Raw genomic sequence first — 56637 nt, forward strand, 5'->3', positions numbered from 1 at the left:
GCTTGCAGAGACCTTCTGGAAGCTTCTAGGGTGTCTGGGGCAGGAGGTGAGAGGAGCAATCGAAGAAATGAGTGTGGGTGCCCAGACGGGGCTCTAGGGCCAGCCCCACCCCCCACCACTCATGTCGAGGGCCCACGCTGTTACCATAACACAGGCAGCCCTGGCGGGCGTGGCTCAGCTGGTTAGAGCGTCATCCCGAAATGCCCGGTCAGGGCACATGGCTGGGTGGCAGGTTCGGTCCCCGCAAGGGCACGTACTGGAGACAACCAATCGATGTTTCTCTCTCCCATCAGTGGTTCCCTCCCTCTCTCAAATCAGGAAGCAGGTCCTTGAGGGAGGGTTAAAAAAGAAATAAATATTTACAAAATAATGTGAGTGGACTCCACTGACTTTGCAAAACGTCCCCTGCCCAAGTCACTCTCCTCTGGGGCCCATGTATGAAGGGCCCTTTTCCAGATACGCCCGAGGGCTCCGGAGCCTGGACGAAGGAGCCGCGCGATATGACACGGAGCAGCAATGTCCCCGAAGGACAGGTAGGAAAGGCCAGAAGGGGCCGTGTCACCAGGACACTCCTGCCGGCCCCTGCAGGGAGCTGGACCCCTCCTTGAGCAGGTGGAGGACCGAGGACATGTGGCCGTGGGCCCGAGGACCCTGGGGGACTCTGGTTACAAGGATGCGTGTGGGGCGGGGGGTGGGGACTGGGGAGGCTGCCCTCGTGGCTGAGCTCCGCCGGGACTCAGGGGGCCGGCTGAGCAGTGGCTGGGCCGGGTAACCCCCTCCCTCTCTCCGGGGATAATCGTGGGCATTCAGTGAGCTCATGTGCATAACAGCACCTTAAGATTCCAAAGTGCAAAGGAGAATGCGGGCGGTCATTACCAGCACTACCCCCGAGACCATTTTTCTACCGCATAAGTAGTGTGTGTGTGTGTGTGTGTGTGTGTGTGTCCCAGAGAGGATTCAACACACTCGCGGAGTCAGAGGGCGGAAAGGCATCCCGGGGCTCAGAAACGCAAGCCAGCGGCAGCCAGCGGAGCGCAGAGGCCCACGAGGGGGGCGCGGGCGTCCCGCGGGGCCCAGAGCAACGCCTGCCCGGGTCTGGGAGGGGGGAGGATGGCGGGAGGGGCCGCTCTGCGGGGCCGCGGCGGGTGCGGGCACCGTGGGCGCCTGCGTGGACGCCTGGCGTGGAGGGCCCTGTGCGTGGCGGCAGGCAGGGGCAGGGCACGTGCAGCCGGGCTCTATGAAGCAGAGCTTGTGGGCATTTCTCGGGGACGGGCGAGGTCTGGTTTACCAGGATGTGAGCAGCCGGACTTCAGTGACCCCCCACCGTCCCACCCTGCCCTGCTGTCACATGTCACAGCCCACTCAGGGATCCTCGGCCTCCCAGGGTTCTGCAGAAAACCGCCCACGGGGAGCAGCGCGTGTGTTCCAGGAATTCGCTGGGCCTTGGGAAGTGAGGAAGGGGACTCCCGGCCTGGCCGCTCTCCCTCCCTCCCACGCCTTCTCGCACCTCCTCTCCCTGGTTGTCCCCAGGAGCTCCTGACAGCCTGGGGGTGCAGTGTCCCACAGCGCCACCCCAAAGCACCCTCTCGCAGCCCTCCACAGCCCCGCCCATAGCCCCGCCCACAGTCCTACCCACAGCCCCACTCACAGTCCCAACCACAGCCCCACCCATAGTCTCATAGTCCCACCCACAACCTTGCCCATAGCCCCGCCCATAGCCCCCCCACAGCCTCGGCCTCCTATAGCCTCACAGCGCCACCCACAGCCCCACCCACAGCCTCATAGCCCCACCCACAGCCCCACCCATAACCTCATAGCCCCACCCACAACCTTGTCCATAGCCCCGCCCATAGCCCCGCCCACAGCCTCGGCCTCCTATAGCCTTACAGCGCCACCCACAGCCTCACTCATAGCCCCACCCACAACCTTGCCCTTAGCCCCGCCCATAGCCCCGCCCATAGCCCTACCCACAGCCTCGGCGTCCTACAACCCCATCTCACTGTCCCACTCCCCAGTCTGGCAGAGTCGCCCCGCCCATGCATCCTTTCTTGAACACTTACTTGAGGATGTATTCCAGCACAGGGAGAGAGAAAACCAAATAAGAAAGACTCTCCTGGGGACAGTAAAGGGAGCCCCCGGGGTGGCAGCTGTGCGAAGCCCCAGGGAGCAGCAGCTCGGTTGGGTGGGAGTAGGGAGAGGGCTGGGAGCAGGTTTGGGGACAACACGGTGGTAAAACTGAGGATATCAGTTTGTTAACAAGAAGGAACAAAGGCAAAACGACAGGGAAAAACATGTATATAATAAACTTACATTTCAAATATAGAGCAAAGTACAATGAAATATGGTTTTCAGTTACTGATAGGGTGTAAAAGGTGTTCACCCAACTGGAGCTTGATGCGAAGACTTGTCTTCCTGGAGTGGCCCACAGAGGAGATGTCCCCCAGCGCAGGGCCTACGTGACAGGTAACTGGATGCTCAGAGCCCCGCTGCATGGTGGGAACCGGCCTTTACTCAAGACCAAGTCTGTAGGTGCGACCCTTCAGAGGGGACCCACAGGGCAGTTCCCGGACACCCCTTGCCAGGTGAAGGCAGGTTACAGAAAATGGAGTTAATTATTCACCTTCCATATGAGGAAGCCAGTGTATTTTGTCAAACGCTCATAAATCACAAAACAGGAGTATGAACAGGATGCGCGTTAAATTAAGGCGTAAGGGAGTAATCAAGCTATTCAAAAACGGACGTGGTCATAAAGGGTCAGCCCTGGCGTGGTGGGGCTTGGGGGTGGGGCTCAGGGCCGGCAGGGGGAAGAGAGAGACATTGTATTCGATATTTTTTTTTTTAGTATTATTTAACTTTTTCACCTTGTTCCCATGTAGTACTTCGATTTTAAAATTCATATAAAAATGAAACCAAAGATGTAGAATTCGTTCCAAAGTCCTTGAACATCATAACTCTGCATAAAGCAAAGTAAACACATTTGGCCGCTTTACTTTGTAAAGCATTTTCCCTGGGTCTCTCTCACTTGCCTGTACAACCATCACCAAAGGGACACACAATGCCCTCTTCTTACCCTGGGCTAGGTACCGCGCCTGCCCCCAGGAACCAAGGCAGGAGACAGCGACCTCTCCGGAGTCTCTCCTTCAGAGGCTTTGCCTCCATCCCCTTCCCTCGGGCCGGGCCGGTTCTATTTTTAGTTTCTGTCCTTGCATGGGTTACGTCCCAGCCGGTGGTCATGCTCTGGGTGCCAGGCACGCTGGCGACACCCTATTTTGGGAGCAGAGCCCTGAACACGCAGGGACAACTGAGAATCATCCCAGGATGCTTCAGGCTGCCCAGACGGCACACGGAGCCACCTCCGTGGACCCCGTACAAGGCTCTGGCGTTTCCCACGTAGAGCAACTGCACAGAAAGAAAACACCAATGACCTTGGCCGTGGCTGGGAGAGAGCTCCACGTTCCCTGCTGTGGGCATCTGGCGTGGCTCTCACGTAGCCCTCTGGAGGCTGCTTAGGGTTGGAAAGAGAAGCCTGTGGATTATGCGGCCACCAGACAGTCACCCACCGCTCCCAGGGAATTAACGCGTAACTCCTTGCTGTGACATTGGAAATGAGTAACTGTGACCACGGGGACAGGGGTAGAGACGCAGGCCGTGGTCCCCCGCACAGCTTCACCGGGAAGTATTTTCTTCCTCATACGTGACTGGGGGTCTCTCGAGGTGTCAGGAGCCCTCCCACTCCTGAGATGGGGCTCCCTGTGCTCCAGGCCTGCCTGCCCCGGCAGGAGCCCACAACTTCTTTCAAGCCTCAGCGGCGACTTCTGGTTGTGCTATCACAGCCCTGCAGTTTCTTTCTTTCTGTCAGTATTTGAAAGCCTCGGCTCCTCCCAGCACGCAGCCATTTATGGGCAGGGCTCCGGCTCGCCCCGCCGCTGGCCCTGGGGTTCTGAGCAAGGCAGAAGCCACCCCAAGCGGTTGGACAGAGGCCGCCCTGGGGAAACGCTCCATCCAGGCTGGGCTCCGAGTGCCCGGGCACGGAAGGGCTTGGGTCTGACCGTGTGTGCTCTTGGGCAGGACGGTTCGGCAGGGCGCGGGTGCACGCCCTCTCCTCCTAATCTGGGGTACAGAGAACACGCCTTTATCGGCAAGCATCTTGGATCAAGGACAACGCCTTCCATTGTCATGACTAGTTCCCATTTCTGTGTGGCCCACGTATGCCGTCTTAATGATCGTGTGAGCGGCACATCCAGCCCCGGGTGCAGCCCCGGTGGCACCTGGCTGGGGGCCGACACCTGCACCTTCGGTCTGAGCTGGCGGGCGTTGGCCTTGCTCCCTCCGGCAAGCTGCGGGCTTTCCACCGCGCGCGCTGGACAAGCCCCGCTTTGGGGGTGCAGCTGGTGATTGCAGAAGATGTACCTGGGCTCCGGTGTCAACGCAGCCCTCGGGGCTCCCCAGGACCCCCAGACCTGTCCCCCGGGGGCTGGGAGGGCCCTGCTGCAGCGCGCTTTGGGATCTGCTCCCTCCAGGACTTCAGCGGCTACAGCAGGGCATTTTCTGGACTCTGGGCAAAGGGATGGGCTGCTGTCCGGGAGGGGAGAGTTCACGTGTTTACAGGGAGTGTTAGGGACAAGCGCTAGGCCTGCGTGACCTGCCATCGCAGCCTCCCCAAACACCCACATTTTTTCTGAGTGTCCTGGGAAATGGGCTGGGGCGGTTGAGCTTTGTTTGGAGGGGGATGGATGGGTGAGGGTGGGGATACGTTGAACTAGGCCGGGGAGTGGAGAGCCAGCCAGACCTTCACCCCGCAAAGCTTCCCGCGGGCTCTGGCCTCCTGGCCTATCACGCACGACGGCCGGTGAGGGTTTGGTCCCCCTGCCCCCCCCCCCCCCCCGGAGCCTGTGCGAGGCATTCCCTGCAAAGCAATCGGCTCTGGCAAATACAATAATGAATCATAAATTTTATTTCAAAATGTAAACGTCACTAAACATGCATACACGTTAAAACGATCAAATTTACAATTTAGTTAATTTTTTTTTTCCTTTTGCATAGGACATCATTACAATATAGAATCTATGCCATACAAAATACATACAAAGTTTTATCCGAGCAAGCCAAGGCCAGGTTGGGAACTGTACAACTGTAATACTTCACTGTAGTGATCCAGGAAAGATGAAGTGTGGCCTTTGGAAGCATGGGTGGTGCTGGTTAAAAAACAGAAAAGAAGGTTCCTATGGAAAAGGAAACTGTGTGCTCTATGGAAATGGTCTTGGACCCTTGGATTCGGCCTTGGAAGTTTGGCGAACAATTCCACAGACACTCCATCAATGGCTTTGGACGGGGAAGGGGTCATTTGTGCGGCGGGTCTGGGGGCCGCTGAGGCCCCCGCGCATGCACCCAACACACCCACACAAGCAATTCCCGGCCACGCGGGAGCCGCAGCGAGCCCCACGCCCACAATGCATAGCTGCTCAGAAAGGCCAACGCCCACGTGGTTCAGCCCTGGGGCCCGAGCACCCGGCACAGGGAGACTCTCTACCGTGAGGCCAGGGAGCCCAGCCTCCACTCACAGGCCCAGAGGCAGGTACCCCGACCCCAGAACGGACGCTACACCCCAGGTGTCTTAGCCACGCGGGGAGGTGGCCCGCTCCCTCCACGTGGAAGGCAGGCTAGGCGGGATACGGCCACATCCAGCCCAGCCGGCAGGTCGGAGTGGGACAGACACCTGCGGGCAGACCCGTGGGCACCCTGCAGGTGCCCAGCTCACAGACTTGGTTCACAAAGGAGCGTGTGCTGCCGACCATCCCCAGGAGGACGCCCCAAGCCCTGGGCGCAGCCAGCTCCTGCGGCCCTGCCCTGCCCCTGTGCTTCCCGCGGCCTCGCTTCTGTCCATCCTTAAAGACAAGCAGTAAGGTTTTAAAGCTTCACGAGGCAGGGGAAGCTCGGCCGGGCCAGGGGGGCCCTTCGCGAGTCCCATATCACGACAGGGTCAGTAGAAACTGTGTGGCCCCTCTTCCCTCGTGGACCCGGGGCTCCCGCCACATCCAACTCTTCTAACCCGCAGCGGACGGCACAGCGGGGCGGGGCGGGGGCTCTCCCTGCCGAATGTCCGGCGTTTATCAGTAGGAAGCTGGACTGTGCATCTGAATTCTGACACAAAATTGTCTGGAATGTGTCTGGGACAAATCTTGGGCAGCTGGCCTCTACATGGGGACATCGCCAAAGGGCCTGGCTCTCCGCGGGGCCAGGCCGGATTCACCAAGTTGTCAGCCCACATCCTTGACGTTGGCTTTGGAAAACGCACTCCGCGAAATCGCACGCGGAGCCTTCGGGTGGCAGCAGGCGTGGCTGACCCGCAAAGCGCTTCCTACTGGCTGTGACGGGACCCACGCTGCTGGCCCTTTCGATCTTCCAGCACTTGGGTCTTCGGCTGGACGACTTGTAAAAAACGGGTTGAAACAAAATCAGGGCTCCCTGTCCCAAGTCAGGTAGCCTTGTAAACACAGCCAAGACCGGAAGCCGGAGACGAGGGGGCGCTATTGCTTTGGTCGCGTTTCCTGGGAAGCGGCTCCCCTGCCCGCTGACACGGGGCTGAGGCCCCTGCGCGCGCTGGGACCCTGCGCAGGCCGCTCAGCGCCTGCTGCGGGAGAAGGAGGCGGGGCCTCCTGGACACACCCGCGCGGGGATGCTGAAGACTGGTCCGCCCTGCTTCAGGGGGACCACAGACCTTTCTGCGCGTCCTAACGAGCGCTCCGAGGGCGGCCCGGCTGTCCACCACCGCCTGAGTCACCCATCACTGGTTCGCGCTGTGACTGGGGGCGTGGGGAGGTGACGGTTGCACCTGGAGTCTGCACCGTGGTGACGCCGCCCCTGCCCGGGTGTGTGCGGCCTCAGAATAAAGGGTGGGGGGTCCCGCACCTCCAGCGACGCGGGTGGGGGCATGGCAGGACGCAGGTGGGGCCCGTGAAGACAAGGCCACCACTGCCCGCTCCCGTGTAGCACCCGGTGGCAGAGGACCCCGGGGCCCTCGGTGGCAGGGGCTCGGTCTGCTGTCTTTCCGGATGGCTGTAGGGTCCGGTAGGCATGAGGGGACAGATAGCTGTTCCCCTAATATGGCTGAGACAAAAAAAGGGACATTTTCTATGGGACACGTGCCCCCAGTGGCTGGGTTCGGGGTCACTTTGAGGCCCCTTGTGGAAGGGAGCTGCCCTTCCACTCAGACAAGCTTCTTTCTGAGATCTCTGCCCCCGTGACCTGGAGCCAGACACAAAAATAAAGGTTTTCACTGTAATTTCTGGGAGTCCTACGGGTTCCGCGGTCGCATGGGCGCTGGCAAGCACGACCATAAACCCCAGAGAGGAAAAACCCTGAAAGACACCCAGGCGGGGGAAGGCATTCTACATCTTAGACGAAAACGCAGCCTGTTCCCAGGGGCCGAGCCCGCGTGGCGCCCGGCACCCCCCCCCCCGCCTGCACTTAGACTCCCGGTTTCCTGAGGCAGGGGCCCAGAGCACCCTTGAACCGGGCCTGAGATTCATAGCTCCCCCCGCCCCCCGCCCCTGCCCTTAGAGGCTGATGAATGTTCTCCACGCCACGACCGAGTCGGGACAGTGCGCTGGCCGGAGCCCCAGGCCCCAGCGCCTGGCGGGACCCCCTCCCGATGCCCCAGCTCCTGAGCCAAGGCCACACCCGGCCACCAGGCCAGAACCGCTTTGGGAATGAAGACACTCTCATTTGCCAAAAATAGCCAACGCCTGCATATTTCTGTTTTAAGGCAATGTTACCCTTCCATCCATCAGACGGAACAGCCCTGGGTCATTTGGAGGAAAAATTAAATTAAGTGCTCTCTTTGGAAACAGCAAATGCCCGCTCTCCCTCCCCCACCCCCCACCCCGCCTCTAAAACAAACCAGCTCTTCTTTTATTCCAAGGTGACTGGGTTTGGAGTCCTTTCCCCCTTCCTATGTGCAGATGGGCAGGTTGGCAGCCCTGCCTCCCAACGCCCCCTGGGAGCCGCCCCACCTCGCGGAGGGGGCCCGTGGACGGAAAGCGCACCAAAGGACTTTGGAATAAAATTCCTGAACCTGGAATGTGAGTTCCTGAGACATGAAATGTGTTCAGAGTGCGGCTTTCCGGCCTCACACAGAAACAACTTTGGGAGGGACATCCGGGGCCCTGCCGGGCCTCGCTTTGGAACTGGGCACAAAGACCTGGCACCCCGGGCCCCCGCGCGCAGAGTCCGCTCACTCCCCCGGATCCCTGGCCCGCGGGGCTGCCGAGCAGCCCAAACAAAGCCCAGCTCCTTGCCCGGCCTGGGCGGGGCCGCGGGGCGCCGCCCACGCCCGCGGCTCCGCCCACAGCAGGAAAGCTGCAGCCCAACTTGGTGCCAATCACGCGCCTCAGAGGCTACCGCCCAGCCACCGGCCAAGCCCAGCCGACACGCAGCAGCTATACACGGGCACCCAGGCTGCTGCCGACGCAGGCCGCCACGCTCGCCGTCGCGGGAGACAGCGGGCACCGCGCCCTCAGGAGCTGGCCGGGAGCAGCGGCCAAGCGCCGTGAGCACCAGCCAGGCCCGGGGAACGGGGGTGCTCTGCGCTGCACCCCACACTGAGACACAAGTGGTGGGGCAGGGGCTGGGTGGCCAAAACCAAGGCACTCTGGACCCAGGAAGCCTGTCTACAGCCCTCTGGGGTCCCAAGGGTCATCCGTCCTCATTCAAATGGGCAGAGGTCTCTGCAAGCTACCCCAAGTCCACCCCAAACGCACACCCCGGCCAGCACACACGTACGCACACGCACACACACTGCTTTGGGGGCCTGTATTTACACGCCCTGCGTCTGCACAGCGGCGCGGCAGCCGGCTGTCTGCAGGGGAGGCAGGCGCGGAGCCCGGCCTGTCTGACCCACGCGGGCTTGCGCCTCGAGCCAGCCCAGGCCGGGGGTCCCAGAAAAACGGCCCGGCCCTGTGCGGCTCCTCTCCAGCAGGCGCGGGCTGGCAGGGTGCGGGCCGGGCGGGAGAAGCAGGAGGGGACACAAGGAGTCCAGGAGATGCAGAGCTCCAGGACCCGGTGGAGCTTCGCTCATTCGGAGCCAGGGACACGGTGAGAGCGGTCCTGCGCCTTTCTGGCTGCCGTCCCCTGAGGAGGGAGCAATGCACGGTCCCCATCAGCACGTCCCCGGCACCCGCTTCACCACGCTCGGAAAGTCCCGGGTCTGAAAGCTCCGGTGTCCTGCTATAGATGGGCCTTGGGGAGGCACCGAGCGCGGCCACATGCCCGGCCACATGCCCGGCCACCCACGCGGAGCCTGCGGCAAGGCAGCCAGGCAACTTCACCCACTGGTTCAAACAAAGGTGTCCCGATAGCAGGAGGCGGCCCGGTCAGGAGAGCAGGGATCTGGATGCACCAATGACACTTTGGGACGTCTCTGTGGAACATCGGGATTCCCCGGTCTCTGACGTCTTCTGCAGGGGCACCGAGGAGCAGGTACTCCTGTTCGGGGCGCGACCCTGGGCCAGGCTGAGGGCTGCAGTGTGGCCCCCGCAGGTCGCACTGGACGTCGATGGTGCAGTGGTCTCCCAGCCTCTGCTCCCAGGGCCCCAGAGAGAGGCCAGGGACAGGGGGGACTGTGCTCCTTTGCCTGGCGTGGCTTAAGGCACCCCTCTGACCCGTGTATGTCCTGAGCCCGGCCGGCCGCTGGGGCAGGGGCCGGAGGCTGGGCGGTGGCAGCCAGTGGGGCGCTTGGGCCCCCGCTTGGGCGCCTGCCCTGGAAGCACAAGTGTCAACGAGCACATCTGCTCCCAAGGGGCCGACGGACAGACCCGCGGGCTGGACGCTGAGCTCCACGGGCACCGCTTCCCGGGCTGGGTCCCCAGAGTGTGCCCGAGCGAGCCCCAGAAAGCTCCCGAGTGCAAATCTATGTACAGTGTAAGGCGGCAGGAAGGGGCGTCCTCACCGAGCTCCGGACCCGGACCGTGTCCATCCCTGAGAACGGGTTTCACACCGCGGACTCTCGCCTTTGTGGGTACGTCCATTGTGCAACTTGTGGATGGTGTTTTTTAAAAAAAAAAAAAAAATTGGTTGTTTGTTTTTTTTTACAAATTGAGTTTGACACCTGAGGTGAAGAAAATCGGTGGGGGGGGGGGCTGACTTCATCGAATTCTGTCTCTTTTTTCTGATTACAAAAGTACACAACGGGGGTCACAGGGGAAATGAGAGCATCCATCAGTTCGGGGCCGGAGTGGGGGAGGGGCCCGCGGGCGGACAGTGGGGCGCAGGGGCGGGGACTGTGCTGCTGCTACGGGGACGCGCTCCGCCGGCCGGCGCAGCGCTCAGGGCGAGCTGGCCGGACTGATGGTGGGGCTGCTGGCGTCCGAGCGGCTGTAGTCGCTGAGCGAGCCGGTGCGCGAGCCGCCGCCGCGCCGCTGCAGCATCCCCGGGTGGAAGTTGGCGTGGCGGCGCGCGTGCTTGGTCAGGTGGTCGCTGCGCATGAAGCGCTTGTCGCAGATGGGGCAGCTGAACTTCTTCTCGCCCGTGTGCGTGCGGTAGTGCCGCGCCAGCTCGTCCGAGCGCGCGAACTTCTTGCTGCAGTCGGGCCAGCTGCAGGCGAAGGGCCTCTCACCTGCGGGCGACACGGCAGAGCGTCAGGATGGGTGCAGCCCACGCCTCCCGCCGCCCGTGGGTGCCCGCGCGAGCCCAGGGCACGCCCCTCCGCAGCCTGGCCGCCCCCACACCGCGCGCTGCGCCCTTTTCCCGTGGGCCCCTTCGCCCCCCGGGTGTGACGGATCCATCAAGCCAGAGGTGTGTGCGCAGGCGCCCTCCCGCCCGCACCTGGGGAGGGAAGCAGACCTCCCCCAGGATGTAACGACCGCATCGTAGGGGCTGTGGCCGTAAGAGCCAAGGGCCCTGGCAGTGGCCCCCTCTAAGTACACAGCCTCTGCAGAGCCTGCTGGGGCGCGGGCTCGAGGCTGGGAGCCAGGAGCCAGGGGCGGAGGAGAGCCCCAGAGGTGGCCTACCCCTGGGAGAGTCCAGCTGCCTCCCCCAACTGGGCCCACGGAGCCACTCTCTGACCCGGCACCCCTGCGGCCCCTGGCGCCCTCCTCAGCCCCAGCCCAGCCCCTGCGATTTCCAGGCCCTGAGAATTCTGCTCAAGACATCTGGTTCACTCGACAGGCTCCAACTAGAGTCTGCGGCTCCTGTCCACAGAAAAGTCCCAATGCGGAGGCCAAGAGGACAGGAAACTAACAGGCTCCTGCAGGCCCAGGCAGGGCGCTGCCCAGGGCCGCCAGGGAGGGAGAGGTAGCGACGGGCAGCTGCCGCCAACACCCCGGCCCGGCCCGGCCATCCCCGCTCAGCGTTGAGCTGGACCTGCTGTACCCAGGCATGTTCTGAGCCCTGGACAAGACACCAACTGCTCAGGAAGAACCAGCAGGGGGGCTGGCGCCCCAAAATGTAGCCCTGGAGTGACCACGCAGCCACCGGCCTGTGCCCAGCTGTGGAAATCCACACCACCCGCCCCAAAGGAGCCCGCCAAGCTCAGATATAAACAGACACCCACGGCTGGCTCGTCGGCTCAGGACAACCGGCAGCCTTACAAGGGAAAGGCCAAAGGCCACGGAACCACCGCCTTCAGCAGAGGGACAACAAAACCGGCACAGGAAGGGAATGTCCCCCTAAAAATCCCAGCACGCGTTGTTGGGGACATCGCAGACGAAACGTGATTCATAAAGCAAACGGGACCATAGAAAGGAAGCCCAGGGAACAGGGAAATTGGTGTTTAGAAATGGACAGTGGCTTTGCCCAAACAAAAATTCCACGGAAAAGCTGGCAATACACTCAAGAAACTATCCTAGGAAAGAGAAAACAGAAAAGAGCTCCGGAAAATATGTCGATGGCCCTGCCTGTGTGGCCACGCTGAAGTCCAGGGCTGCGCGTGGCTGGGTGTGCTGCTGTCCTTGTTGATTTTCTGTTTTGGGAGGAAGGGTGTGTGGGGGGGAGGGTGGAAGTGAATAGGAGAGCAAGGCATCGTTTCGCAAGCATTTGTGATCATTACCAGCAGGAGAGGCTGGAAGTTCAGAGTCACGGGGAATCGATCCCGGGGAGCCACATCTAACAGAAGGCAGTGAGGAAAGACATAGGGAAAAGCGGGGGAGGGCGGGGAGAGGAGGTTCCTCAAGAGGGGGCAGAGCTGGGACAGACACCAGGCTCTTTCAAAGCCCCTGAAGTCACACTGGATGAAAGAGGAACAGGCCCTTGCAAATTAACTCCTCAGACTCTGGTAAAAACGAGGGAAAAAACCCAAGAAGCCAGGGGAGGGAGGGAGCGGTGGAGGACAGGAGCGTCTCAGGGCAAGAGGCAGGCAGAGATGGCGGGGCGGGGGAGAGTCCCATGCACCCACAGAGTGTGACCCTGAGGCCGAATACACTTCACGTCACAGTGAAGGCACAGACCATCCTCGGGGGGAAAGGCAATTAGAGACTCCAGGAAAAACAAGGAGACAGGCAAGGCAGTTGTGGTCTATGAGGCAAACTCACAGGCCACATGCTCATGAGTTCTGAGCCAAGCTCTGTTCTCGGGGCTTTTTGTATGTTTTTGTTATTCCTCACAACAGCCCCCTGAGGAGGCAGAAGGGACAGGCCCCGGCTTAGGGAAAAGATCTTACTTAACACGGTTGCGGTCACATGAGCGGTAACCTAGTTGCCAGTGTTTGGAATTGCCCTTCGAGACAAAGCCCACGCCGCTGACTCACGGCCCCGGCAGAGAATGTGGATTTAAGGGAAGTGGAGAGGCACACACGTGCGCACTCAAAGGAAATCTCAAAAATGAGGTTAAAGTTACAGGACTCATCAGCCAAAGGACTAACACTTATCCATCAACTCAGGAGGAGTCCAGGGCAGAGGTAGGAACACTTAGCTTATTTACGGAAGTAACGACAATCGAAAGTGGCAACGAAAATCAGGGCAGCATTAATCTCTTGGGAGGAAGGCTGGATTGAGAACAGAATTTGCTGTTGCTGTTGTTGTTGTTATAAGCTCTTCGGTGTTGTGTGTCTTTTTAAAAAAAATCGTATGCGTTTATTGCCTTGATAACAGTAAAAAAAAAAAAAGAAAAGATGTTTAAATAGAATTCTTTAAATATCTAGGCCAGAGTTTCCCAAACCATGTTCAAAGAAACATTAGAATTGAATAAATTGCTAACAGGCCCCAGGGAGGGAAAAAACATCTTGTCAACAAAGATGTCTGAGAAATGCTGGAGGCTGATTCCACTCTAGGAAAATTGCAACACACGTTTGTCAATATGCTTGGAAAGGTCCTGCATTCAAAAAAGAAGTTTCATTTCGTGTGACCGGGTGCTGAGTTGAAGCACTTCGTGCACTGAATGCGACAAATGAGGCTCAGACCCTGCATCTGGGAGTATTGGTAGAAGGGCCTCAGACAAGCACCTCGTTGCCCGAGGTGGTTCAATAGCGCCCCCAAGAGGTGTGTCCAAGTCTCGATGCTTGAAACCTCTGAATGTGTCCTTATGTTGCAAAAGGGTCTTTGCAGCCTTGGCCGCGTGGCTCGGTTGGAGCATTGTCCTGTACACCAAAATGTCCCGGGTTCAATTCCCAGTCAGGGCACGTGCCTAGGTTGTGGGTTCGATCCCCTGGCGGGGCACGTAAAGGAGGCAACTGATTGATGTTTCTTTCTCACATCAAGGTTTCCCTCTCTGTTTTTCTTCCTTCATCTCTCCAATCAATAAACATATCCTTGGGTGAGGATTAGAAACATATATGTAAATAAAGGTCTTTGCAGATAGAATTAAGGTCTTCAGATGGGTCACAAGCGTCCTTAGGCAAGGAGAGAAAGGGAAGGGACACAGAGAAGAGAAAGCCACGTGATGGCAGAGGGAGAGACGGGCGCAGTGTGTCTACAAGTCAAGGGGCGCGAAGGATGATGATGACCGAGGGAAGCTGGGGACAAGCATGAGAGGCACTCTCCCTCGGAGCTTCCAGAAGGACCTAGCGCTGCCGACACCTTGACCGCAGACTTTCGCCCTCCCGAAGCACAAAAGAGCCCACGCCTGTTGCTCCCAGTCCGCGGTCACTCAGGGCAGCCACAGGAAACGCCTGCAGCGCCCGCCCGCCCTTCTCAGACCCACCACCGGCCCCCGGTCCTGCGCCTGGCCAACACCAAACGCCAACTCCTGAAAACGTTGCTTAGTTCCATTGCTCTTGTCCATGATTCCCAGCAACGAGGTCTTCTCAGGTTTGGAGGAAGAACCACCCGCATTCAGATGCACCCTCACTTCCTAATAAGCCCTGGGCCCTCGCTGGGGACGTCTCCTTCTCCTGGGATTCCTTCTGTGTACAAGCCTCTCTGGGAGGCACGTTGCGGGGGAGGGGGGGCGGTGTCCATTACAGATGGGCTCAGCGGTGAGGGCTGGTGCCGGGCGGCCTGGTCTGGCATTGGGGGGAGAGAGGGGGACAGGTCGCGTCACCGCATGGCCGGCACACGGCTCGTGGCCCGTCCGGGCCTCGGCAACTCAACACTCTCATTGAGCACAAACCCAACACGTGGCCCTGGGGCCACGGCTCAGACGCAGGCACACAGGGTCCTCCCGGCTCCATTCGCTGAGCCCTGGCTGCCCGGCCCGGGAGGGGAGGCGGCCCGCGAACTGGCCCGCACAGAGCCGGCTCGTACGCTCAGGAGTTATGATTCACGCTGGCACGCAGCAGCACCGGGGCCTGGCGGGGCCGGCTTCTGGGTGGGGACACGTGAGGGGCACCCAGGAGGCTGAAGAGGTGCAGCCTGGAGAATCGGGACAGCAGTCTGGACAGGGGACAGCGGCCGGGGATGGCGCTGCTCACACCCGCAGCAAGGGCCCCGCGGCGCTTGTTTACGAGGCGTATGCTCCTTGATTAAAACGGAAACAAATTTAAACTCCAGCACACATTCCGGTAGCTGTCCGAGGGGTGACGTCATCATGCACCATGGAGCCTCTGGAATATTCCGTTGTATTGTTTGGAGAGAGAGAAGGATCGATGATGTTATTATGGTGCAAAGAGTTTTCACCTCGCAGCCCCAGGAATGGGCCTCTGTTCCCTACAGGTGACCCTGGGCCTTGCTCGGAACACCCTGCCTCCGGGGACCCACCCAGGGTGCTGGGCAGCTGTGTGCACAGGGCAAGGGGCGCCCCCAGACGGAGTAGGGAGGCCTACAGAAAGTTGGCCCACTGGGCCGAACAGCTTCCTTCTTGCTGAGCTGAGATCCCATGCCTGCCCCCTCCTGGGCATGGGACAGGCACCGGCATCAGCCCCCCAGGAGGGCCGCAGGGCCGGTGCGCGCCCCCAGGAGTGAGCCTGGCCGTCCTGATCATTCCAGGACTCTGAAGGGAGCGCCACCTGCCCTCCACGGCTCCCAGAAGCCTAAGCGTGAGCTGCCCCGCTCCACGTGGCTGGGCCCCCTTCCAGGAGGGCTGTTTGGGGGAGGGGTTGTGGGCAGATGCTGAGAGGGGCTTGTCGGGGTGCAGGGTGAGGGGAAGGGGGCGGGGTTCTTGCCTTGCGGGGTGCTGAGTGCACAGGGAAGGGGTGGCGGAGGCTGGGGGAGGGCTGACTCACTGTGGGGGGGGCCTGGGGACCCAGGGGCTGGGGGTGGGGCCAAGCCATTGGGGGGCGGGGGCACGGAGGAACCAGTGGGTGTCTGGACGCAGGGACGAGGGCTGTGGGGGAGGGGGTGGAGACTGGCCAGCACAGGATGGGGACACTCAGGGCGCTGGGGAGGTGGTGGGGGGGTGGGAGAGGGGAGAGCGGGGGCGGGGCGCACAGCCTCGGGTGGCTGGAGACCTGGTGGCAGAGGGCCCACGGTGTGGGGCGGGGTTACATAAATGTCCCTGGTACCCTGGCCAGGCGGCAGAGAGCGATTGCCTCATCTTATCAGGGAACACGGCGTCCCAGGCCCTCTGTTGCCCAAGCCGCAGGCCGGGCTGAACAGCGTGTTCCCTCCAAGGAGTGGCCCAAGGGCTGGGCCGAGAGCGCTGGGGCTCGCCTCCGCCCTCTGCGAGCCCCTCGGTGCCGCCTGGCCTGGCCCCTGGCCCCAGCCCGCAGCAGGTGCAGCCGGGCTCCGCGGCAGCTTCCAGCTCATCAAACCCGAGCTCAGCCTGGGCCGCGGGGGACCCCTCCGGCTCTGCCCCGCCCCACATCTCCTGGGCGGGCCTGTTCCCGGGTGTCTCAGCTGCTCCATCCCGCCTGCCAGGGCCGGCAGCCCCCGCCAGTGACTGGGTCCCTCCTGGCTCCAGGGGCACCCGCAGAAGCCACGGCTGCAGCTCGCTTCTGTCTGGGAGCCTCTGGTGGGCAGTCTCGGGGCGTCTTCTGCCAGAGCTGCCTGCAGACCTGTGCTGCCTGGGACACCCAGCTGCCTGGCTGGTCCTCAGCCTCCCGCCTCGGTGGAAGTGGACGCATCTCTGCCCATCGCCTTCCCCCTCCCCCAGAGAAGAGCAAAGGGATCCATCACCTTAACAGGGGCGCCTGATCACATGACCAGACCTCAGGGAGCACAGGGGATCTGGGGGCATGTGGGGGCAGGGGGACAGGGAGGGGCAGGGCTGCGCAGCCTCAGAGGGAGGCGCAGGGGGACATCTCCAAAGAGAACGCCTTCCCTGGGCTTCCAGGCCCTGACCGCTCACCGCCAGCAAGCGGGCTGTCATTCAATCGGTGGCTCTGGTCGGTGGCCGGTGGCACGGGGCCACTTCCACCTCCCAACCTCAGGAGAGCCCTGCTCTTCACTCCAGAAACCCACTCACCCTCCCGCTGGGGTGGGGGGCAGGCAGCGCTGATCACCGGGCAGCCGCCAGCCGCCAGGGCACCCCAGGCCCGCAGCAGCTCCGGGGTCAGCGGAAGGCCTGCGCTCTCATGGGGTGGGGACTGGCCTACTTCTCTAGGGGGCCATTCGGCTGCTCTGCCAGTCACTAAAAATACCAGCGGTTCACAGGTGTCCCGGGGCTCGCACGCAGCGGCCCTGTCTCCCACCATCACACGGGTGCACCCAGGGCGAGAGGGGCCCTGCAGCGGGAGAGGGTCTCGGAGCCCATCCCACCCCCACTCATGCTGGTGGCCTCACGGGTTGTCATCTTCCCATGAGAGTTAATGAGAGAACGCGCATGCTCACGTGAGACCCTGCTCTCACCGGCGGGTGCGCTTGATAGAACGCGCATGCTCACATGGGACCCTGTTCTCAATGGCGGGCGCGCTTGATAGAACGCGCATGCTCACATGAGACCCTGTTCTCACCGGTGGGGCTCCCGGGCAGCACGTGCGTGCCCCAGCCGGTGGCCCCGCGACCGCGGTGGGACCCACTGGTGCAGGAGCAAGCCTCACACCAAGCAGCGCTCATCGTGCCCCAACGGCCCGGGCCCTGGGGCCGGCCCCCCATCTGCTGTCGTGGGCGCGGGCGTGTCGCTGATCACACGTTGCTTTATGCTGTTGCACAAGCCAGAGCTGGCAGGACTTGAAGGGCTGCGGCGCCTGGCTGGAGACGGCTCCGCGCAGCCGCGGGGCGCAGATTAAACGGGAAAATCCACCTCCCGCCCACGTGCGTGTCTCCACGGCCCTGCAGGAGGCGCACGGGTAGTTTCAAAGGAGGCACTTCTGTTGTTGCTTTGCTCTGTTTTGGAAGGGGACAACTTGATCCTCAAATTCATACAGAAAAAGAAACAAGTAGAAATTGCCAGAGAAACTCTGAAAAGGAAGAACGATGAGGGCGGGACCAGGCCACCCGAGAGTCAACATAGTGTCACATAATCTGATAACTGGTCCAGGGAGCAGAGCGGTGGGGGAGGTCGTTCGCATAAAGTCACAGCTCATATGGGAGCAGAAGGGGACCCAGAAAATGTGTCAGGGCCCCTAGGTAGCACCTGGGAAGAAAGGAAGGTCTGTGCTTCATGCCTTACACCAGAATAAAGTCTAAACATGTCAAAGATTTAAGTGGGAAAACGAAGCTACCAGTGTCTTAGAAGAAAACACGAGGACATTCATTTATAATACTGAGAGGGTTAAGTCCAGAAGCTGTTAATAAAAAGACTGGTATATTTGGCTACAAAAGTATACAATACTTCTCCAACAGATTGATACATTTGACTACAAAAGTGTAAGATACTTCTCCAACAAACAGATTGATACATTTGACTACAAAAGTGTAAGATACTTCTCCAACAAACAGATTGATACATTTGACTACAAAAGTGTAAGATACTTCTCCAACAAACAGACTGATACATTTGACTACAAAAGTATAAAATACTTCCCTGTGGACAAAGTCACCCTAAGCAAAGGCTTATGACTGGGGAAAGAAAATTTGCAGCTCAAAGGCCAAAGGGCTGATTTCCAACATAGAAAGAGCTCACAGAAGTTAAAAGTAAGAACCAACACCCAACAGAAAAGTGGGCAAAGGCTGAAACTGATCATTCCAAAAAAGAAAATGCAAATTACTGTCAGGCAGCTGAAAAGATTCTCGACCTTGACCATCAGTGAACCAACACAAACTCCACCTCACGGAAACCCCACACGTTGCCTGTCCAGGTGGTGAGGCTGTGGGGACCGGCAGCCTCACACTTTGCTGATGGAAGTACTCGCTGCCATGACCTCTATCAAAATGACCAGGGTGTGCACCCTTCGGCCCCACAACTCAACTTTGGGAAACTATTCAACAAACATACCGGCCCATCTACAAAATGGGGCGGGTGCCTGATGGCTCAACGCAGCCAAAGCTTTGGGAGAACTCACGTCCTCCCGCTGGGTCCCCTCAAATGAGTCGCGAAACAGCCGTGTAATGGGGTAAAAGGTGGAATGGGATCTTTCTGGACTGAAATAGGATAAAGGGCGAGTGCACATGTGTCTACGAAAGACCCTCTGAGAGGGTCCCTGAGAAAGGAGGAACAGAGCCCTGGCTGGGCAGCTCCATCAGATCGGCATCCCGCATGCCAAGGTTGCAGGTTCGATCCCCGGTCAGGGCTCAGGCAAGAATCAACCAATGAACGCATAAAGAAGTGGAACAACAAATCGATGTCTCTCTCTGCCCCCCTTCCTCTCTCTAAAATCAATCAATCAAAAAAATTTTTGAAAAAAGAAAGGAGCTTTATCTGTGGTCAGATGCCTGGGCGGGGGGAGGACAAGGCGCATTGGGAGGACTTTCCTTGGAAAGCCACTTAAACCTCTTGGATTTTGGAACACATGAATGTATTTACACATTTGAAAAAATGAAAAACAAACATCCATGGCAAACCAGGGAATGAGGAAATGCTGGCTACAAAGACTGCCAGCAACCCTGGCTGCTGTGGCTCAGTGGATGGAGCACCAGCCTGCGAACCAGAGGGTTGCCAGTTCGATTCCCAGTCATAGCATGTGCCTGGGTTGCCAGCCAGGTCCCCAGTAGGGGGCGCACAAGAGGCAACCACATGTTGATGTTTCTCTTCCTCTCTTTCTCCCTTCCTTCCCCTCTCTCTGTGAACAAATTAAATCTTTTTTTTTAAAAGCAGGCAGCAAGGCCCACCCAGGCAGCATGCTGCCTGCGGACTCCCACCCACTGGCTCTCCTTAGGTGACGTTCTCCTCAGAAGGGCACCAGGGGGCTCCCTGGGGCAGGAGAAACTCACAAAGGGCAGCAGCGCCCAGCGCACCTTCCCGGTGCCCCAGGGCACATGCCACGGCCCGGCCTGAGAGCCCCCTGCGGATCGTTTTGCTGAAGGGCACTTGTCAACTTAAAAGGCAACAGGGAAGACTCTGAACCGCAGCAGGCCGCAGGGTGCCATTCCGTTGCTCGAGGCTCCTTCAGGCTCCTGGATACCGGGCTCTTGTCACAGAAATGGCTCCGTCCACCCTCACGCTCACGCGACCTTCCTTCGGTCCTGGGGTCCCCAGGGGAGTGGGTCCAGCGGCCGCCGGCGGTGGCCCCCATGTCTGGGACGCACAGAGAAGCGCTCAGCCAACCTGGGGCCACCCATGCCGCCCCCTCCCCAAAGGAACCGAGCCCCTCGAGGCCCCTGGGAGAGGGCGCAGAGCAGGGCGACCGGACCCCGCCTGCCGGCACCTCTCCTGCTCTGCACCCCCGCGCGCGCCGGCCTCTGTGGGCAACCAAGGAAGGGGCACCGGCTGCAGAGCCTTGGGCAACCGTCCGTCCCACTTCCGCTTCCGGTGGCCCCTCCCCCAGCCTTCACTTCCTCCTCCGGTCCCCTCCCCTCTGCTGCCTGGGAGGCTGGGCTCCCGCACGGCCACCCGCAGGCACACGGTGTCCCAGGTGTGCAGCTTTCAGGGGACACGCGCCAGCTCGTGCGTCGCCGGCAGCCGAGAGCCGGCGGGTGAAAACCAGAAACCGTCGCGGAGACAGGGGACCGCGTGGGACAGTCCAAATGACCTGGCCAAGGTCACACGAGGGGCAGGAACTGCTGCAACAAGCCGCCCAGGCTGACCTTAGCCACTAATGTCCCCAAAGACAGGTGCAGGAGCGGAGTCATCCAAATGGAGGACGAGGGCGCTGAGGCCCGGCACAGTCCGGGCTGAGCGGCACGGCCCCCAGCACGCACCGCCAGGTCCCCCCCAGGCGCCCTGGGGCCGCCAGCTCCCCAGGAAGGGCCAGCCGCCCCCATCTTCCTGTGGGGCCCTGGGCAGGCAGCCACCGGTCCCTTGTGGTCACACCTGCCACGAGGAAGGGGCTGGATGGCCGTTTTGCAAGAGGCCCTGCGTGCGAGGAGGACCGAGTGCCCCAAGGCTGCGCACTGAACACCAGGGAGCTAAGAAGTGGTGCCTGGCACGGGGTGGGCAGGGGGTCTCACTTGAGCCCCAGCGCCTACTCGGTGCCTCCAGGTGTGCAAAGCCCGCGTTTCCCTCAGGGAACAACGTCAGGAGCCTTGAAACAGAGCACAGCACAACACCGTCCTGGCCAGAGCGGGCTCACAAAGCAAATAAGTGCCAATCAAAATGAGCAAGTCCTACAGTGGGTTTCATGATAGTCCTGCGATGCCTTCGGTTTTTAAGGAAGCTGATGCCAAAAAAAAAATTAAAAGGTAGCGGCTGACCAAGCTTTCCGGAACAGCGGGAGAGTGAGGGGACATGCTCCCGACAGCCGGGGCGCTCCGGGTCCTCTCCCAGCCGCCATGCGCCAGGCCCGCCCGCCAGGCCCGCCTGGCCCGGCGGGCCCGGCCTTCGCCACGTGGCGCGACTTGCGCCCAGTGTGTTCTGGGAAAGCAACTGCGTTTCTAAAGCCACTCGCAGAGAGCAGGCTGCCCGAGGTGTGAGCTGGAGGCGGGCGGGCCCCTCAGCGAACCTGCCTTACGCTCCGCTGTGTCCGAGCTCCACGCTGCCCTCTGCCCGGCCCCCTCCCGCCTGAGCAGGTCCTCGCTGCCCCATAGAAAGACAGGTGCTCCAGGGGGTCTTTGAGGCTCGGGGGACAAAAGCTGGTCCCTTTCCCATTGCTGGCCTGGCCAGGCCCGCTGCCACGTCTCCTGGCCCATCCCTCCCTCCGCGTGGCCTGTCCCTACGCCCTTCCCTGGCCTCGCCTGGAACAGGCGGCTAAGGGCGCAGCCACCGGGGACGTGAGCCGGCGAGAAACGCAGGTGTCGCTCAGCATCCCCTGTCCTGCCAGGGCCGGGGTATCACCTTCCTTCACAGCTTTGCTGTCCTTCATCGCATCTTGTGCTCTGCGTCCTTCCCCCGGGACCCCGAGGCGGGGTGCGGGGGACTCAGTGCTCCTTGGTGTCACCCCCAACGGCACTGGAAGCCCACTTCAGGGCTGGGGGAGGGGCAGGTGGACAAGGGGGGATGAGCAGGGGAGCTAGTGCCAGTGTCCTCTGAAGCCACAGGCAGGGGCCCACGTCCAAGCCGCCCCATTCACGGGAGCCCAGGAGAAAGCAGACTGCCCAGCCAAGCGGCTGAGCCCCACTGTCCCCAAGCACAAGGGACCTGTGCGAGCTAGGGCTGCAGGGAGCAAACACGGCAGGGACCTTGGGAACACAGGTTCGTACATGAGGGTCTTGCCCGCTGTTCTTTTCAACCAAATGGGCAACACAGCAGCTCACAGAGTTACGTGGGTTCACACCCACGTGTACGCATTGACATTACAAAATTCGGTGACAAAACGGTGACAGCCTCCCCTGGACTCTGGCTCGCGGACCGGGCTGCCTCCCGGGAACCCAGCACCGCTGAGCGCGATGTCGGGCGGCACTACCTTACATGCGTGGGCGCTCGGGCCGGGGAAGGGCCAGCAGACCACGTGCCAGGAATTTCATAAAGGTGTTTCCCAGCCTTTTGCTAAGGGTTACAAAACACACCGGGAAGTTTCCACTCCCAAGGTCCCCTTTAAAATGGCGATAATAAAATACCCACGGTTGCTGCCAGGCAAGGCCCCCCCACACACACACCCCAGAGTCCCCTCAAAGGACAGGCAGGGAGAAGGATACGAGGTCCCACCACCCGAAGCTTCCAGATGCCTACACTGCCCTGTGCCAGGGTCTTTGAAAAGGAAAGAACAGATGTTTCTATTTCTTCCCTCCCTTTTCTGATGGTCACATCATTAATTGCCTCCAAAGGGACTCCACTGCACCTTCCCTGAGCCGAGCGGAGGGGCCACGTCAAGCCGCGACCCCCTTTCCTTTGCAGTCTCGAAGCAGGTGGTGTCCCGCTTCATGAGTCAGCGAACCATCAACAGCCCCGTTCTGGGGATTCGTGAGTCCCAGGCAGCCCTGACAGCTGTTGGCAGCCCAGGAGTGACATTTCAGTCAGCGTTTTCAGAGGTTTCCTCAAGCACCAAGGAGAGGCAAGGACGTGAGTTTGGAATGCACGGTTAAGGATCCAGGTTCATTCACTGGATCACAATGTTCTTCACTTGAGGTTGATCAAAAGCGAAGGCACCACGTAGACAGACTATACAAACAACTCTTAAATCTCAGCAATATGCAAACACCTACTTTTTCACATGAACAAAAGATCTGAAGTCAACCAAACAAGATATACAGATGACAGACAACTCTGTGAAAAAATAGTCAACGTTTGTCATGTAAAGAAATGCAAAATAGAACGAGATGCACTATACACTGATGATGAGAATGGCTAAAATCCAAAAACCGACAGTATTAAGTGTTGATGGAGCAACTGGAACGCTCATTTTATAATGAGAGAATGCAGTGTGGTGCAGTCATTTTATAAGATAGTCTGGCGGTTTCTTATAAAGTCAAACAAGACTCACTGTATGGCCCAGTAGTTCCAGTCCAAGGCCTTTACTGGGTGTGCTGATGGGTGACCCACCAATGTTTGTAGCAGCTCTATTCACAATCAGTGAAAGATGGCAGCAAACACTTTATACAGTTGAATGGGTAAACACATTGTGGTGTGCCCATCCAGTGAAATGCAATTCAGTGACAAAAAAAAAAAAAAAAGGAGCTATTAATTCTTACACACACATAGACCAATGGATCTTAAATGCATTTTGCTAAGTCAAAGAAGCTGTATATTGTATGACTCCATTTGTGTGACATCTTGTCAAAGGCACAATGTAAGGACAGAAAACACATCATGAGTGGTAAGGGCGGGGGAATCAGGGAGTGGCTGAGCACAAAGAGGAATAATCTTAGGATGTTGGGACTATTCTGCCTGGTCCTGGGGTAGTGGAGACAGGACACTGCGCATTTATCAAAACCCATAGACGTGTGTATCGCAAAGAATGCATTTTAATGCAGGCAGATTTTTAAGGTGTAAAGGAGGTTGTGGGGTCCTCGGGTGGAATGCAGACTGGGACAGCCGGCTCTGACCATACCACAAACGTATGACATGGCATCTTGGGAGGGAACCCGGAGGAGGAGCTGACCGAAGTAATCTGGGAAACCTACGTTTTGCCTGGAACCAGTAAGACTGCAGACCAAAGCACCTGTTCTCATTTCTCATGAGAGTGTGGGTAAAAGATTCCAAAACTGCGTCACATGCACACTGGGGCTGAACAAACCAGTGAAGGTGGAGTAGGTGGTAGGAACCACGGCCACTGGTGGAGAAGGAGGTTATAGACCAGCAAGGGGGACTGAGAAGGAGTCCTTTCTGTGGGGCTACCGTCGAGTCGGAGACACCATGCGAACTCATGCTTAGCTCACATGCACGGAGAGGGAAAGGGGTGCGTGTATATGCAGGCTGGGACACAGACAAGGCTCCTGGCTTTGTCCTCTGGGAGGGGCTGGAAGCAGCAACAACCCAGGAGCACACACAGCACCCAGATCTTGGTTTCTAAATACCATTTCCCAATTTTAAAAAACAAACAAACAGGGCTCCTTGGGGAAATGGCTGATTCTTGAATAAAGGAGGACAAATATAAGATGAGCCTGAAGCATCTTGTAATGCCAGCAAGTAAGGAAGACGCACGCACACACACACATGCAGACACACACACACAAAATGATGGCGTGGGGTCACGGGAACACTGGAGCCAACCTGACAGACTTCCTGGCCTCAAAATAAACATCAGTGGTAAGTCATGTGGATGTTCTCCCACTGATATACGATGTGATGAGAAGGAAACTTCACCTCTGTGGTATTTTCCCCCCAAAGCCATAAACCCAGTCCAATCAAGAGAAAAACATCAGACAATTACAAACTGAGGGACTTTCTACAAAATACCCCCCTCAAAAAACAGTTGAGGTCATGGAAAACAAGGGAGGCCTGGGAAACTGTCACAGCCAAGAGGAGCCTAAGGAGACATAACTTTAGTTCAGACAATGAATTACAGAAAACCCATTTCACTCACATTTTGTGGTCACGACAGCCATGACCACATAGCTTATTTCTGAGTCATAAGTCAATATTTCTTAGACAGTGCAAATGGCTAATACAGTCTCCCTTGTTGGGAAAGTAAATGCTGGAGAAAGTCCTCAAATGCTTTGGGAGCCCTGTCTCACACAGTAATCTCCTTTGCCAACTGGACTCTTCCCTGATTGCCCACCAGGAGGACAAACACATGGGAGCCACCTAGAGACGGTGGCAGTGACAGGTAAGTGCCCACTGGCCCAGTACCCATTCTCCACGTCTTCTTTGCCCAGAGAACACGACTTCAGTTTGCAGCAGCAATGTGCCAGGTAAAAGGGCTCTCTGCCTGACTCCCTTGCAGCTAGGATTGGTTTTGTGAATTGATTCCGGCCAGTGAGTTTTGGATCAGCTGCTGGGTGCATTTTCATGATAAAGAGGGCCGTGTCCCCTCTACCCACCTCACAGTCCTTCTCCTGCCTGGAGTATGTTCCAATGTTGTAGGAACAGCAATAGTCACACAATCACAGGGTAGAAAGTGCAGCTGAATCCACATGCCAGCAATAACTGAACAGAAAGAGAAAATATGCCCTGGTCTCTGGTGGGTGTCACACCAGCCCCAGACTCTCCATGTCAAGACCTGTAAATGGAGAAAAAGAACCTATACCTATACATTTAGACCCTCTTCTTTCTCCTTGAGATCTGCCTTCAGTTACTTCAAGAACACAGCTGCAGCCCTGACTGGTGTGGCTCAGTGGATTGGCCATTGTCCCGAGAACTGAAAGGACACCCATTTGACTCCAGGTTGGGGCACACGTCTGGATTGCGGGCCAGGTCCCCACTTAGAGACGTGCAAGGAATAGCCAAGGGATGTTTTTCTCACACATCAATGTTCCTCTCCCTTTCTTTTTCCCTTCCTCTGTCTCTAAAAATAAATGTTAAAAAAAACTTTTTTAAAAATACAGCTCCAAGGAGACCTGACTGTGGGTGGTGAACAATACAATATATAGATGATGTATTATAGAACTGCACATCTGACGCTGACACAATTTTATTACTGGCTGGTGTGGCTCAGTGGACTGAGTGCCGGCTTGCGAACTAAAGGGTCGGGGGTTCAATTCCCAGTCAGGGCACAATTTTATTAACCAATGTCACCCCAATAAATTCAACGACAACAACAATAAAGCAAATGGTATTTCCAACATTGAAAAACTATTTAAAAAAAAAAAAAAAAAGGAAGATGGCTCCATGCAGCCCTGGCTGGAATTCCTGGACAGCATCACTGGACAAGAACTAAAGGGCACTGGCTGATGAGGGGCAGGCCCTGGACAGCGCAGCCCGTGATGGAGGCAGGAGCCTGCCATGGGATGGGACACTCCGATGAGGAAGGGACGTCCTCCCCCTCCTCCCTCCTCTCTCCCCAACCTCCCTGCCCTGGTCCCAAAGCCAGACAGGGACTCAGGGTAGACATGGCGGGTCACCAACTTCCCATCCCCAGTCGCCTCCGAAAGGAAGAAGGGGGATTTGAAAGAACAGAAGGAAAGGGGAAGGAGTTGACAATAATAATTTGGAAGCTGGCACTTAGAAGGACGGCAGAGAAAGTAAAGAAGCAGCACATGTTGCCAGGCACAGCAAGAGCCCCGATGGCTTGGGAGCCCGTGGCAGTGGGGCAGGGGCAGCTGAATGGTAGTTAAAGAAGCAGCGTCTGCACCAGTTGCTCCCTGCCTGCCCGGTACCTGCTGAAAACCCGTTTACTGCCTGAGCAGGTCAGCGAGCTGCAGGGTCTCAACAGGGGACCCCAGATGTGGGCAGAACAGGGGCTCCGGGAGTGGCTCCCACGCTCTGTGCGGCCACAGCCTGTCTCCACCCGGCTCTCCAGGTGCCGCAGCCAGAAGGACACCCCCAGGCCGAGACGGAGGGCCGGAGTCCCCACTGGTGCACCCGGGACCCCAACCAGCTCCAGGCCTCTGGGCAGCATCTCCGAGGCCACCAAGGCCATGTGACACGGGAGAAGCGGTCACCCATCCTCAACATGAAGACACAGCTGTAGCCATGGTGAAGATCAAAACCTCCATTTCTGGGTTGCACAGGGGGCGGGGCGGGGGCGCTTCAGGAAGTCTGATGGAAAACAGCGCGAAAAGATGGATAAACGGATGCTGGGAAGGAAAAGGCACAAAAAGAGAACAACTGGGCCCATACCTCCAACTCCAAATCAAATGGACTCAGGGCGCCCTGAGGACGCCCAAGGTGGGCCGTCCCCTAGAGCATGTGCAAGCACAGGTCGCAGGGGCCCAGGGTGTTCGTGGCCACGCCCAAGAGCGGGCTGTGGGAACCGGGGCTCCGAAGCCTGGGAGAGCCCCCAGCCCCGCAGCTCCAGAGAAAAGAGCGTGTCGGGCAGCCGCGCGGAGGAGTTACAACAGCTTTGCCTTCTGGGCGGCAGCGTCAGACATCCGGGACAGCACGGTGCCACCTTCAAGCCCCAAGACCTGTGACTTGATACCTACCCGGCACAAAGCAAGTGTTGGGCCGCCAGCAAGGCGCTTCCTGACACATAGGTCTTACAGCAACGCCTCCTGCTCTCCCTCCGCCCCCCACTTCTGGGCTCCACCAACAAGCACAGGTGCAGGTTCCAAGAAAGGGGACGCGATCGGCAGGAGGGCGGCAGTGACAACCAGTCTGGGGGAGGGGCCATCAGAGGTAGAGAGGAGTACCCCCTCTTAATGACAACATTGTGCAGGTCACTCCCAACAGAAAGCCACATGGTTGTGGGGCATGGGGACAAGTCAGGGACAACAGCACCAAGAAAGCCAAGCAAAAATGGCATCTAAGGCCCTGGCTGGTGTGGCTGGTGTGGCTCAGTGGACTGAGCACCGGCTTGCAAACCAAAGGGTCGCTGGTTCGATTCCCAGTCCGGGCACATGCCTGGGTTGTGGGCCAGGCCTCCTCCAGTACGGGGTGTGTGAAAGGCAACCACACATTGATGTTTCTCTTCCTCTCTTTCTCCCTCCTTTCCCCTCTCTAAAAATACATAAATAAAACCTTTAAAAAGTTGTTTTAAAAAAAAGGCAACTAAGGCAAAGAACTGTGTACTACCTGGGTCACCCATGACCAGCACTTCCTTAACCCTGCCTCGTGTCTCAAACCCGAAGGCCGATCTAGTCCAAGTCCCGCAGGGGTGCAGGTGACTGGGGCTCACTCCTCACCTGCCACCGTGGGAACCCCTGAAATGGAAACGCAGGCAGTAACCACCAAAAGAGGCCACTGAGACAGGGAAGGGGCCCAGCCAGACACCTGCTCATCTTAATAAAATGTGCAGACGAGTCAGGCCTTAGGCTACACAGGGGACTAATAAAATTTTTAACTACTTCACAGAACGGGGCAGGTGTCACTCTGCCTCTGCCTCTGCTCAGAGTCACTTTGCTCCCGCGTCAACCTGCTCACCAGCAGCAGCGGAGGGCCTACACTCCCGCGTCACCCTCTTGGGCAGCCGGGGCGGTGCGGGCCCTCCGCCGCTGCTGGGGAGCAGGTGTACCAGCTGTTTTCTCCTCTCTGCACCCCCTCACCATCCCCCTCCCCCAGTGCCAAGGGACAGTAGCACTTTCGATTGCTTTTGTTGGCCTGGCTTTTGGTTTCATGAATGTCTGTGTCCAGAACATTCAACACTGACAGACGGTTCTTTCCTGGGTATCTTCCACCTGCAGCGAACTTCCGACCTGAGGTTATGGGACAGGGAGGTGGGACCGCTTCTCAGTTCTAATGTGTCATATGGGGTGATGTCCGGTTTCGGCTTTCTCGAGTCCACGTTTAATTGGTGGTGTTCTAGCAGTAGACACGTTGGGCTTTGGTTTAAAAACGGGGGGCGCTGCCCGGACTGGTGTGGCTCAGTGGGTAGAGCGTCGTCCAGCAGAGCGGAAGGCTGCGGGTTCGATTCCCGGCCGGGGCCCATGCCTGGGTTGCAGGCCCAGTTCCCGGCTAGGGGTGTGCAAGAGGCAGCCAATCAATGTTTCTCTTCTCCTCTCTCAAAAATATAAATAAAATCTTTTTCTAAAAAATGTAAGGAGCTGAAATATTTATGGATAAAATGATATGGTGTCGGGATTTCCTCCCGGTCACCGCCTCCCAGGTTTCGGTTCCGTGGCTGCTCCCCTGCCCGCCGGCCTGGGCCCAGCTCGTCCACACAGGCCCGGCGTCGGCCCCAGGAGAGCAGCCGGCGCTGGGCTGCCGACGGGCCCGGGCCTAGGCCCTCCTGCCTGGCGCTGTCTCCTGGGCCTCCCTGCCGCCGAGCGCCACGTCTGACCCCCCGACTACGCATGCCCACTTGCTCCTGGAGTCTGGGAGCCCTGGGGAGTTCCCATTTCCCAGGGGTGTGTGAGCCAGGCAGGGCTGAGGGGGGTGTTTTTTTTTTTTTTTCCCAGAAGCAGCCTGGTTTCTGTTTAAAAGGAGAAACAGACACCCAAAGAGATGTCCCTCTTTTCACTGCACGTAAGCACCCTCCCGGCACATCGTCCTCACGGAGAGCGCGGCTGGGGGTCCCCGCCTGCCCCCCAGGCCCGGCCGCAGCGAGCTGCCCCCCCGCCCTGCCGGGTCACTGTGGGAACTCTGGCCCCTTCCCGGCAGCTATTCTGGGTCTGTGTCTCCCTTTGGGGGGAGGATAAGGGTGGAAATGATCGGGGCTAAAATTAGCAAAAGGCAAACAATCGAGGCCAGGAATCCGAGGTCAGCCGAGGATAACGGTTTGTTTTCTGCGGCCCTGAGGTGGTTTGAGCAATAAAGGGAATTGAAAATGAAAACAAATCTGGAAGCAGCCCAACCCCTGCCGGGACCAGGCCGGACCCTGGGCCATGGCAGATGGCAGGGGCTTTGCCAGCCCAAGACCCTCCATGGGGACTCCCGGCAGTTTCCCTCCCAAGGCGGGAAGGGCACCTACAGCTTAGGTTACGGAGGCTCCCCAGGCCCTCGCCTGGTACCGACTCCCTTTCCTGGGCGGGGCTGCGTCCCCAGCTGTAAAACCCCCTGTTACCGCACCACGTGACCAGGGCTTCAGGCCCCAGCTCTGGTGCAGGGGCGCTGGCCTTTTAAGAAGACCCAGTAAAACTGTCTTAAGTGACAGATCAGGAAATCGCCCCCATGAGGGTCAGCGACAGGAAGGGTCACACAGCCAGCGAACGTGGAGCCACCCTGGGCCTGCTCCCCGGCACCACCCTCTGCAGCCCCGCCTCCCCCTCAGGAAGCCCACCCACCCACGGCAGGTGGGGCTGGGAGGCCAGGCCAGGGCCCCGGGCCCAGGGAGGCGGGGTGTGGCTTCTGAGAGCCCGCGGCGGGCAGGCCTCGCGCTGGCTGCAGGCAGAGACGGGAAGGTGGCCGGGGGCTGCCCTCCCCAAAGGCCTCCACGTAGCCGCCCAGTGATCTTGGGGTCCTGTCTCGATGCCACAGCCTGGGCCCTGGGCCCTCTGCTCACTCCCAGGGGTGCCCGGCTGGGCTTCGTGATGCACGTGACTGAACGCAGACTTCGACCAAAGCACACGAGAGCCTGCAAGGGCACAGGCCCAGCCCCGAGGGGGGGGTTGCTGTCCCCAGGACAGAGCAGGGGTCCAGAGGCCCGTCCCACTGAGGCCAGGGGACTGGACCCCACCACGCGACACCACGGTCCCTGAGCATTAATCTCACCATCCTGAAGGGCCTCAGGCCCCGCCCCCACCAGGCCGGGCAGGACTGGAACTGCTGGGGCGTGGCCGGCCTCCCGCGGGCAGGCTCAGGACATTGTGTCCAGGGGTGGCCTCGGCTCTAGGGAACATCTCCAGCAAGCTCCGACCTCCGGGGCCCCGTCAACCCCTCGCCCCCAGTTCTGTGCATTCAAACCAGGGGAGCTGGAGGGACGTGGCCCGGAGTCCAGGGCCGCCCTAGTTGTCCTCGTGCCTCAGGGGGTGCCAAAGGTCCCCTGAGGACACCGGAGCTGAGGAGAAGGGTGGGAACCCCGGCGCGGCCCCAGCCCTGAAGATAAGAAAAGCTCCCACGGTTGCCCGCCTTCCCGGGCTGGGTGCTGCTCTGACAAAACCTCACGGCTCCCTGGACTGGGGGACCCCCAGGCGTCCGAGGTTGGCCACGCACCCTCCAGCCCTGAGGGTCCGGACGTGGGGGTACAAGAGGGGAGCCTGAGGGTCCTGAGGTGAGAGCGGGTCTGGGGCCTTTCGTATGTCAACTTCATTCCACCAGCGACCTGGGTTCATTGCAAAACCCTTGGACATCTAATAACACCCACCCACTGCCGCAGGGTGCCGGGCTGGGCGCTCCCCTGCCTGGCTAGTGGGTGCCACGCTCCTTCTCCCTTCCCAGAAGGCGCTGTGCCCCAAAGCGTGCCTTCCCTTGCTAGCTCCCAGGCGCTGGCGCTGAGACCCTAATGCGGACCAGCTCGCTCTGTGACCGTCATGTGCCACACTCCAGAAGAGCAAGTCCCTGCAGGTGCCACGGCCACCTGGCCACAGGGCCTTGTCGCCAGAGACATGACAAGCCAGGTCAGAAAGCCGGTCAGACGCTGCGTTCACACTGGGGTGTTCAAGCGGGAAAACACAGAACACAATCTGACTTGTGTGGGGCGGCCCCACATTTTGCATTAAAATATGCACAGGCAGCCGTTACGTATGTTCTCGTGAATACGGCAGAGATGAAATCGTAAAGGAAAATTACCTGTTAACACCAACATGTTACAAAGAGCATGAGCCCTGATTGCTGTGGCTCAGTGGGTTGGGCATCATCCCGCAAACCGAAAGGTCACGGGTTTGACTCCTGGTCAGGGCACAGGCCTGGGTTGCGCGGTCAGTCCCCAAAGATGGTGCGTGCAAGAGGCAACCAGCTGATATTTCTCTCTCACATCAATGTTTCTCTCCCTCTCTTTCCCCCTCCCTTCCCTCCTCTCTGGAATCAATTTTTTAAAAAAGGGAAAAACTATTTAAAAAAAAAATACATATACATATGTTATCCGTGGTGACTGTTACGTTCTTACAGAACAGTCTCTAAGAGCTAGACCCCTCATCGATCTGAAACGGCTGCCTGGGTTCTGTGCCCTGGCTCTGCACCCGGACCAAAGCCACCTGCCTCCTGAAACCACGTTCTCTAAACACTGCGTCCTCACTACAGGTGCAAGGCACCAAGCCCTGGGTTTTGTTTCTCCCCACCCTCCCCAGCCCCCCACCGACACCCTGGGAGACACAGTTCCGTGAAAACACAAACCAGGGGGTGTGTCCTCGCCTGGAACTTTGCCCACTTCCCCCTGAAGCCTGAGCTGAGAGGCACAGGCACCTGCCTGCCCAGCCCAGGAAAGCAGTTCACGTGAGACATGCGTGCAGGGTCCCACTGTGACCTGGGCAGACCCTTCCCTTCCCAGCCTGTACTTGCCGTGCGGGCTCAAGCCCAGACCACGAGCCGCACCTCACTCCAAGGCCTGGGAGGTTGGGGGATTCTCTGTCGGGCTTCGCCTGGTGGAGAAGAGCCGGCACCCCCAGTCACGTTCGCAAATCCTGCAAGGGCGTCTCCGAGAGCTTCCGCCTCGGCCAAGGGTGCAGGGCCGATCACTTGCTCGGCCGCCTGGCCTTATGGGGCATTTCAGGGACGTCTGAACTCAACCTGCTTTTCGTTAGCACATGCCCGGCTTCACACTGGCAGGGGCGAGGGCGCCGGGAGCCGTGAGCCCCGGAAAGCCCTCCGGGGCCCGGAGGGGCAGTTCCAACCCCCGGGAGGCCCCGCGCAGTCTGCGTAGACGCTGGTCACTCTGGTGGCCCTGGCCTCCCAGGTGGTCCCCAGACTCGGCCACAGAAGCCTTCTCCTCAGAAGCCTGTGGGGTCACCTGCCGGTGCCAGAAGGTGTCCGAGCCTCAGCTCCTTGCCCGGTTACCCTGGCTTGTCCAGCCCTAAAAAGCTGCCACCTACAGGGCTCGGCGCCCCCTGACCCAGATGTGGCCCCACCTCAGCCCGGACTGAAGGCTGGCGGGTAGGGCCAGGTCGCCCTGTCCCCTGCTGTTCTGCCCAAGCCACTGCTCCAGGCGGCGACCTCCGACCTCAGAAGCCTGGCTGGTGACCCCACCCCGGGGCGGTGGGGGTGCGGAGTGGTGGGTGAGGGGCGAGTCCGGGCCCAACGGCTCAGGGTCTAAAACTGAAAGTGTCTGGGGCACAGGTGGCGTTTTCATTTCTTCTTCCAGTTGACGCCGATGCCTTTGAAGGAGGAAAGGCAGCCCGGAAGCGAACCCTGGGGCACCGCGCTGTCGCCTCCTGGGGAGGCTGGGGGTCCCCGGCCTGGCCCCACCCTGGAGGCTCAGAAACACCAGGGGACCAGGTGGGACAGGAGGAGGAAGAGGTGGAGCAGCAGGACCTGCGGGGTGAGAGGCACAGGCCTCCGAGCCCGCGGGTGGCACATGGGGACAGGGCCATACACGCTGTCCTCAGACACCAAGTCCTCTGGAGATAAAAGAACCGGCCAGAGCCAGGACCTCCAAGGTACCCCATATCAGTCCACCCCGGCACTGCCCACTGACCCCCGACAATCGCAGGTCCACACGGTGCCCCTGGCCGGGCCGGCCCCCAAGCCCGCCGTCCCTGTCACCTTGACCCCCAGCCGCCTCTTCCCTCCCCTCGGGAGCCCACAATGCAGACCCCAGACTCCACACTCTTAGTGTGCCCTCCAGGCCCGGCCCTGGGAGGGGCCTTAGCGTCTCATGACAGAGAAGGGGGTGCCCCCCCGCCCCGGCCGTGGACCAGCCTCGGGTCAGTGGGGCAAAAGCAGGCCACCACACAAGGCGAAGGCCATCAGCCAGGGCACTGAGAGGTCACGTCTGGCAAGTGCCTGAGCTGCTGCTGGTTCCAGCCCCTGCCCTGGCCTCCCAGTCCCCCACCCGGAGCGCCTGCCAGCCGGATGCATGCCCAGGTCTGAGCCCCGACCCTGGCCTGAACGTGCCAGCGATGGCAACAAGGAAGACCCTCCGGACTCCCCTCTGCTGACCGCCCCCTGCCCTGCTGTGAGTGAGGGGGCGGGAGCAGGTGCCGGCCACCCTCCACGCACAGGCTGCCGTGGGGCCAGGCCTGGGGTGGCCTCATCTTCCCAGGCAGCAGGGGTGAGGGTGGGGCATGAGTCCCCGCCCCCGCACCCCCTACGTGCGGGGCTGGAGGAAGCTCCAGCTCCAGACACCAACCCCAGGGCATTGGGAAGTCGTGGGGGGTGTTTGCCCCAAGGGCTTGGGGGCTGTCTCAGTCTGCTCAGCCTGTCCCCGAATCCCACCGCCGGCGTATCTAACAAGCAGCAGGCCTTTCGCGCGCCTGGTTCTGGAGGATGGGAAGTCCAAGATTAAGGCGCCAGCCCAGTCAGGCCCTCTTCCTGGCTCACAGCCGGGGCCCTATCTCCGAGTCCTCACTTGGAGGACGGGGGAGGGGACTCTCTGGAACCTGTTATAACCTAGTCACCTCCCAAAGGCCCCGCCTCCTAACACATCACACCGGGCACTAGGGCTGCAGCACATGAATGTGGGGGGGCAGAGACATTCAGACTGGGGCAGGGAGTGCCCCCCAAGGCCAAGGTCGTCCCAGGGAGCCGGTCACTTGTGCAGAAACAAGTATGTACCTAGCAGGTGTGGGCCTCACGCTTGGCTTGGTGGCCCTGTCCCCTGGCAGGGGAGACACCAAACACACCATGACACCTCACTTCACTGCACCCACAGGAAACTGGGGGTGGGGAAGACGGTAGCCGGGTATTTCCCAAGGACGAGCCATGAAAGCCAGCGAACCACGTGCAGGACCCCAGAGCTCGGCGTGGGCCCTGGATGGGGGGACCGGCCCTCAAGGGAAACAGAAGGCAGGTGCCTGGCGCTTCCCATGCCGACCCAAGGGAGCTAATCCTGCACCTAGGAATCCACAGTGTCCCTGGGCCAGCCTGGCCTTTGCCAGGTTCCATCGTCCACAGTGAGAACCTCCCACCCCCAAATGCCAGGGCGCATGCCCGGGGACCTGGGGGGCGGGCAGAGAAGCAGAAAACATTCCCCAGTCATTTCCTGTGGTTGGAAGTGCCCCCTGATTCGTGAAACCCAGCTTGCGTTCCTGTGGCCCCACGGGTGCCAGCACAGGCGGGTGACACACGCCCTGCTGAGGGCCACAGCACCCAGGCTCCTGCTGGCTGAAGCCCCTTCCCGCTCAGGTCCCCACTGAGGTGGACGCCTCTCAGGCCGCCTCGCCTTCTCCACGCCGGTGAGCGCCCTGGAGACAGACAGTCCCCTCGGGGCTTGTGAGTAAGGCGAGGAGGTCCAAAGGACATCGCGTGGGGCCGCCACGGCCTGCCGGGTCCGGGGTCTCTCACGCCCAGGACCCTCGCAGCAGAAAAGAAAGAAAACCTGCCAGGCCACAGGACAGAGTCCACGGCAACGCAGGCCTCGGTGTCCTCCTCGGTCCCCGCAGGCCTGCACATTCAGAAACGTCCTCCAGGGCCATCGACGCCAGGAGAGAGGGGCCGGCCAGCAGGGGCCCGCGGTCAGCTCAGAACAGATGCCGGAGGCCCAAACCTGCGCTCCGACCACACAGGAAGCGTCCTAGTGCTGAGCACATTAAGATGGAGATAGAGAGCAAGCAGAGAGGGGGCACAGAGGGTCCGACAGGTGACAGGCCGGCCTCGAGGTGGGGACGCTGCCCCGCTTCCCTGCTGCAGACAACCCTCAGCAAACAGAACACCCCCCCCCCAAAAAAAAGAAAGAAAAAACGGGGGTGGAGGGAAATCCGCACGTGGCCCGACCTTCAAGAAAGACACGAGTCCTGCGAACTAGAAGCGGAATGTGCGCAGAAGCCGAAGAGGCCCCGGAAAGTTATAAAAATAGCAACTGAAGTCCCGAGCGGGGGTCCCGGGCGCGGACGCTAAGGCACTCCGACAGGGGCGTGAGGGGTCTGCTGGAGCACGTTTCCTGCAATCAGGATCCCCGTGGGCCCCAGCTGGAGAGGATCCTCGTAAGGTAGCCACCATGGCACCTGGGCGTCCCTGCGGGGGCAGGGGCGCCCCCCCCAAGAGCTGCGGGGCACCCCTGGCTGGACCCAGAAAGTCCTTCCATGTCGAGTGGCGGCGCCCCGCAGGACTGGCACAGCCACGGGGAGAGCCAAAGGGAAGGAGGAGGAAGCGCTGCCCCTGCCACCTCAGGAAGGTGGCACTTCCAGGTGGCCAGGACCATCAAGGTTCCAGCCTGGCTGCTTCTGCTCTTTCTGAGTCTGGCCAGGTATAAACGGCTGGTCCCTGGGAGGCCGCGTTACCTGGTGACAAACGAGATTCACCTGAGACAGGCCCACCGCTGCCCGGAGCGCAGCCGCAGGCAGGGGGTCTCCATAGCAACAAGACGCGCACCTCGCGTCTGGTCGGCCCGCTCCACTCTCGCGCCTCCCTAGGCGCCTCTCTGCAGACCTGACTTGAGAAGCAGAGGCGGGGACACAGCTGGGGCTACGCTGTCTGCGACGACGCCACCCCACCCGCGCTGCACAGCCTGGAGGGCCCCCAGCTTGAGCCCGCACCTGCCTCAGAAAAGCAGTTAGTTCCTGGCGCTCTCCACGCCCACGCCTTCCCCCCCAACCCCCCACCCGCAGGCTCGTTACCTGGGCCTGTCCGCTCCCAAGCTGCCGGGGCCCCTCCCTCTTCTGCGCTGTGACTTATTTCCTGGGCCCACGCAGCCCAGCCGCTGGGGTCAACGCCCTCTGTGACTTTCTAAATGAACTTGCTCTTGTAATTGGAAAAACAGTAAGTCACTTCTAGTTGCCTGTTTCTTTTCAAAACAGACGGCAGCCGAAATGTCTGTTCATTTGGGGGATTGTGAGCCATGCTGCCGTGGCAGGTGAGACACGTGGACACACACGCCACGCAATTCCACAGGCACACACGTCACATATACATTACCCATACGCACAACATACATACTCACATCACACATTCACATCAAACCACACATACACCCCTGCCCCTCGCCGCATCGCGCGCCCTGCAGGCCACGCACGCCGGCCTCCCTCACGGGGCGCCTCCCGCTCACTTGTGTCTCTCCGAGGTCAGCGCGCCGACCTGCGTGACAGATGAGAACCGGAAGCCGGGCTCACGGGGTTCTCACTCACAGCCAGGGGTCCTTGTCAACCTCGTCAACATCGTCAACATCACACCAAGTACATTCGTCCACCAAAAAGTCCAAATCTGCACCCGTCCCTGAAAGGGGTCCTGTAGGAAGAGAGGCCGGGTGACAAGGAGGCTGCCCAGTGCTTTCTGGGCAATCCTGGGAAGGCGGGGAGGTCCCGCCCGTGAACAAGCAACACCAAGGACTCGCCCCCAAATAAAGGCAACAGGTGTGGTGGACATTTCCTTCGGTGCTGGGAGGCGGGCCCTGCTGCACGGCAATCATGGCCGCCGCGCAGGGAGATGCTGTCCACGCAGGAGCCCGCGGTGGTGGCAGCGGTGAGGCCGAGGGCCCCGCCCCCCAACAGGAGGGCAGCCCGCCAGTGTCCCACGGGAAGGGACCCACGAGGAAGACAGGACCCCGATACAGGCCTGGCTGTAGCTCTGCAGAGCGGTTTAAAGGACAAGCCACCCGCCAGGGCCACCTGGTCAGCTCTACCGGTGGCAAAAGGAAAGAAGTCAGCTTTCTCGAATACTCGCCTGGTTCCTCCTAGCTGGGGACAGTAGACTGTGCCCTGCCATTTACAGGGGGGTGGACACCCCAGGGGGAGGGCAGGGCCTGAGGCGGAACCTACAGGGTAGACACACACACACACACACACACACACGCGCACGCACGCTCCGCGGGACCCCACCTGGCTGGTCCCCTCTCAAGTCAGGGCCCTCGCACCCAGGTAGCTGCCAGGGTGGGCGGCAGGCCGAGGGCACATCCAGCCCCAGCTGCCCCTAAGCGACCCTTTCCTGTGTACCAGCAAACACCCAAGTGTCACCTTGTACCAAGGTGTAAAAGTGAGTTGGCACGTTGGCCTCCCGGGAGAATCTGGCAACAGGGAGGGAGAGCGCCCTTTGGCCTCAGAAAGGCTCACGGGCCAGACGACTTCTGGAGCGCCAGTCAAGGGGACCGGAGCACCCCCAGATAAGAGAGGCACCTCCCCCAAATTTTCCATGTAACGTAGCCTCAAAAGCCAGGCCGACCCTGGCACGGTGTTGACGGCGCGCTCCGGGCCGGGACCCCGGCCAGCGCTCCTGCCTGGTGCCAGCTGTCAGCCTGGGACCCTCCCTGCGGCCCCCGCCCGGCCACCAGGGCCTCGCCACAGTCGGAGAGAAAAAGTCAATGAACCGTGGGAAGAGAAGACACACTCCTCCTACGGGGACTATAAATGTGTATTAAGAAATTATAGGAACTGGGTCAGGCATTTCGGTCCTGTAGTCACTCCAGCTAATTTTTTAAAAAATGAAAATAGAACCCCATCCCAGAAACGGGAGAGACAATGAGCGCTTCTCTCGCCACCAGCGCTTGGAGCCCCAGTTCCCGTCGGTTGCCAAGGTGACCCAATGTTTACCTCGCGTTCTGCTCTGCGGGAGGAGGATGCTGGCTGACCGGGAACAGCCACCAGGCCGCCTCCGCCATCCAGCACCCCGCGGGAAGCCTGCCAGGGCGTCCCCAGAGGAGGAAGCCGCCCCCGCCCCCGCCGGGTCTCCCGGGCCGGGCCCAGGCTGCCGCACAAAGGAGAGGTGTCGTCACCGCCCGCCTTGCTCCCAGCGGCCCACCCCAGGCTAGTTTTGAGGGCTGAACACCCCTGAAGGCAGGTTGGAAAAAAAAAAAAACGCGCTCAGCTCCTGGAGTGCCAGGAAGGGGAGGAGGAGGAAAGGGCGGGGGAGGGGTAGAAGGGAGGAGGAAGAAGAAGGGGGAAGACAGGCGGAGGGGGAGGAAGGAGGAAGAGGGGGAGGAGGAGGAGGAGAGGGGGAGGAGGGAGGGTGCATCTGGCTGAACCCTCCGCTGGGCAGACAAAAGCTCAACCTGGTGCTCCCTCGCCAAGGCCCTACGCCACGCCAGGCTGCCGGCCGGCCCGGGGCAGGAGGCCGGGCCCCTCTGGGGACCGGGGATGCGCACCTCCAGCTCTGCGCTGGGCCCCGCTGCACCCTGAAGGCCAGCCCGACCCTCGCAGCTGGCCACACCCTGCCCCTTTGTGCTCGGGCAGGTCACAGGCCCCACTGGGGGTCGCCCAGAAACAACAGCCCTGCGCCACCTGGCCAGATGCCTGACGACTGGCTGCTTTCCAAAGGAGCAACCGTCCCGGGCTCTGGCGGGTGGCAGACCACGTGCGCGCGCGCACGCACACGCTCGCGACCACGTTTCACCGCGAGGAAAGCAGGCAGCCAGCAAGGCCCCTCCGTGCTGCCCAGAGAACCCCCTGGTGCCTGAGGCCGAGCGCCGAGGTAATTTTAGAAAACGGCATTTGCTGGGCACACAGACCTCAGCGCGCAGGCCTGCGAGGAGCCAGAGGCCTGCTGGGTCTGAACAGGCGGGGACACGGCCTGAGTCCCCGCCCGCCCGGCCCGGGTTACTCAGCCTGCCCGCGGGAGAGGACCGGGTGGGGAGAGGACGGGGGGCCGTGAGTCAGGGAGGCAGACTCCGGCCGCAGTGCGTGAACTAGGGCCGCAGTGCGCCTGCTAAGCAGCCAGGCTGCCCATCCTTCTCACGCAGCCGCTGAGATCCCTTTGCAGCAGCGGCAACTCGGTAACTAATTCACATTGACCCTCTGTGCCTTGGCCGAAACGTGCCCAAAATGTGCGAGGGCCTGTAACTGCTGAGACGCCTGGGGTGCGCCCACACTGCCAGCTCCCAGACCCTCTCTCCCTGATCCCAGACGTGGTTTGGAGTCACTCGCCCGCCAGCGGCCCAGGCAAAACATCGCTGCATGCCAAGGACACGCCTGGGCCCCTGGGCCTCCTCTCCTCCCCCCTGAAAGGGCCGAGGGATGAGGTTCAAGTGCGCCTCTTCTGTTTCCTCTCTTTCCCAATACCTCCTTGCAAAACCCTCTACACTCGATCAGCCATTAACTTTAGCTTCTACCTCTGGCCCGAAACCCAGTTCTTTATCCTTTTTTTAAAAATGAGCACGGACGCAATGAAAGAAGAGTTGGGGACACGCGAACGGCTCAGCAGAGGAATTTGCAGGGTTAGGTCCTTCAGGTGCAGAGGGGAAGGACGGCAGGTCTGTTGAACGAGGCCTCGCCCTGGGCCCGGGACCACCCACCAGGCTGCCCAGCCATCACCTTGCTGACCCAGCCCCTCCATGTCTGCGTGGTGGCCCATGGTGGGCGGCAGGAAGCCCCCTGGGCTCCTCCGAGCCCCTTCGCCTCCTTCCACGCCCAGCTTCCTTCTGAAACAGGAGACCAGCACAGGCGCTGAGCCCTGCACGCGGGCCAGTGACTGATTTTTAACTTGGGCCCTGTTTCTTGCAAAGCTCTTCCTGACGAGCCCCAGGCTCCAAGGGGACAGGCCTGTGCACTGTGCTGGCAACCACAGGTCACCTGGGCATGCAGCGAGGCCACACCCCGGCGGCGGCACGGGCACATTTAATCTGAGGCGTCAGGCCTCAGTGCTTTTGGCAAACAGGTCACCTTGGGACAGCCTGGCCACCGGCCACGGAGTGTGGCCAAGTTCCTGGTTAGCAAGTGTCTCTGTGGGATGAACTTCAAAAAGGAGAGTGGTAAACAGACCCCCCAACCCAGACGCACCCCCAGGGGAAAAGGAGACGCCGCCGGGCTGGGCACTGGCCGGACAGAGAGGGTGGTGGGCAGGCAACCAGTTTCCATTCTAGCCTAGAGAACTCACTGCCTCCAAGAAACCTGCCTTATGCACAGCAGATCCATGAGGGTGGCGGGGGAGGGGAGGGGGCGGTCGCCGACGGGGGACCCTAAGATCGAGAACTGAACAAATGACCCGGAAGTCACAGAGTCCCCATAAATGTATTCTAGGTGTGGGTGCTCAGTTCAGCCACAACAATGAACAAGAAGATACTGCGTGCGCGCACACGTGAGTGTGTGTGTGAGAGTGTGTGTGTGTGTGTGTGTAGCCAGATGGCAGAGCTTTGGGTTGGGTGAGGATTTCTCTGTCTTACATTAAGTGTCTAGTGTCAAATTACCACCAACAGAGGAAGGAGTTAGCATCCAAGTCTCCAGCACAGTGACCCAGAGCGCGGCTTCCCGCACCCGCCCCAGCCCCAGTGGGCGGCTGCTTCCCAACTGCCGGGCTGGAGAGAACACCCAGAGGCTGATTCCCGTCGAGACAGGAAGTTGAAGTTTCAAGAAAATAATCCCATTTGGGGCTGCAAAGGGGAAGCAAACAGGCTCAGGTGTGTGGGCTCAGATCAATTTTTTTTTTCTGGAAAGCATGAAAAAAAACCCACCAGGACCTTCACGGTGCCACCGGCTGTGGGCCACGCCCAGGCCTGCGAGGCGGCTCACCTGCGGCCACAGAGCCAGAGCCTGGGTGGGCTGACCAAGCACACACCCGTCACCGCCTTCTGCGCTGCCTATAAACGCCACCCGGAAACGTTTCCATTTAAAGCAAAATGAGGGCGTCTTGGGGGGACACCTCAGGCTCGCCTGACTTGTCCTTCGGCTTTACAAAAATTTCCACCAGCAAGACCCAGAAAACCCAGCACTCGTCCAATAAGGGAAGGTGGAAGAAGCAGAAATCTCCCCGGTGGACCGGACGGAAGTTGAGAATCTACAGAACAGACGCCGCACCTGCCCCACATGGCACCTGGCGCGGAAGCACCTGGGCCCTCCAAAAGCCACAGCCTCGGGGTGTCACCCCACAAGTTACTCATTAATTGTCAAGAGGAGAGTGTGACTTTATAGTGGAGAAACCTGGCAGACGCCGCCTTAACCACGTGACCCAGCAACGGGCACCGCGACACCATGTGTCCCCACCACCGCCCCCTGTATTTGTGACCCTAAACTGTTTAAACTGGATCTAGTCATGAAAAAAACAACCAGACCAGTCCAGATGGTGGGGCGTTCTACAAGACAGCCATCCTGGGTCCCTAAAACGGCAATGTAACCAAAGATGAAGATCTGACGAGGCTCGATGAAATGAAATAAAAGCAAGGAAGACCCAATGCGGTGTGTGATTCAGTGGATCCTGGGCCCCATGTGGCTCATTGGGAGTCATTAGGGACACCAGGTATGGACTGTGTATGACACATTTTCTAATATGTAATATTTAAAGAGAGACAAGAGGCAGGGACAGGAGAAAAGACAATACGTAGAGAGAGGGAGAAGGAGGGAGGAAAGGCTAAATAGCTGTGGCCAGATATTCACTGAGAGATCGAGAAAAGTCTATGAGCGTTCACAGTACTAGTATTCACTCCGTTACATTTCAGATGTGACAGAAATCTGTGGGGGAAGCAGTGTGCTGGGGACAGGCAGGCTTCTAATACAGCCTCGCTCACCTGGAACACAGGTCCGAACAGGTGTGGCAGGAGGCACAGCGGGTACACCCAAGCACACAAGTGTGGCCGCCCAGGCACAAATCCCAGCTCCCGCCTCATCTGCTCTGTGACCTTGGGCGTATTTCTTAACGCAGCGGAGCCTCAGCGTCCTTATCCAAAAACCAGGAAAAAGGAATGGTGCCCATTTCACAGCACCCTGGGGAAAATTAAATGGCTTAGTATAACCTATGCCAGGAGAACAATGCCTGGTCCCTTGCAAGCAGCGTGGACGTGTTAGGTACGACTGTGAGAGCTGAGTTTATCGTTCTACCAAGTTTTATTTTAGAAACTAGTTTTCACTGCCTTCTTCGAGCACAAACGGGACACGCCTTAACAGCCCCCTGATACGTAGAGCTCACTCTTAGGAAGTCAACTGCTCGCCTCTACCGTCTGCCCGGGGAGAGGGGGAGGGGCGCAAAGAGCATCTTGGAGCCCCGCCCCGTGCCAGCTGTGCCAGGGTGGGGCGGGAGGCCTCGCCTCACTCCTTCAGAGGCTGAGCGCCCACCCAGGCGGGGCCCAGGGGAGGCCGTGAAAAGCCAGCAGGACAGCAGGTCCCAAGGCCGAGAGAGGAACAGCCAGAAGAGCTCTTTTGTTGGTGGTGGTTGATGGTCTCCCACGTGCAAATGAGAACTGGGAGAAGTTTAAAATGAGGGCGAGGCGGCGACAAGGCAGGAACCTCAGCAGCAGGGAGACAAAGAACATCTATTTCCTTTAAAAAAAAAAAAAAGTCATGTGTCTTTTCTTTTTTAAGATTTTATTTATTTCTTTGAAGGGAAGGGAGGGAGAGAAATGTCGGTGCGAGAGATGTCTATGGGTTGCCTCTCGCAGGCCCCCAGCTGGGGACCTGGCCCACAACCCAGGCATGTGTCCTGACTGGGAATCGAACCAGGGACCGATGTGGTTCGCAGGCTGGCGCTCAATCCACTGAGCCACACCAGCCAGGGCTCATGTGTCTTTCTAAGTGCTGTCGGCACTGTTGTCAGCACCACCAGGTCTCAGTCCTACAGAAATGACAACGGCCCTGCACCGGGACTCACACCAGGGCCCCTGTGCCCCGGCTGATAGGGAAAGGCAACGTGGCTGTACTTTCAACAGCTGAGAGGCTGTGTAGCTATGGTGGAGCCACACCTCGGAGCACTATGCAGCCAGGAAAAAGGCTGACGGTACCTCGTTAGGCAAACACAGAGAACAGAAGGCTGAGATCGAAATGTGTTTGCCAGGATCCTACACGTGTGTTGTTTTTTTTTTTTTTTTCCAATCCTCACCAGAGGACATTTTTTCATTGCTTTTTAGAGAGGGGAAGGGAAAGAGAGGTATCAATCGGTTGCCTCTCGTAGGCACCCGGACTGGGGATCTTACACGCCTGGACCGGGGATCGAACCTGCAACCTTTCAGTGTATGGGACGACGCGCCAGCCAACTGAGCCGTCTCTAAAAGCGTTCTGTGAAGGCCCACATGGAAGCACACCCATGCACGCAAGCCCATTAGAAGGCTGGGAAGAGTCACGCTGGCATAGGGTGACGTGGTTAGCCAGGGGAGGGGAAGGCTTGCACATTCTGTCCACACACTTCTGCATTGTTTGTGGAGTTTCACAACGGGGCCCCCTGGCCGCCTGGGACTGTGTGGGAGAGGGCCGGGAGCCGGCGGCCTGGATGTGCCCCAGACAAAGTGCTGGCCCCTGGCCAGCCCGGCTCTGCCCTGCGGGAGAGAGATCCCAGCCCCTCGCCCTGCACTCTGCCCGGCTGCTTTTCCCAGGCCGCGGCACCGGGGGCACCTGCGAGGGGTCCTGCGCGTCTGTGTTGGGGGAGGAGGCCTGAAGGCCCTGCCCCCGCCACCCCTGGCACAATGGAACCCCTCGTTCAGTGGGTAAAGACAAGTTTCAGATGAGCTCCACCCAAACTATAACAGGAAACGGCTGAGAGAATGCGATCGTACTCTGCTTCCCACCCCCAACCCCAAACAGGGCAGGTGACCCAGGGGATCTGCAGGCAGGAGGGGCTGTGCACCACCCCATGCCCACCTCGCCAGCAAGACCCCTGGAGCTGTGTGCAAGGGTACAACGTTCTGGCCACCTGGCAATGCAGGGGAAACGGGGCCCAGAGGGCATCTGAAAGCAATTCTTTGTGGGGATGGACAGGGAGAAACATTCTGGGGGCGTCCCTGCCAAGGAGGGTTGAGCGGCCATCGGCTGGGGGCCCGGCAAGCCCCACCGCTCCGGACCACAAGCAGGAGTCTCCAGATTCAGGACTTGGGGTTTGGGGGGAGGGGTGCGGGGGGCGCATCTGCCCTCGCAGGATCCAGGCCTTTCCTTCTTTGAAAGTCTCTGAATTTTCACATCAAAGCCCTTCTGCTCTTGGTCCTGCTACTGCCGATCTCAGCAAACTTCCCAGGCCTGGGCCAGGGCGTTTGCATCAACCACACAAGAAGTTGCTTGAGATCCAAAGACGTTTGTGTTTTTGTTTTCTCAGGCGTGTTGGCTAAAGTGGTTTTGATATTCACCCCCTGTCATAGGATTGCTATGGGGCTGGGGGACCCTAGCAGAGTAGAAGGGCCCGGAATGACCTAAACCACTGCCCTACAGAGACACTCCCCCCCCCCAACGCTGCGGGGAGCCCACAGGCCACACCACAGCCACCTCAGAGCCGGGGCCGCTGCTCCGGTCTCCCCTGGGTGGCCTGGCCCCTCGGCCACCCCCGCAGCCTGCCTGCCTGACCTCTCCCCTCCGCGGCCTGCCGCTGCCCCCTTCAAACGGCGGTTCCTATGCCCTGCACACCCGAGCGGGGGCTGGAAATGGGCTTCCATTTTTGCACGTGCTCTTGGCGCGAGGCAGGCTCTCTGTTCCGAACCAGTGTCACCTGAGGCGCCAACTGCAGTGCTCGGCTGAAGGCCGGCCCCCGGGACCCGGGACTCTGCATTTCCAAGGGCCGCGCCGGGAACCTGCGCGCTGCAGACTTGGAGCTCCGCAGCGGCCCTGGGGGTGGGATCTGGCATTTCTGCACACCTGAAGGGAGGGGCCGGCTCCCCGCGGAGCCGGTTCCACCCTCTCCTGCCCACCTTGGGTTTCCAGGCACCCCCAAGACTGACGCCCAGGGGCCCCGGCAAGGGCTGCGGAGCAGCCACCTCGGAAGCCATCCCGGGCCTGAAGACCCCCAGCCTAGCCGGCCCCGCCCACGACGGCGAGCCCCGCCCCTCAGCCCCTCCACAGTTCTCGAATTCAGTGACCCGGTGCTACGCGGCGTGAGGCCACAGTGAAATTGACCGCACAAACATTTTCTCACCATTCAGTCCCTGGCCCAGCAGGGGCCTCGCCCCCCAGAGCGCTCCTCGGCCCGGCCACGCCCCAAGTGCTGACCCCGCCCCCCGCGCTCAGGTCCCGCCGGCCTCGGCGCGGGGCTGGGTCCCTCCCCCAGGCCACACCCACCGCTGCGGTGACGTTCCTAAACTGAACCCACACCCCGACACTAACCCCCGCCCCCACCTGGGTCCACACGGCCTGAATTCTGACTCAGAATGCCTACAAATGGCCTCCTTCAGCCTGGGCCCCCCACCGGCCACGCGGCCTGCGGGGGCCACGGCGCGGGCCCAGAACGCGGGGGCAGCCCTCCGCGCGGAAGGCTCTTCCGAGACCCGCGGTCCCGGGCGCCTGCAGACCTCGGATGCGCTCAGTACCAATTAAACCGAGAGAAGGCTGTAATTTTTACATCAGTTCTTGAGTCATCCTGTGAACTACTTCACAAATGAGAAGACGAAACCTCTGATAACAAGGAAACAGCGTGAGTATACAGGTTTTTGAACTCGCCCGAAATGTGGACGAGTTAAGTGCCATCGAAGGGCTCACGTGAGCGCAGAGGAAATACACGGTTCTTTCAACCAAACTGGGGCAGAAAGGTTGCCATGTATTAAAAAAGGTTTTCCTCCCACATTTGTGTTTAAGAAGCCACCAGCCACATGAATCGACCGGCAGGTCAAGGGCCCGCGAGATGGGAAGGGACGCCCTGGGGTGTAGGGCGGTCCGCGGCCGCCAGGCTGCCGGCTCAGGCCGCCCACCCCGCTGCAGGTGCCAGGTGCCTGCTCCCGCAGCCGACCCAGGCAGGTGAGCGCGGGGCCGGGAAGGGGGCAGCGCAGACTGACAGGCAGTGGGCAGGGCGCTCCTTTCTAGAGAAAGCGCGGCCCCACCAAGGAGCCCCTTGGGTCGGGCGTGCCCCCGCCAGCCGGATAGGCGAGGCTCCCACAAAGAGCCGCGGACAGGGAACCAGGACCGCCCCCCGCGTCCGCCGCCGCAAGCTCTGGTTTCGACAAATTAAACCTTAGAGCGCTGTAAAAATTACAGGAAGAGGAGAGCGAAGAATGTGCCGAGTGGCTAGAGGGAGCGCTGTCCCCGCGTGAACTTCGCCCGCCGCGCGCCTAGCCCTGCCGGCCCCGCCCCTCCGAGCGCGCGCGGGGGCAGCGAGGGAGGGACCAGAGCGAGGGCACCCCCTACCTCGCGGCTGTCGGGTGCCACGGCCGCCCAGCTCCCCGATCGGCCCCCGCGGCCCCCGCCAAGCTCGCCCGCACCTGCCCGCGCCGTCCCCGGGTCTGGGCGGGGTCCCCGCCCCCAACCCAGATGACGACATCCGCCCCCGCGGCCCCGCCCGAGTGCGCCCGGGGAGGGGGCGTGCCCGGCGGGGGCGCGGTCGCCTGGCGGGTGCCGGCTCCGAGCGCTGGGACCCGCCTCGCGCGGCGCGCGGCGCGCGGGGCCGACCGCACGACCGAGCGACGGGGGTAGGGGCGAGGCCCCGAACGTTCCCGGCCCGATCGCCCTAGAACCCAGCCGGCGGCCCCGGGGGCGTGGCCCGGCGGCTGGCACTGGCCCCTGTCCGCGCGCTCCGGGCGCCCGGGCCGCCCCACTGACCTGTGTGAGTTCTCAGGTGCGCCTTGAGGTGCGAGGATTTCCCGTAAACTTTCTCGCAGCCCGCGTAGTGACACTTGTGCTTTCTCTGTGGGGACTCGAGGTCGGAGCGACTTCGGCCCCGCCGGCCCCTTTGTCTGAGGCCGGGCTCGCCGCTCCCCGCGGGCCCAGGCTCCCTGTCTGGCTCCAACTCCACCTCGGGCTCGGGCTCGCTCCACGCGGGGCTGAGGGGCGCGGCCGCCGCGCCTTCGCCGCCGGGGGAGGCGGGCTCGGGGACCGGGGGAGACGCGGGCGGCAGACGGCAGGGGGTCCTCGCCTTCCGGGCCGCGGCGCCCTCTCTGCGCTCCGCCGGGGCGGGCGCCGGTGCTTGCTGGTTTAGGTCCGCCAGGATCCGCGCCACCACGAAGAGCGAGGCGCTGTCCTTGCCGTCGCGGCGCTCCTCGACGCGGGGCAGCGTGGCGGCGACAGCAGCGGCCGCGCCCTCGGGTCCGGGCTCCGGCCCCTCCCGCGGCCCGTGCACTACCGCGCGGCTCGACATGGACACGAGGCACTCGGCGGCGAAGTGGTCCACATAGGCGGCGGCTGCCATGCTGCGGGCTCCGGCCGGCGTGCCGGCGGCACTGCTAGTCGCTGCGAGTCGTCAGCGGCGCATCCGCACCCAGAGCCTCCGGAGAGCGGGCGGGGGGGCGGGGGCGCGGCGTGCCCTCTCCGCGGGCTGGGCTGGGCGCGCAGCCGCCTCTGCCGTCACCCGCGCGGCTCCGCGTCCACGAGGCGCCCGCTCGGCGGGACACCGAAGAGTGAGCGCATGGGGGGGTGGCGCAAACCAGTGGGGTCCCGGTACGGCGTCAGGGGTGGCCTGTCCTAAGGATGCCGAGCGGCGACGTTAGGGACGACCGCGCCAAGTCGCGGCCGCAGCTTCACCGCGCATTGTGGCAGGCGGGACAGTCGCCGTGCGCGCCGCGGCTCGGTGTGGGCGGACCGGCCCCGGGGGTGGGCGGGGCCGGGGCCACATCTGGACCCGACGTCAGCCCCCAGCCACATCCTGGCGGCGCAGGTTACAGGCGGCGGCCGCCGCGGGGGCTGCGCGCGCGGAGGGGGCGGGGATCCTGGAGCGCGCACCGGCAAGATAGAGCGGTCGCGCGCCCCGCCTGGAGAGGGGGCGTAACCAAGGTCAGAGGCGGGCCTCATTGGTCCGTGGGTGCGCAGCCGGACCAATCAGGGCCGCAGGAGGAGCCTACCCCGCCTCGGGGCCTACGCGCGACAATGGGCGTGCCCCCTTGCCGGGCTGGAGGAGGGGCGGAAATTAAAGCTGGGAGTTGGGCACGCTGACGCACGTCGCCCGAAGGCGGTGGGCCGGGGCGGGGCCGCTGCCAGCCCTCCCCCGCCGCGGGGACCCCGCGGGGTATTTTCCTGCCAGACCTTTTGTACTGTGACAGCCAGGAACCACGGTGTGGAGGCGAGCGCTGGGGAGGGCGCCCCTTTGTCCCTCCAGCCCCGCCCGCGAGGGGCGCCAAGGGTGGGTGCGCCTCCCCTGGGCTCGCCTCCGCTTCTCTTCCCCTTCCAGCGCGAGGTTTGCACCGCGAGGAGGCGTGTCCGCTCCGGCCGGGTGCAGGGCTGTCCGCCGCGCCTGGGGGCGGAACGACTGCCGCCGCACCCACCACAGCCGGGCTCCTGGAGGGCCGCGCCCGGAGACTCAGGCTGTTCCTCCCCCTTCCCCCTCCATGCTCTTCCCTAGCAGAGCTCCGGACCTTCGGCGAGTCCCGGCCGGGAGCGGGGTCACGACTGGGGCGGAACCGCTCCCGCGGGAGGCAGCGGGAGCTTCCCCGACTGGCCCCAGGCGGCTGGGGACCCGGTGTGGGCCGCGCTGCCCTTGAGCCTGGGTCAGCCGGAGAGCCGGACTGGCCCCGAGCTGGCGTTTAACCTGGCAGCGTGGGTGTCGTGCCCACCGCCGCTCTGTGCTTGCAGGAGTGAACTACGTGCTGGGCGGCCAGCGCGCTGTTCAGGGAACGCGGGGCCCCTTCCTCCCCCTCCCCGCCCCGCCCCAGGCCTGCTGCCAACTTCTCTAGGCTGCCCCTCTCCCACCGCGGTCGGGGCGGCTTCAAACGCTGCCAGCTGCGGGGACCCCGCCCACCGCGCCCCACCCACCCACTGTCGAACCTCGTGAAGGAAATACTCCGCGGCGCCCAGCTCGCGTCTTCCCACCCGGGCCCCGCCAGCTTGCCCTTGACTCTCAGCGGCGCCCGCGGTCTCACCCGCTCCGCCCTCGCCATTCTCTTCCAGGCCTGTGCCATCACCGGAGTGGCCGGTGCATCACTTCCTTCTGCCTCGGCACCGAGCGCAGCAAGCCCCTCTCCGGATCCTCGTCCGCAGCCCCTGACCCAGGGAGCTGCTGAGGCCGGGGCCTGCAGCCCTGGGCTTAGCCGCCCTGACGGGGGCCTGGAGGGGGCTTCCCTGGCACGCGCCCCCTGTGGACCGAAGAAGGGGGGTGGGTGAGACAAAGTCGTCCCGCGCACGAATTAGGAGCAGGCATTTCTCCATTTCGGGGCTGGGTAGAAAAAAACTTTTTTGCCAGGTAACCAAGGAGGGAGGGACCGGAACAGGCATTCTGGGGTGCGTGTGACTGGTGACCTGTAAACTGGCGTGGACGTTTCGGCACCTAAAACGCGAAACCCCCCTCACCCATCAAGCCGGGGGCCCTCTGAGAAGGCTCGGCACGGCCCGCTGAGCCCGGGTGGCTCCGGAGCGGCCGGCCGGGTCTAGGCCTCCTAAGATGGTCTCTTTTTGGCAGGATGTAGCCGTTCTCCTTCCAGGCAGACGGTGTCGGTGACATTTCAGAGATGTGTGTTCTGATCGAATTATGATTCAGAATGTTCCTCCAGCCCCACCACATGTCACCGTCAGTCACTTCATTGGGGCTGGCGCCGGCCCCGCACTGACTTACCTACCGGCCCTCCAGCCCCGCCAGGTCCCGCTCCAGCGGGCGGGATTCTGCCCAGCCTGGGAGGCACTCCATTCCTCCGCGACCGCTGCTGTGACACCCCCCGCCAGCGCTCACACCGGTGGCCGCCTCCGAGTCTGAGTGCGCACTATTCTAAGCGCGAGGCAAGACGCCACCCTGGGAGAGGGGAGGCCTGCCTGGGTCAAGGGTCCCCTGCACCGATACGCATCACACACACGTCCCACCTCTGCTGTGCAGCCCTGTGACATTCTGGATGCGGAACTCAGCCCCTGGGCTCGCTTCTCAAGCGTCTGATAATGGTTCTGGGGCTCCTGAAGGAATGGTATCCTCAGGCCTGGGCAGCCTTGACCCCGAACCCACGTGCAAGTGTCTTCCAGACAAATACAGTTCTCGTTCCCAGAGAAAATCTCGTGAGAGCTTCGCTCCCCTGCTTTCCTCGCTGCCCAGGATTTTGAGAGAGACCCGGCTCCCGTCGGCAGGAGGGTGGGTGGGGATCGAGTGTCAGAGGGAAGGAACAGAGTAAACAAAAGCGGGGTAGGGAAGATCAGAGGAGAGATGTCTGCGGAGGAAGGAGGCTAGGCTGAGAAGGTGGCTGAGGTTTCTGGCGAAGGCAGTAGAGCGCCTGAGTCGCCTCAAACCCCCCCCTGAAACAGCAGTCAGTTTGTTTGTTGTAAAGCTGAAATGGGCAAGGGGGGAACTAACCGCAACACGATTTCTGAAGCTAAAATGCTCAGAGAACTGAGAAAGCGTACTCCTGAAACGGTAGCCAGGAAAGGAAGCCAAGAACAATCTCTGTCTTATCTCCAGAAAGTTCAGGAACGGTGGTGGCACGAGGTAACTCTGGGTGTGGGTGCAAATGTCGGGGGGGGGGGGGACTAACATAAGAATAATCGGCCAGAAGTCTGCGGAAGAAGCGCACAGAGGCCCAGATCCCCGCCTCAGTTCTGTGCGGCCTTTCCCCTTCTAAGACAAGACAGGATGTTTATTACCCGACGAAGCTAAAAGGGAGCGTTTGGGGCTGGAAGACACCAGGCACACTGAAGGGCAGAAGGGCCCATAGGAACACGAGGATTGGATATTGGATGCTGAGACCACGCCCACCTCCCCGCCCCCACCCCCCCATCCTTTCTGGGATTTCAGAAAGCAGACAGCCTATAGGCTGGAAGGGTGTTTCCCCGGGGCCTCAGACCAGGCCAAAGAGAACACCTGAACACTCTGATATATGCAGCTGCTCAAGTAATCAGCCCGACCACCCTAGGAGGGAAGGCCAAGGCTGATGAGCCCCCCGCTGGAGGACCCGGCTTCTAATCTGCCGTTCACAGGCAGCCACGGCTGACCTGGCGTGAACTCTAAAGCCCCAATAGATTCTTAAGGGGCAGAAAAATACACGGCCACAGAATTATCGATAATGTCATGGGAGACTATTAAGATAGGGCAACCCACGAAGAGAGGACATAGTCCAAGAAATAAGAATTCACAAACAGCGTTCTTGGGAATTTAAAGGAAGGTAGCAAAAATTTCTTAAACCCTGAAGAAATATTAAAGACCCTGAAGAGAGCGATCGGAAGAAAAAGTCGAGGACATCTCTGTGAAAGCAGAACAACAATAAAAGACCAAAAATGGGAAGTGGAAGAGAAAAAATATAGAGAACCATCAGAAAGTCCACTGATCAGCTAGTAGAACCCCCCCCCCTCATGGAATGATCATAAAAACATGGGCGCAGGGGGATGGATCATGAATGAATGAATCCAAGAAAAGTCTCCCCAGCTCAGAAACATGTGTCCGAAGAGCCCAGGACAAGAGGAAAAATAGCCCTACCCCAAGACACACATCCCTGTTGAAGTCCAGAATAACGGGGACAAAAACTGTCCTGGAACTAGAAGTAGGTCACAAAGAGAGAGTCAGGAGTCAGAATGGCTTGTGGGCTTCTCCACAGCCCCAGGTAGAAGGTGGAAGGCAAAGAGCAAAGCCTTGGGGAATCTGAAGGAAAATTAGTGTTCAGTCTTCAACCAGCCAAAGTATAAAGCGAGTTCTGGTGACTCTTGAACCCAGGGTGGGGCTGCGCAGGTCTGCTCACACACAAACTTTTGTTTTCAAGAAGTACTGTAAATATATTTTCCTTATGATTTTCTCGATAACATGCTCTTTTCTCTAGCTTGCTTTATTGTAAGAATATAGTATGCAATACTTACAACACACAAAACATGTGTTAGTCAGCTCTGGCCGGTGTGGCTCAGTTGGTTGGAACATTGTCCCATAGATTGAAGGGTCTCAGGTTCAATTTCCGGGCAGGGCACATGCCTAGACTGTGGTTCGGTCCCATTGATTGGCCAGTCGAGGCAGTCAATTGATGGTTCTCATATCGATGGTTCCCTCCCTGTCTTTCCCGCCCCCCAAATCAATAAGCATGTCCTCAGGTGAGGATTTAAAACAAATTTTTAAATGTCAACTGTGCAAGGTCGTAGCACCCCTAAACCCCTGTGTTGTTCAAAGGTCAGCCGTATTTTTAAATCCATGAGGTGTCAAAAAATTTACCTTCCATGCATCCTTTCTCATGGTGGGAAGCTACCAGAGATAACGCTTCACCAAAATGAAGACGTTCACCCAGAAAGAGAGAGGCTGGTGATCCAGGAAGCAGACATGCAGCACAGCGGGGCGGGAAGAGGCAGCTGAGGGCCACCGGGCCAGGCCGGGGCAGGTCAGAAGCTGCAGACACTCCTCCAAGAGGCGAACGAGACAGAATCTAGGCAGAGCCGGGATTCTGCTGCCGCACGAAGCCGGCAAAGCTCAGTGGTTTCTTTCTGACCCTGCTCTTCATTCATAGGGAGACAGGGGCGGCGGCTGTCCAGCAGGGCTGTCCAAGTTTTTGGCGTCTCTGGGCCACACTGGGAGAAGAAGAGATGTCTTGGGCCACCGTTAAATACACTGAGACACGTAATCACAAAAATAAAAATCTCATCATGTTTTAAGTAGATTTACAGTTCTGTGTTGGGCCGCATTCACAGGCATCCTGGGCTGCAGGTGGCCCACAGGCCTCAGGTGGGGCTCCCCTGGGAGCGTGCCAGCCGCCCTGGCAGAGGAACAGGGGGGCGTGGACCCAGAGCTGTCACTTAGGTTTCTGCCCCACACACAGTGCACCCTCCCCTTCCCCAGTGGGTCTGGCTCCCTCTCGTGAGCCTTTTAAATCTGGATCTATTGGTCAGAGACAGGGTCAGGATGACGGGATCAGGACCTCTCCGCACCGCAGCAGGCTTCGCGGGCTCTCCTCCCGTGGTCTAGAGACCGATGACCTAAAGAGAAGTTGCCTGCACCCCCGGCCGCACTGCGCACACCCAGGCAGGATGGCGGACGGAACAGAATAACACATCGGCCCTAGTCAGAGATGGAAGGGGCGGAGGGTGCCCAGCAGAGAGTGGCCGTAGCAATCCTGAAATCCCACTGGGCCGGATTGTCCCCAGTCCTGGAGAGAGAATGTTCTTTTTTTTTAAGTGCTTCTTTTCAATCCTCACCTGAAGACTTTTTTTTTTCATTACTTTTAGAGAGAGGAGAAGGGAGGGGGAGAGAGAGAGAGAAGCATCGATGTAAGAGAGAAATATCGATTGGGTGCCTTCTCGTACGTGCCCCAGCTGCGGATCTAACCACAATGTGGGTATGTGCCCTGACCGGGAATCGAACCGGCGACCTTTCCATCTAGGGGACAGGATGACGCGCCAACCAGCTGAGCCACACCAGCCAGGGCGAGAATGCTCTTGAATAGTGTCAACCCTGCTGCCTGGGAAGGCCTGGCCAGTCCACTGTCCTATGGGACCCTACTGCACCCTCAGCAGGTCCTTCCTTTGCCACCATCCTCCCTGGCTGAGCATCAGGAATGTGCCCCCTTTGGCGACTGAGCAATGTGATAGTACTAGGAGGTGAGAGTTGTCGTTACCAGATAATTAGGTCATTAGGCTAGAGCCCTCCTGTGGGATTAGCACCCTGACAAAGGCAACCCCACAGAGCTCCTGGCCGCTTCTGCCATGTGAGGGGACAGCGAGAAGACAGCACCATCTAGGAACCAGAAAGCTGCCCTCCCCAGATGTTGCGTCAGCCGACACCTTGATCTTGGACTTCCAGCCCCCAGAACCGCACGAAAAAATGTCTGTTGTTTATAAGCCGCCCGATCTGTGATGTTCTCTTACAGCGACCTGAATGGCCTCAGACACCAACAAACTCCATCCCCTGTTTCCATAGCAATGGCTGACCACTGTCCCCGCACACCTGGTAGTCAGGTGTGACCACGTGACTGAGTTCCCAGCATGGGAACAGGAGCGGAGGAGCTGTGGGCTTTTAAGGCAGTGGGCCTCCATTTATTCTAAATGTTCTCCTTCTCCTTCCGCCAGCTGGGGGCTCAGGGCAACAAAGCCTTAGGGGGTGTGGAAGCCACCAAACCGGAGAGCCTGGGACCCAGAAATCTGGCCAAGAGCACTTTCCGACATAGTCACTGCATCTGAGTGACAATCCGTGAGGGTCTACTTGTTACTGGAACTCAGCCTACTTTAACTATTATAAGAAGAAACGGGGTTGCCAGGGGTGAAAAAATCAAACAAAAGAAGGTCTAGTGTTTTTCGTTCTCTAGTGTTACTCTCTGGGCTTGGCCTCCTGGTGACAGCCAGGCGTTGGTGGGGGGTGGGGGACCAGCTCTTCCAACCCAGGGTCCCTGGAAGCTCCCCAGTCTCCCTCAGCTGCTTCTACCTGTCTCCTGACTGAGTCGCAATACCAGAGAGAACCGTTCGCACCAAAGAGGACTTGGACCTCCGGGTTGTCGCTGACCATTTCAGAACAGGATGGCTGGACGGACCTCTTATCAAAGCCCTTGCCACAGTCACCGATGGGGTCACGTGTGAAGAAGGAGAACAAGCCCTTCTCCGTCATGCGACGTGGAGGCAGGGTGGCACCCTCTTGTTTCTGGGTCCGTCTCCCGGGCGCCCTCCGTGCGGAAGGGCTCACCAGCCGCCAGGATGAGAGCCGGCTTCACGCCTGGTGCACGTCGGCCTGGAAAAAGATGAAAAGCAGAAATGCTTCTGAGGCCGCACCATCCAAAGACCGGGGAGGCACTTACAGCGTCTGCCACAAACACACGAGGGAGGCGTGTTAGCATCACGGATGGTCCCGTGCAGGCTGGACGGAGCAGATGGCTCCCACTCCATCCCACCCCAACGGGACAACTGATCAGGGACCCTGCCCGCCTCTAACGATCTGGGAGGCTGTCTGGTCTGGGCGAAAATTGTCTATTTTTTGGCGCATCCCCTCCCACGCAATGGTTGGTTGTCCACCATCCATGACCTATAATCCTCGCCCGGGGTGAGGGCTCAGGCTTAAAGGCTGTGTTCCAGCCTTTTGACTCACTGAGGGTCCTGGCAAACCAGGTCCTTCACACTAACTGCCACCCTTTGGGAATCCTTCCGACGTCCGCTGACCCGGGGAAGCCCTACCAGAAGGTGCCACGCCTTCTCAGTTCCAGCCGAGAACCCTGAGCCTCAGTCAGACCTGGGGGCCTCCCAAGGCCACGCGGAGCAAGAGGCAGAGCCCCGAGTCTCAGCCCGAGTCCCTCCGCCTCTCAGCAGCGCCCCACCCCCAGCCTATAGGAAGCTGGCTAATTAATGCGGGGATGTATCAAATCAATTAAATAAGAGCCAGGTCAGCCTGTCCTGGCTCGGGACAAATAAGCAATCCCATTAATGGGATTGGAAGGACTACGATAGACAAGGTAGGATCAAGACTCCCTTTAATTCTTGGCTGTTCGCACGTAGAATTTAGCAAAGACCGGAGGGGTAGCGGGCGTTGGCTGATACGGTATCAGTGAAGCAGTATTTTGTCAGCGCTGAAGGGAGGCCCTGATAATATTACTGAGGCACCATCGAACCACCGAAAGGGAGGCCAGAAACGCCCTGCTGGGTCATGCCACTCACGGTCAGGGGAGCACTTCAATATGGGCACCCGATGTCTGTTATCACTGCCAAGGGGACCGTCCATCTGTCCTTCACACCCTCCTTCTGTTTAGTTGCTTTCCTGCGCTTCTGTGCGGAACAGTGTATCGGGAGAGGCAGCGACTATTAGACCCGACTGTGTCGTTAAGCCAGCTGATGCGGAGCATTTTCCAAATGCAGCGTGAATTGGTTCTTTCTCCCCAGCCTCTTTGAACCGGGGCCTTCTGGTTGGGTGTTTGGTTTTGGCACTTGGCATGAAACTTCCTTCCCATGTAACGCAGAGAGCAGCACAAGCCGGGCTATTGATATTCCAGGAAAAAAAAAAAAAAAAAAAAGAAAATGTTTTCCTCCGAGGAGAAGGAAGGGAGAAGTTGAAAAAGAATTAGTGTCATCACATGACAGGTAACTTGAGAGCAACCAAGAGGCCACCATCTGGAACCAGAAGTCATTTCCTGAAAGTCCAGAAATAGTTCCCCCTGGAAACTATGAAGGCCCTTTACGTGGTCAGCTTAGGGTCTGGTGGGTGACCCTCCACAGCACGCGGGCTGGGCGCGTCTCCCTGTGTCCCGCCCCTGGCTTCCCGTGAGGGCCCCTGCTGTCTAAGCCAGGTATTTGCCAGCTTGGGACAGTCCAGGGA

General features: G+C 60.0%; 1 protein-coding gene across 1 annotated transcript; it reads right to left on the reverse strand.

Moving 5' to 3' along the window:
* Positions 1-5204: 5204 nt before the first annotated feature.
* KLF13 (KLF transcription factor 13) lies at positions 5205-48045 on the reverse strand. Its single transcript, XM_054561973.1, has 2 exons — positions 47079-48045; positions 5205-10612 (listed from the first exon to the last, which is right to left on the reverse strand). Exons 1-2 carry the CDS (start codon positions 47662-47664, stop codon positions 10323-10325), a joined length of 876 nt encoding a protein of 291 aa, XP_054417948.1. The 5' UTR covers positions 47665-48045; the 3' UTR covers positions 5205-10322.
* Between the last annotated feature and the right edge of the window lie 8592 nt (positions 48046-56637).

The sequence above is a fragment of the Pteronotus mesoamericanus genome, unplaced genomic scaffold, assembly GCF_021234165.1.
Source record: "Pteronotus mesoamericanus isolate MK-2021 breed Mesoamerican mustached bat unplaced genomic scaffold, CSHL_Meso_final scaffold_582, whole genome shotgun sequence".
Classification (NCBI taxonomy): Eukaryota; Metazoa; Chordata; class Mammalia; order Chiroptera; family Mormoopidae; genus Pteronotus; species Pteronotus mesoamericanus.

What these genes read in the sequence shown, in the direction of transcription:
- KLF13 (XM_054561973.1), bottom strand. Translation starts at nt 47,664, where the DNA reads ATGGCAGCCGCCGCCTATGTGGACCACTTCGCCGCCGAGTGCCTCGTG. An exon ending in GCACCTGAGAACTCACACAG is followed by an intron (nt 10,613 to 47,078) that starts GTCAGTGGGGCG and finishes TGTCGCCCGCAG; the next exon opens with GTGAGAGGCCCTTCGCCTGC.